We start from the raw sequence: 72089 nt of genomic DNA, 5'->3' as shown, positions 1-72089 counted from the left end.
CTCTGCTTTCCAGTCTACTCCTTCCTGTAACAGCACTTCAGTACAAAGGTTTACCATGAAAATTTTCAAAGTAAAGAAGAGCAGCTAATTACTCATCCTATCAATGAGTCACTTTAAGTCTTCCCTCCACAGCTTCAAGAATGCTTTGCTAAGAATAGACAGTTGGGTTTTTTTTTCATTTTGCTGCTTAGGATAGTATCTTCTTATGTTTTTAAAAAGGGAAGATAACACATTTTTCCTGTCCAGCCATCCATGAATGGTCTTGGGGAGAATTTCCTCTCACATTCAGTTGTTTATTTTCACCTTAACTAGTTAATCATGCATGAATTGGGGTATTCTAGAAACACAAACAATTCTGTGCCTAATAAATGCATTTGATTTGATTCTTTTCAACAGGGATTGATGAGTACATTTGTGTGTGTTGTGGGATTTTGTCAATTATTTAAATGGTATTCACTGTGCTGTTTGTTGCTTAGCATCAGACAAATCAGAAACAAAAAAACTTAGATCAATGATATCGATTGCATCAGATTAGTCCTCTGACAAGGAAGACTTGAGCCATCAAGCTGAGCCTGTAAGCTTTACAAAGAGGTCAGAATAACCGTACAAAATAATTTCTGCAATTATAACAACACTTACTTATTATTATTTAAACTCAAAATTATTTTGCTCTGGCATAGAGAAGAAGTTTCTGGAATTGTATTGTTTTGGAAGAGGGTTGCTTTGCTGACTTTCTTTCTTACATTTTTATTTGGATTACAATGAATTTGCTGTCCTAGCAGATGGACAGAATATTGTATAGCAAGCAGAAGTGTGAGTAGGTTATAAAATTCTGCTCTAATGGTATCACCAGCATTCAGAGGTGATGTTGGAAGTAGATTTAACTCAAAGTATGCAACAGCAGGTAGAAAGAGTTTTCAACGCTTCCACACTACCAGCTGTTAATACCCACATTTTACTGCTGAATAGCTACCTGTCTTGATTCGCTCTGTGGAATTTTCATACAAATTCTGCTGCAACAATGTCACTGATTTTTGGGCAGATGCATATTTATTGCATGTCCTTTTTCAAACCCTGCTTAGACTGCTGATGAGCTAAAATCAAAATCCATCATGCTAAGCATCCACTAAACGACCATTGCTTTTTCAGGTTGTATACTGTTCCACATATCTTTTTGTTCTCTCTTTTGCTTTAGAACAAGATTTGTCTTTCTCTGTGGCTGTTCAGTAACTTACACAACATGATCCTGTCCCCTCAGTGGCTGTGTACATAGTCAATAACACAATACAGGAAGTACAAGAATAAATTCAAATGACACTGTTTCTGGAATGTTTCTCAGAACACAAAATATTGACTTTATTTTTTATTTAATAAAATCATTTCTTCAAATATTTTTTTCTTATTTGAATATCAAAGCTGATCTTTACCCAAGAGGTCATAACATTTCAATTCTTTTTTACTTCCTAATGTACCACTGTGGTTCTGAGTAAAAGGGGTTAAGGTCCTGGAAATCAATGTAATTCAACAAGCAAAAGCAAACAGCTTCTACTATGGGGACTAGATTTACAAGATCTGCATATGTGTTTGGCAGAACAGAGAATGCTTATGCTCTTGCAGTCTACTGTATTCACCAATGATGGATGAAAACTAAACACAGAAGCCCCTCCTGACTGAAAGCAGGTATTTTACTTTACAACAGAGTGCACTAGCACTGTAGTTGGGGTATCATAAAACTGGTAGTTATCAGTCTTTTCTGTAAACCTTTTTATTTTTCAAAATACTGGATGTTTGTTGATACATCTGTGTCTGTCAGTACCCTCACAGGACACCATCTAAAACAGACCCTTATGGCATTGACCCTAATGTCTGTGCATGTGATTCTTTATTTATACACATGGTGAGTTTCTGTGACACAAATCTCTACATTTTGCTGGGAAATGCCAGAACCTGGAAATTTCTTTTTTTTTGTGCACAAATTATTCCCATTTAATATTGATATTTTAGACACATAAGTGACAGTACTAGATTACTACACTGGTTCAGCAGCCCATAAGTATTCAAATAGTTTCATTTCTAGAAATAGTGTCAAATCAACTGGTATTCTAACTTGGTAATAGTGGCATATAGGAGCAACTACTGTGTCAAAAAAGGAATTCAACTTTAAATAAAAGACCTCACTGACTTTACTGAACTATTTATATGTCGGTGCAGAGTGTCTGGTTTTCCAGTCAAGGATCCAAATGCACCTTGGGTTGCCAGACTTTTTGTCAGTCTATGATATTGATATGTTGAATTGATAACCAGACAATGAACTACACATGTAATGTGGACAACTGATTTTAAAACCAGAATATGAAAAACATGGTTTATAGAAACATGGTGGTTATAGAAACATGGAGTTCAACAGTTCCAAAAAAGGTCTTACACAAAACTACTTTGTTATTATCATTATTCTTAACACAATAATTTGCTTTACGTTATCTAATATATTCTTCCAGATCCTGTCTAACAAAGCTTAAAAGTTTTCTTTGATTTTTACATAGATCATCAAAAAGAAGGTCATTATGTTGTCAAAAAGATGGTCATTATGTCAGTCCTCAGCATTTGCCTTTATTTAACTGCATTAGCATGCAGCTAGAGCTCTATAAAAAGAATTACTAGACAACCGTAGATCTTAATTGGAAACAATCATTTCTGATAACAAAAAACCATTTTTTTATAACTTCCTCAGAAAATGAAAGAACACATTTTTTCAAAGTCACTCAGTAACAAAGCAGATTCACATTAGTCTTCAGAAGAAAGAATATCCAGTTGCTTAAATATACTTGAATAAAATGAAATTATAAACTTTTAAATGAAAATTTTATTTTTAAATATTTAAAATATTATAAAAATGTATGAACAGATGTAGTCCACAAAAGCTCCAAGAAATGAATGGTGTTTAAGGAAAAGTTTTGTGAAGCCCTCTGCATCGATGTACACATTAGTGACATGGGTTGATAGCAGTGTAACAGAACTTCCCTGGAGTTATTTAATACAATTACAAGACTAGACCTGCTTTCAAACAGCATCTTACAAAAATGTCTAGTGTTTGAAATATAGTAGTACAGCATCCTTTCAGGCTTCACTTTTAAGTTCCAGGGTCACTTATTCACTGTTCAAAATCTAGCTTTCAGCATTTTCAATGATATGTAAACTATCACATTAGTAAAAGCTGTACATTTCTGGCCATTGCAGATTCTAAGTAAAGCTGGATATCAAGGGCCCATTTTTTTTCTTGAACAGGACAGGTTAACTACAGCACATTCAGATTCTTTACTACACCTGCATCAAACTGAATCTTTTTTTTCCACAAGAATTCATTTTGGTTTTGTCCAATGGTATGTTCAGCAAAACAACAAATGGCGGTTCCATTCTGCTTTTTGCTAATCAAGTTAGAATTTCTAGTAATTAGGTTTGGTTTTGTTTTTTTACTTTGATCTTTTTAGTAAGACAACAGACAAAGGGCACTGTTCAAATCTATAGAAGGCTGAAAAAAATTCAGTAGCTTACAAAGAAAGTGGGGTGGGGAAGGGAAGGAAGGACTTCTTTTGTTCATTAAAACCACTGTCTTTTCAATAATCAAACTTGCAGTGATTTGCACACAGTGCATCAGGACACCTGAGGAGGTAATAAACAACAGCTGGAGATTTTGGCAGAGACAAAAAAATCCTGCAGCTGTGTTATCAAATAAAAGGTAACACACAACTCCAATTTTAACAAGATTGTAAATATTGTCTTCTTCCCACACCTTGCACACATTGGTTAAGGCTGAATAGTCTTCTATTTTCCCATTTCTCTAAATGTGTTTGTACACAAAATATTTCCTTTCTTCATACTAATGTTACCATAGCAAACAGGTACATGCCAACACCTCGCTATGAGCATAGGTGTTATTTTCCTTCCAATGTTAGTTTTGACCAAGAAAGGACTCATTTAAACAATGCAGTGAGGCTGTCAACAACCCTGACTTCTAGTTTAAGCTTGAAGTCTACCTGACTGAAAATGAATGAAAGCAGCAGCTGAAATTATCCCAAGTAAAATAAATTGTACAATTTTAGCACAGAAATCACAATAGTAACAGATCTACTACTTGACTTGGAAATTAAAGACATATACCACATGCAAACTGATGGACGGTGTTTCTTTACAACACATTCTTTCAAAGCTTTTTCTTTCTGTTGAACACCTGTAAATTCTGATCACAGAATACAAATCATTTAGGTGTAAAGGGACCTACTAAGATTTAGTCCAATCCCTCTGCTCAAGCAGGGTCAGCTACAACAGGTTGCCCAGCATCCTGTGCAGTTGGGTTTTGAGTATCTCCGTTGATAGATATATACCATGACCTACCATGTAAGCTGATCAGCAGTTCTGTTTTACAAGTCTTCATTGTCCCACAACACTGACCAAATAAAGTGAAAAACATCAGTTTCCAGTGTATTCTCCATTTCACTACCTGAAATTGCCATTTCAGTAGGAGGTTTTTGCATGAGAAGAACACTCCAACATTTGTAAACTTTCAAACATTTTTCAGATATTGACACCAATACACACATGAAATACAGAATAGTACTGTACTGTATGTCAATATTCTGTGATATTCAATATTTTTGCGATAAAGTAACTGGAATCTTTAACCATACCAAATGAGAATGAAACTATATTGCTTGGAAATTCTGAGAAATAGGCTTATTTACTGTTCTCATGGCCACTAAAACTTCAAGAGGTAATGAATGGAAGGTTCTAAAAGGACAACGTACTGGTTTAGCTGTAGAATATTTACAGAAAAGGAAGCAAGAAAAATCCTTCATAAAAGTCAACTATGACCTAAATAAACTACATTGAGTGATAAAGTATTATTCTTTTTATGCTCATTTTGTGATGACGGTTAATGAAGCTGTCAATAATGCCTGTGCTTTTGCAATGAAGATATCTGCCTGCTAAGAATCAGATGGAGATCTGAGAAAAGTGGTGTTTGGGTGTTTGGCTATTCACTCAGTTAGAGCCAATAATCTCCCAGTCATAAAACACAGTTTACCTTTACAGCCTAAGAAGCACAAACACATATTTTACACACCTTTAGTAGTAAAGTAAATAAAACAAACAGAACAGACTACACCTGAGCATAACTCTGAATCATTTGAAATTGTTTGTTTGACTCAATCTTAATGCATTCATGCAGAGCTAAGAAAGTTCACCTGTTGACATCTAATCTCCATTATGACATCATCCTGTTTAGCCCTTCTTCTTTGATCTTCTTCCATAAACACTTATTACCTACACTGTTACTATAGCAAATCATCTGCCTGGTTTCCAGGGTTACATTTATAATAAAGGTGAGTTTGCACTGCCATTGTTTTAATGAATGCTTTTCCCATTGAAATTCTTTATTTCCACATTATTCAATTAAGCATTTAAGTAATTTAGTCATTAAACCAAAGCCACATGCAGAAAATTTTCACTCACTTGAAAAATACAAGTGAGTACAATAAAAGAAGGATATAAAGCTCCAGGTAAAATCCTAACAGAGGCAGCGTAACAGCAGCAGCCCTTCACACTCACTGACTTCCATCCTGGAGCCTATACAAGAAAGCAGAATCTGACCTGCCAATGGTAAAAAACAAGTACAACAACAGTACAGAAACAACCATGTACAGGAAACAGCGACCCTTCTTAATTTCATACATAAGTTAGTTAAAATAATATAAAGGCATCTTAATGAAATATTTGATACAGGTTTTCACAAATTTGTGCTATGGTCTTACTTATGCCTAAGCCCTATGGCTTATATGAACAACAAACACCTGCCTACGTCAGATAAAACCATGCAACAATTTTAAATACCTATCTTTTTTATATGAAGAGCACCCAAGTATATTATTAGAATTATCATGATATTAGTTGTGCTCCCACCACAAGGCTCTGATAAGGAACATCAACTAGGAAACGGATTTCAATATCAGGCTACGTGCATTTTGCTTTTGATGGCTGTTAAATATGTCTGAAAACACATTTTCACCATCCTGCTTGGAACACAGTGTCCTGTCTCCTGTGAATTCCTTAACAAAATTTCTGTTGATTTTCATTAACCTAGACTTTCACTCCCAGTATTTCATTATTCCCAGAAACAACTGGTTGTATCATCAAACTTTATTTCACACTGGAAAGCCAAAATTTTTCCAGAAGAAAGATTTATCAACAGAAGAGACAGATGGCCCTGTCTAAGGAAAAGAGTGATAATAGGGTGCCAAGTCATCACTTGTGAAGAGGTCTTTGATAGTCACTGGAGCACAGCAATACTTGAGCACACAAAGAGAACTTTTTTTCCTGTCTTAGGATGCATCAGTGGTGGAACACTAAAGAAATTGTAGTCTTGGTCACAGTAAAGAAACTGATCCTGAGAAACAAAAGCATACGTTCTGCTGCACTACTGCCCAGCAAAACTAAAATAACTCCCAAAGCGCTTTGAAAAAAAAATTACGTATTTGAGGCTTGAAAAAAATAAATGTGTTCATCTCTCTGAGAAGTGCTGCCACAGAAAGCTTGATGAATGATTTGTGCAAGACTGAATTTCAAAAGGAAGGGACCTGAGTGGTCACAGACTGCACTCCTCATGCTGCTCTGCACTGGACCCTTTCCTTGCAGGGGTCTTTCAGACTCCTTCTGTCCAGACTGTTGTGAAGGGAATGCTGCAGAAGATGAAGCAACACTTAGAACAAAAATAAACTTTGAGTAAAACAAAGAGTTAACAGGAATAACCAGTTCTTCCTTCTTTTCTTCCAGGGAAATGATGAGCATAACAGCAGATGACTGGATAATTAAATAAATAAAAGCAGCCAGGAAAACCTAGCCAGATCTAAAAAATTCCATTAATTTCACAAGTAGGTAATACCGTAACAGTTGAATAAAAATACATTAACAGTACTGGTTTTTTTACCATGTAAATCTCATATCTGACTTCCTGTGGCACCTGCAAAAAACTCACAAAAAAACAGCCAGCTGAAACAAGATCATTGAGACTGAACTCCTTACTGAACTTACAGTAAGGAGTAAGATGCAGTCAAAGTACTTCCCCATCCATAATGCCAGCTGTATATAATTAAGGTTCCCAGCACTAACAATGGTAACACTACTTATTGCCTTGACTTTCTCAACAAGATACATAGTATATACATTTGGGCTTGGTTTAATTATATGCTTCCTATGAAACCTTGAGAAGTTTCATGTCTCCCCATTATTTCATTTCTTTTCTGAAAAAAATGGGAAAAGTGTTTCTCAAACCTCTTAGCAATGCTATGGATACATATTTATGTTTTCATTAAGATACTGTGGGGAAGAGTAAGCAAACAAAAAAAAGTGTCCCATGAGCTTTTCCAGAGTTAGTGTTTAGAATACTTTGAATTTTGTATTTTTTTCAAATCATGAAATTTTTCTCCTGCACAACTTCTAGAAACATTAAAAATGTCAAATAAAAATAAGAAAGCATGTAAGCTTAGGAATACTAAGTACAATACTAAGTATTGTAATTCCTGTGTTTCGTATGTCCTGAATACTGGCAGATGGTTTGAACTTTAATTGCTAACTTTAGGAGATAAGTAAAATGTAAATCTCTTTTTCTTCTCATAGCAGAAATTAAATGTGTTTCATTGGCAGCAAGGCTCCCAAAGTCAATTGCATGTCCTAGATATTTTTTTTTAGGTATCTATTTATCTACAATGGATTGTTAAATTTCCAGAAGATAAAAGAAAATAATTCATACAGGTTTTTTATATGTTTATTTTTAAATTCTAGATGGGTTACTTCTAAATGATGACCAGGCTACTATATACTCTGCACCCATCAAACTCCACAGAACATTAATGATGTGTTCTGACTAATTAAAAAGAAACACCAAACCAAACAAACAGAAGGCTTTCATTTTTTTTTTACACAGCTGCCTTCAATTCATAATAAACTGATATACACAGCTAACCACACCAGCAGCTACTTAACAAAACAACATTATTTTTCATATATATAGTACTATATATAGATATATAGTATTTATTCAAACAGATCAAAGTAATAACATCATTGCAACTTTCCCTAGAATTTCAGTAGGCTTATTTAAAGTGCTGTAGTCTGGAAGGAGAAAATATTATCTGCTAAGCACCACATGTACTTTATATGGCATTAAACTAAACAATTAGGTTTGGTCACTCAGGTTTTCTATATTTAAGAAGTTTCATTCATTTTTTAATGGGATAAAGTAAACACATTTACTTAAAACCTTTAATCTCATCCCTGAGCTAGTTAAAACTAATTAAGAATTGGACATAAATTTTATTCTACAGCATTATTAAGGATTTCTCTCTTAAAATCCATTCCCCTATTTGTCCCTGACACAGAGTGGTTCTAATCACTAAGTGCAGATGCTTTTGATGATTGCAAACTGCTCTGAATTTCAATAGAATAAGTAATTGTTACTGTCAGCAGAAAACATTTCATTATATTCTGTAGGACAGACTACGTTTCCAACCACAATTTGGTGAATCTGGAGTCACACACTGAATTAGAGAGTTGCACCACATTTATATTTGTAATGTAAAAATAATTCTTAGTTCATATTTTTTCTTAAACTTTTAATTACATTTTGGGAAGCTTATTAAATTGATGACTCTTTGAGTCTAACTACCTATATTTTTAGCATTGAATACACTTAACTGTAGTGTTTCCCCTCATTTATGGTTATGGTTTGTCACAGCACTTTCAATCTGTAGTTGCATATAATCATTATTGCCTGTTTCATTTCACTATACCTAGACAGTCCATTAAACTGGCATTATTAGTTGCTCTGCTGATGCTATGCAGTACAGTGATTTGCACACTATCTTTTATAAAGAGAAGGAATAGCCTGGCACTCAGTTCAGGTGATAGCTTTTCTTAGAGTTCATGAAAGCTCTATGGACTCCTACTCAGGAGAGGAGACAAACATCGTCTGTAAAAATCTGTTGGGGTGGCTGAAGAGTTCTTTCAACTTTGGGTCGATAAGAGGAAAAAAAAGTCATTAAAATAGGTCAGATACTTATCCCTGTTGCTACTTTCAGATCTCGTACAATAATAACAATAATACATGTTATTACAGAAAAGGCATTTGAGGTGAAATTAACACTTGTTATCTAATAAGAACATCATATTAGTAGCCTAGCTCAAGTTTTTCTTAATCAGTCTCAGCAATCTGAGATCTAGTATCACATTGGAACAAATTCACTGTTATATTTAATGCAACTTATTTTTGGCTGATATGGCTATAAAGCTCCTCAAAGATTTCTCAGGAAAAAGAAAAAACATGTTAACTTAACATCATCATTAATATAATGCTAGTGGGATACCATTTGCCACTATATTCAGGCGTGGTAAATTATTAACAGATACACACATCCTGTGTTAATGTTGTCAGCAACCAATAACTAATGAAACCGTTGCTTTTGTTGACAGAGGATTTCCTGCATTAGAAAGATTTATGGGAAGATGCTGAAGCAGTGTTAGTCTAGCTATTAGATCATTTTCTCACCTCATACTATATGTACAGAATTGCCAAGTTCTCCATAATTTTATACAGATGTTTTTTTTACACCAGTTTTACACATTACTTTCTCAATCATTAGTGAGCAGGACCAGCTCTAGAAAATCTTTACTTCCATTGCTAGCATAAATCTGTACTTAATATAACCAAGAGAAATGGTTGTTAGGTATTCTAATGCACATTTTTGCCAATGAATTCCAGTATAAAGAAAAACAGGCTGTGTCTCTCCCAAGCACCAAACCCTGTACAAACACACTGAGTCATGTGTACATTGAGTACACACTCACTCATGATCATATACCATATTTGCAAAGGCAGACATCTCCCAGCATAGAGAAGAACCACATAAATCCTTCCTGAGGAACCCCTAAACTATAGTTCCCCTCACCTTTTAACCTGCCCCTAGCAGTATGTTTTTTCCACGTTCTCACTACTTGTACCTACTGAGGATGAAGAGGAATTTTTATCAGGGCCCATTGAACTAACCTACTCTTTGCTGTATCTGACCAAATTTTGTCAGTCTACCCCCTTACACAGATATCCGGGAGGAATAATCTTAGTTCCCTCAACAACCAGATAAATGGAGTAGAGGCTTCTGTGCCAAGCACTACATATACACAGCCAAAATACAAACAGGTTGAAGATCAAAAACTGGGTGGCTTAGAAGTGTCTGTTGCAGATGATCAGCTACTAAATCTAAAAGATCCAGCACAAGCAATGAAGGCAACAGCTACTTCCTTTGGGAGCAGCAATCTGACACGGAGCACTGAAAATATAGAAGTAGTTAGCAAGTCAGGTACAGCTAGCCATTACGAAAATGAAAATCCTCCTATATTTTTGAGAAAAATGGATGTTAAATTACAACATGTTGGGCCCCGGTGTCATGGAGCAATGAAGGCCAGCTGCTCTGCAAGGGATGGAGAGCCAGGAGCCAGTCATGGTGACAACATAGACAGGCACAGGGGCTTGGCCCTGGCTGCAGCTTCCCTGCAGTGGTGCCTTGGAACCTTTCTCCAAGGCCACAAGTGGGAAGGGGCAGCCCTCAGGTGCACTGTAACTGCCATATAGCCCTGAGCACAGCAGTTAAACCTCCAGGAGAGGGGATTCTCTCAGGGCCCCTGACAATTTCTGTGAAACAAGCTAAGGCAGGGGTCCTCAGACTACGGCCCGCGGGCTGGATACGGCCCCCCAGGGTCCTCAATCCGGCCCCCGGTATTTACAGACCCCCCCTCTCCCACCACCGGGGGCTGGGGGGGGAAACCAAGCAGCCGCAGATAGCTGCCTGCCACTGCATCCGCGCCGGCCCCTGGTTAAAAAGTTTGAGGACCCTGAGCTAGGGGATAGCTCCAACACTAGTTTGATGTCAATGACACTAACAGGGTGAACAGAACAAAGGAGGAGTCAGAAGTGCTGCAGGCTCAGGATTTGTTCCTACAGGTTACAATTATCAGCTGATGTTTTTGTTAATAATCACTGTGCTACCTTCTGCCTCTCACAAATGAGTTGGTGGGTACACAGCTGTTTTTAGAATAGGTAAAAAAAATCTTCAAAAAGCTTGAAAATCTTGTCCACAGAAGTGCAGAAAAGGGACTATTTAGGCCTCTTCCTAGCACGGACTGACTAGGAAAAACTTGGCTGTGTTTCTCCAAATCACTTAAATCATGGTTTTCAGATGTGAGAATAAATAGTCTTTCATTATTTTAATATAAATTTCCACCTATTAATTTCCAGATGTCATCATCCTCTACAATATTGCGGTAAGGTTGTTGAGAGTAATATTTGTTCAACATATATATATTTATATGCAAAAAACACAGAGAAAGCTTTCAATATTTTTACGTATATATCCAGCTAAAACAGGTTCGTACTTTGCCCAGTGATTCTTTCCTTTTTCCATAGTTCGAAGCTATATAAATAGTATCACAACTTGATTCACTGGTTGTTATTACTGAATAGGTATCCTGAGTGGTTAAAATGTGCAAATATATGCAAAATGTATGGCATTTTTAGCTTGTATATTGCCTTTGCAACCTTTTAACTTTTAGAAGCAGTTGCTTCAGTATTGGTAGGTCATCTTATAAATTTTGCCTTCAGTGTGACCTTTGAGCAGCCTCTCTCCTGTAATGGGCTGAAATGTGTATTTATGCAAATCACCATAAAAAAAACCATAGCTGATGAAGGAGGGTTGGAAGTCTAAATGAAGAGTAGCTGAAGCACTGAAATCTGTCTGAATTTCTAGATCTAGGTTAGTATCCAATGTCCTATGAAACGGTGGTAAATGCCACTATTTCCAACTGCTTTAGTGTTTAATGCATCTAGGAAAGTACAATGTGACTAAGATTTACGATCAACTCTCAATATACTTCAGGAAGCACAGCTGCTCCTTCCCTAGTCATGCAAGACTGAAGACTGAGGAATCAGACTGAGATTCCAAGGCTTTGAAAGGCATGTCTGCATTGAGAAATAAGCTGCACTTATATCCTAGCTGGGAGGCTGTTATATGTTGAGAGGTTATTGACCACAGAGTAGTTAACTTTAATAGTCACGGGCAAGTGCTGGACTGTGCTACACTGCACTATGCTGCATGTATAGCTTCTCCTTCACAGCTGCATTGTGCTATGGATATCCCTTGGCCATAGGATGAAACTAGCTAGGTAATCATAGTGGAGGACTTTGTGGGCAGTTCTCACTTGGCACCACCTACACATCCTTGTCTTTATCCTAGAGTAAAACAGCATGACCTCATGTGAACATCCTTTTTCCTAAGAGAAAAGATTAATTGCATTGTTTTCTTCTGATAAAATCCTGCAAGAGCTCTAAATACCATAATGCCAAAGAACGCCTCCATGGAAAGGTTCTGTACAGTATGCCATGCCCTGTCTGGAAGTCTATCTGATGCTGCAGAACTCAGGGTTTCCAGTATCTGAAAGAACATAAGATTATTCTCCTTTTCCTTCTAGTGTTAGTTTCAATACAGGGTATTATAAAACAATGGTTTATGGAGTTAGAGTACTTTTCCTGCTAGAATCAAGAAACAAACACTTCCCACAGTACAATACAGGATTGTGGTACGGAGATCCACAGTACTAGCCCAATCCATTATCAACAGGGCTCAGGCCTGTAAAAGTATTTCAGCTCAAACTGAAAAGCTGGGAGGGCTTTTCCTGAGAGGTGACTTGTTAGGTTTGATATAACGGGTACAAATATGCATGATCTTGGTTATGTATTATTCCAAAAACAATATGAATGTTACTACACTGCACTCAATACTTATCCTACCAAGAAGGAGCCCTGCAGAGCAACTGCAGGTGTCTTTGCACAAGCTCTGCAGATTTGTTCTACTGTGTCTAATGCAGCATGTGGTGCAAAGCCTAAGCAAAGTCAAGTACTGAAAGTCTTTTAAAGAACTTGGTTTTTTTAATTAAAAGAAATATTTTTTTTTTAATTAAAAGAAACAAAATGCAAGCAGAGCCATAGCAGCTAGAAAGTTATGTTCACCATCTTGTAGGGCTTTGTGGTGTCCTGCTAGCTGATAACATTTGGTATCTATTTCTCTTGGACCAATTCCTAACATCTTACCTTGACCTCTGAAATCAAATTATTGTCACTTTGTGTTATAACCAAAAGAAGTCAAGAACACAACACACAGATTCTTGGTGCCATAATTTTTGCTGTGAAGTTGTTGTTCCCGTAAGTACTATTATTTGCTTGTGCTGTTATGGCAGTCACTTCCTAATATAATTCCAGGCTGCCATACATAATGTAGAGTGCATGCCTTGAGATTTCCATGTTCAGTTCACTAACAATTCACCACTCAGAACCTAACAAATAATAAAAAGAATATTTATGTTTTATGCATATGTCACTACTGTCAGGTACCTCCGCATTATTCTTGAAGTGCTAAAACAATGGGGGGGGCATTTGGTTTGTGAATTAGAAAGCAGCATGATGTAGTTAAAACTCTTGGCAAAAGGAGGACACACAAAGCAAAAGCAATTTGTTCACCTGTTTTATTTTCTGTGTAACTGATTCTCATAAAACACATATGTATCACAATGACATAATAAATTAGTGTTGGGTCCAATGCTACATCAAGAATGACTGACTGTTATTGTGAAAGATTTACTGAAGATGATTTCATCTAGAAATAGTAGCTGCTGCTGTCAAATGCTTCTTGTTCTGGCCTGAGAAAAGAGTTAGAAAGCCCACAGCTCATGTTGTAGAGGCTAAGTGAAATCCAAAGTTTTTTTAAAAACTCACCTGAAGCTAGTGTCTACTAAGTTTCTCTTTCACAGTCCTCAGTAAAAGCAGGTTAGGTTTAAATAATGTGAAGATGGCAGCAATTAGGAACCAATGGCCAGACTGCCTTAAAAGCTGTTGTAGTCAGTTATTTCTTCTGGTAAGCAGTCTGAAGGAAGCGGCACAAAGGGAATTCCAAAATTAACATGCTGCTTTGTCTGGCTGGATACCCCCAAGCAGAATAGCTGGCAAGATGTCTGTCTTACTGCTCACTACCTCACTGGCTGGCTAACCTGCTAGAAAAGATGCTGCACTACTGACATTCAGAATGTTTATTCACTTAATGATGTGTTGTTTACACAACACACAGATAGATTTAGGTAAGTGCCCAGTTAGTTTAGCTAACATTAGTACCACAAATTACTAACTGCTATTCCACAAATTATTCTAAATAAAAGTAGGTTTCAGACTCAGGTACACTTGCTTTTTTGATAAAAGAAAATATCTCACAAATTTCAACTGCTTTGACAGGAACACTTCTTGTAAAACCTTGAAATTTCTCCTTTTAAAGAATGATCCATGTGAGAAAGAAGTGGTTTTTTCTTAATCTGAAAAAAAGGTTTTGACAAAATTCCAATCCTTGAAAGATTTTGCTTACCTTCAGTTCGAGTGGAGAGGAAAAAAATGTCACATTTTATCACATATGATATTGTGATTGGTTTTACAATATGGGATAGGCATTTTCTTTCAAAATCTTCCAAAAGGTACGTACGCCTGTAAGTGGGAGATGATTTTGTCCTAAAATCATAACCAGGAAAACCCTCCAAACCAAATGACAGCCTAGAAAGCCGACACTGGTTTGTTGCAGTGCTGGGTGCAGGGGGGATCTTTCCTCCTAACTTGCCCGCCGAGTTACTCGAGGGCACACATTACACACAGCAGAGTGCTTGCACATTCACAGTACGTGAAATATTCGTTCTCATTCACACCCAAGGTTGGTTGCAAGTTTCTCACTTCTAATGCAAACTGGTGCGCAGCCTCAGACAGCGCTGCTGAAGGTTTTTCCCAACTACGCAGGCTCCCCAAGGGGGGGTTGCCCTCTCTCAGGAGGGGGAGCTATCAGAGTTGGAGGTTGTGATCTCCCACTACCACAACCACCTTTGTCCTACTTTCAACTAATTTCCTGTGGATGGCAACACCTTATCAGCTTGTCTCCTCCTGCGGCCAGAACTTTCTCAGTTGTAGGCTTCTTTCTGCATGACTCAGATAGCAGCGTTCTTATCATGATCGGCTCTCCATTTGCCAAGGTTGATTCCATTGGTCAGAAGTCCTTTCATTCGTCAGTTTTCGTGACTGGAGAGGGTGGGTACTTGGGAGGGTGGGTCATTTAAGGACTTGAGAGGGTGGGTCAGCTTGACTTAAACTTTGTGCACATTCTTATTTAACTAAATCAGAGTTTGGTAATTCAGGAGTTTAGGGAACAATAGGACCTTTCCCAAGTAAATATAGTTACAGCCAAATTCACTTGTACTTAACAATTAGAAGAAACAAAAGTGCTAGGCAAGTCGGTTTACCTTTTCAAAATAGTAAATAAAAGAAGGCATGTTCTTCAAAAACATGGAGATAGAGCAGCTTTCTGGATCTAGAGTTTGAAATAGTTTTTTAGCATGACAGAAAAGGCAGGTAAAAGATTGCAGCCATCACATCTGACAGAGATCCTCTCAGATGAGATAGATGAACCTGTTGAATATCTGCTAGTTAGCAGCACTTCTTATCCAACACGCACATTATAAAGCATCTTTCTCTACAAAGAAATTGGATGGACTACTTGTATTAACTTTTTTTTTTTTTTAATGCGTAATTTTGTGTATGCATGCACTTTTTCCTAATAAATTTAAAATGTGTGTTATAAACAAAAAAAACCAGTGAAATATAAAAAATCATCAAAAAAATCACACAAAAGTGGTGATAAGAGCAGATAGGAAAATATAATTTTCAGAATTGTAAACCATGCTTCTCAATGATAACTACTGGAACCTTCTTGTATTTGCTATTGTTGATTTTTTTAATAATGGTTTTCCTCTGGAATTTAAGATCAAAACAGTTCATTTAGTCTCTTTCTTGAGAAGGAAAAGAGAAAAAGAGATGTCTTGTAAATACAACTAAGTGTTCAGAATGCTTTTGTTAACATCTTCAAAAATAAAAATATTTCTACCAATGTGATGAACCTCGGTTATTCCAGATATAGCAAAACTTCACTTGGGGTAGAATAAATTTCTGTATGTTTTATTGAAATTCTTCACCTTTGACTCTGTTTCCCGCTTTTCTGTCTTTTTTCTGGTTGCTAATTCAAAATAGGAAAAAATTGAGATAGAGAACAGGTTTTGCCCCAGTCTTTGTTTTGAGCTAAATACATGGGGTTAAATAAATTAATATGGAGATTGGATGATTCAATGGTAACGTGTCAGTCTAAATAACAGGAAGCTCAGATAAGGCAGTACCCAAAAAATTAAATTTTTGTTCAAATTAATTATTGCATTAAAACTTATATGTTAATCACAGGGCAGAGACAAATAAGTTCAAACGGAATCTTTCCCCGTAATTTTATTTCGATTTAAACAAAATAAACCTATATGTTACCTAATTTAATTTTAGTTTTTTCCCCTCTGAAGTCAAGTATTTTGTATTTATCATTATTCAATTCCTTTTCATGGATTTCCAAGTCTTCCACTGCCTCAAAATCGGTTTGAATTCTAATCTTGTTCCTCTAACCACTTGCAAACGTTGTAGCCTGGCTGTTATCCACCAAGAAATTACAAGTGTACTCCCTATCCAGTTATTCAACCACTGCTGAACACACTAGCATGGAACAGTACCTTGAAACCTCTTTTGGCATGTCCTTCCAAAAAGGCATTACCAGCCTGCTGGACAGAAAGCCACCAGTGGCGACACACTATGTATAGTTTTTGACCTTTTTGAGCTATGCACTCACGCTATCGTCATTTCAGCTCTATATTTGTTTTTTTAGACTTGCATGGGAGAATGTGAAAATCAGATAAAGTTTACTGAATCTTATGACAGCTTCCCCACTGATCACAAGTTCCAACATCCCGTCAAATAAAAAGTCAAATCTAACTTTCATATTAAAAGAATGAGCATGACCTTCCTATCTTCTCATTTACATACATACAGTTTAACAGTTTATATCTTTTTGCAGTTAACATTAGGCTCACTTTTCTGTTATTACACACATCTCCATTCCTCTTTTAAAGATCTGTTCTGTGCTTTCTCTCTGGTTTCTAGGAATCACTCACCCTCCCTGAAATCTCAGAAACAACAGCTCATGGTTTCATAAAATTCTTTAAGTACTTAAGGTTACTTTCCATCCATCCTGTTCAAGTTAACATGTTTATCTAACTTAAAGCTTGTTCAGTGTGTTGCCTTACTCTGGCCAACATCTTCAACTCCTTTGTGATTTAAAATTAACTGTGTTAAGAGCCCAGTCAAGATGAAACATCCCCCTCCTACCTCCATACTAAAAAGCCTCTTATTTATAAGCTTTGTTAAGTTTTGAGCCATTCTTGCTTTTGTATATTTATTTCTAATATTTATAAGAGATTTTGGCTTTTCTATGACCCCTTGCTGGTTACATTTTTCATTTTTCTGATTCTCTCTGCCCATGCTTGTGCTATTCTTTTGTATTCAGTCCTGGCCCTGGCACAAAATACGGATTTCTTGGCATCCTTGTTACCCTCCTTTCTTCCAAGTTTACACAATCCAGCAGGTCTTTGCTGTATATATGTAATTATTTATTGCTGAATTAGGGATATTTTCTATTGCATCCTTATCGTCTGCTGTTATAGGGGTCTGACAGATACGTTGCAGCAGGTTTAGTTGTGCAAGCTTAAGATCTCACCATCTGTAAAATGCCCTGCAACCTGTGACAGGATGAAATGAAATGGTGTGCACTTCCACAATCATCATTTACCATCTCTTTTCAAACTACTAGTAAAACTGGTTAAAGCTGACACCTAAACATGTCCCACTTCTCTCATTTGTGGTTTGTGGGCTGTAGAGAAAAATCAGAGTTGACAACTGAGAATGCCAAACTTTTTCAGTTTGCCTCTCAGAGCCTTTAAAATCTATTTAGCTTCTCTACAGGTTTCTATTCCCATTGGAATTTCTTTGCAGCATCTCAATGCCTACTTTAGCTGATTTTTTTATATTTTTTTTTGCAGGTTCTATTTTGTTTCTCATTTCTGCATCTGTCACAGTCTTCATTTTATGAAGATCCACCTGAACTATCTCTATCTTTTGATGCTTGTGCCATTCCACCCAAAAGACAAAGTAAACTGCATTCCTTTATGGAATTCCTTCACATTCTGACACAAGTTTGCCCCATATTCCAGGAAATTACTAGACAGCATGCCTTTTATCCTGTTCTTTCCAAAATACATACTTCAGCTTAAATTCCACATTATCAGGTCATACATTCTAAAAGCTACGTTAATTCTTAAAAAATTAAAACAAAACAAAACTTATCCATCTCCTCCCAAGTAGATTAAATTGTCATAATTTCAGCTTCTTTGCTTCTATGGTTTTGTTGGGTTGGTTTTTTTCTTTATCCAGGCACATTTAAAAGCCTTGATTTTCATCTCTGATGGGTGTTCAGGCAAATCTGTAATTTGCTGATGCATAAGATAATATTTCCTCACCTATTTCTCACTCTTCACATCTTCCCTGAAAATAATGTGCACTGCTATTTCCTCAGAAAATGCTCACAGTGATTAGTGTTATAGAAGAACCTGAGCAGACTAAAGTGAATTGCAAGCTTCTAATCTTTATCTGTCACAGAGTGATTACTTATCTATACAGCCCAAAGGTGATTTGCCCATCCAAAGCAATATATTTTCACTGAATTACAGCATATGCATAGAGGTTACCCAATCTAAGCACGGAGTTAGACCCACTGAAGCAACTTGCGTGATTTCTCATAGAACAGAATCCTACAACCCCATTTATCTCAGGCCCCAGCTAAATCAAAATTCAATATCATAATTACAGATCCTATCCATAAACATATCATCCATACATAACTTACTGATCCTTGGGAAAACTGGGGTCTTACTATGTTGTAAGCACCCTTGCCTTTTCAATTTTTTTCACATTCCATTAACGCAGGATCCATTTCTTTCATCCTTACTCATGCTGAATAATACTTCTCCATGGAAATAAGCCTACTGCTATACTACTCAGTGTCAGGGAAGAAAATTAGACTCATATAGCACAGTGTGGACCTCCAAAACATTTTAATTCTTTAAGTGGAATTGCTGATTTTCAGTCTCATAAAGGTTCTATCTTATCAAGAAATGTCTGATGTTTCTGAACATCACAAATAAAGGCATTTTAACAAAAATGTGATAATGGGTTGTACAAATATCAATTCCGTCTCAGAATGAAATTAATTCTTAGCTTTGCTTTGTTCAGCTTCATGTTTACCAAGAAGCAGGCAAGCATTCACTGTGGAAATGTGCTCAGTAAAATCACCCATCCAAAAAAATGTTTTTTCCACTACCAAAGAGACATTTCTTCTTATACCAGGAAGGTAATAAATAAAATGCATAATATGAGTAAGGAGGACAGAAGCATCTCTTCCAATTCAGTTGTTGTTTACAGTTTAAACTCTGCCACACTCATTATATGGGATTTGATAAAGATTATAATGGCAATTAATTTTATTCCTTCCATTCTAACAACGTATAAAGCTGAAGAACACCCCTATTTTGACCATTACTGAAAAAGCAGCTGCAGTTGTTTCAGATGCCAGTTAACACCAATTATAATACCATTTTGCTGATTCTGAGTTACATATTTACATATAATATTTTAACTATCAAAGAATTTTTCATTTTCTAATTTAAGAAAAAAACGCATCCAGAACTCTTCTCCTTTTACATTACAACAGTTTTACCCATCAGAACTTTGGAGTTACTGTCAATTTACATTAAAAGGCAATGAAGACAGAAAGAAAACTTCATCCCATTCGTCTGACATTTGCTCTGAATTTCAGTGAGAATTTCAGAACCCCAACAGAGGATTAAAAAACTCTAAACCATGTCTATTACACGAAGTGTTTATTTTTATACAGTACCTCCAGTAAAATGAAGATTCCTAAATGCCATGTTGTCAGCCAAAAGTTGCTTACCAATACAAAGGTGAAAGAAAAGAGGAAACTATTCACAACATGGGAGAGGTGCTTTTCAGTAAGTTAAGATTGTGTTTTAAGTGTTTTCTCTTTTTGTTTTATTTTTAATTTGGTTTATTTCATGCAAATAAGTCTCATTCTTCTTGGAAAAGCAGAGCAGTGCCTTCTGGTTTTTCCTTCTCAGCATCTCATTTATTTTTCCCCACTGATGAAAACAGAAATTAGAAAAATTACTTAAAACCTGAGACCAAGATAGGGTAATACAATTAAAAAATATTTATGAGTTTCACCTAGAAAAGAAAAGAAAGTAGTGCCAGGAAAATTAATGAAAGGCATCAGTAGCTTCACAACTTACATTTAATTACTGCCCTTCTAGAAAGTGATACCGCATGCTGCGGTTTCCAATACAAGCTCTGTTAATTCCATGAAAATTAGCTATCAATCTCATTAGAGGATCATCACTAGTTTTTACAATTATCATTTGCCTTATACCATTAAGCCAATTAAAACTATCTGTAGAGCCGGGGGAAGGAATTGATTTGGAAAGACAAAACTAAACTGAATGAAAATTATAAACACCTGAAGCACATTTTAGTCGTAAAATAAAAATTTAAAATATTACCTTTTCATAGAAAGAGCACAAACAAATAAAGTATTGATACTCAGTTTTCATACAGAATTAAAATTATGGAAGTGGCTGAAAGCATAAATTCCAGTCAGCTCCAAAGATGAAGGGAAAATTCTGCAATAACAAAGTCCATTATATTCAGCTATTCTTTTCAACAGCATAGCCATGTAAAACCATGGAACTGTACCATTTGTTTTCCCCAATATAGTGGTGGCAATTACACTATTACAAGTAAATAAGGAAACTGCTTTTTTCACATCTACCATGATATTGACAAAGCAACAAAATACAATTGGCAGCTGAAGTTGTGCAACTGTGTTTTTATGTTCACACCAGCATGAAAAAGCACAGGAACTTAACAAGAAAATTCTATAAACATTGATGATGTTTAAGATTATCAAGCCTGATCCTGCATTTTTTGTGTTTTGTTTTCAAGAGTGATGGGAAAGCAGACAGGTTCCTTAAGTGCAATCAGTCAGGCTGTGGGGAGGTGGGCGAAATTGCTTTGCATTAAAATTGTTCCCATGTAGGAATGTTGAGCACAAAAAAAGTCAGCTGAATACAGCACATTTTTTTTTTTTTTTTTTCACCTAGCTGTGCTGGCTGAAGTTCATCCCACTCTAGTACAATTCTTGGGATCATGGCAGCAGTAAACGTTGATTTTCCCTCTAAAAGCAACACTACTTATACATTCCTTATAAATTTGGGGCACACTCTGGATCACCCCTGCACCATTTCTCAGCCTGCAGTCACACACACATCATGGATTCCAAACAAAACAGCTAGTGAAAATGCAGTAGATATGTTAAAATGCATCAGTACATGCTCAAACTGTGCTATTTCTCCACAGCAGAGTCCCACCTGTCCATGCGGAACCTGAAATTCCCAAATCTAGTTTCTGAATATTCCCTTCTCATTAACTATTTTTATGGACTATATAGAATGATTTTTAATCCAGTCCCATCCTGCAATGAGCATGTTAAAAGTAAAGATTTAACTACTATATTTCAAATAGTTTAGCACATTTGCTAGTTTACTTACTAAATGGACGAAATATGAATGAACACCATGTCAGATGTAAAGGAGAATATGTCTCGGTATCACATGGGAAAGGCCATGTCACAAGAGATTTTCTTTTTTCTATCACATAAAGAAGAACTTTCTAGCTTTGGCATTCCCTTTTTTTTTTAATAAAAACATCTGGGCCAAAAATAAACAAATACACAACAAAATAGGGTGGATTTGGATACATAAGAAGGTGTCTGATCCTCTGTACCCAATAGCTTACAAAAAAAATTAACCACCAAACAACAAAAAAAAAGCAGCAGAGGTATTACAAGGTATGCTCAGGTATAGGCCATTGGTAATTGTTTTTCATATTGCAAGATAACTTACTTTCTAGAAGTAAGAATACTGACTTGTGAAAGTTGGAGCAAGATGCCAGCAGAATGCACCAAAAGCAATGATTGCATTCTATGTACTTGTTCAGCGGCCTCACAGAGCAGAAGGTATAAAAAAACCTTCCCTGGTAGGTATAAAAATAATAATGAAAATGTTAACAGAATAATCCTAGCAATTAGAACAGGATGCTAATGGTACATTTGTGCCAAGTTTAACACACTTTTTATGTTACCACTGAGTCCATACAGCTATTATAGATAGCATAAGTTCCAGAAGTGACTTTTTGAAAGTATCTTCTGAAAGGTTAAAAAGGTAACAGTGCAGTTGCAGCTAATTAGGTGAAGCCACTGCTTACAAGGCATAGAACGATTTGACTTTTTACTCCTAATTATTCTTCTCAGAAAATCTATTTTCAGTAGACAGCAGTCAACTACTTTTTTTCACCTTTCTTGTAGTCTGAGGATACAGCTTAAAATGGAGGATTTTCCTTTGTTTCATTTCACTACTCCTAAACCTACAGCAGGTGTCTGTGATTCCCAGAGGTGAAATAAGAGGCACAGGGAGCAAAATGGCTGAGAAAGTAATGGAACAGAATATTCCCAATCTCCTTACATAAGCAGATCAGCAGCAGGAAAACATATTTTATTTGGTTTCCAGTAACTTTATTATCACCTGATGTTCTCCCCAGCAGTGAACAATTGTGTAATGCCTTGATTAATGACGGCAATACATCCAAGGAGCTGAGAGTGCTTTTAAGGTTAATGTTATGCAGCTACACATATCAAAAAAAAAAAAAAAAAAAAAAAAAAAGTGATACAATACACTTCATTGGTTAAAAAGAAAACATTCAGAAAAACCCTTCATCACCACCACTAATTGCATCACATAAATAACGTTAGAAAAAGGCACAAGGAAAAGTCATGTCAATCAATAATTAAAATTTATTCCTTCCTCTGTATTTCTACAAAACAGCTGAAAATGCAGTTCAGTGGAGTGGAGAAACCATTACCTTTTTAGTGCAGTCTTAGGGGATTGAGGTAATATAACACAGAAAGGCAAACTATATTTAAAGGCAGCTGTATAAAAGCAGTCTCATTCAACTGTAGACATCTTTTAAAAGCCATGATTAATAGAAATTCAGCAGTTTACTCTGCTTCATCAATAGAGTCGAATTTCAATTGGACTCAATGGTAAATTTATATGCATAAAACAGGTAATTACACATTAGACTGTCTGCTTCTCACATGCAATTACACCTTCCATATGTAAATGGGTTATTTTTACAGATTTATTGAAAAGTTCATCAACATTAGGCAAACATTGTTGTCCTGGTAATCACACCGAAGAAGAATTAAAGGAAAAGAGGAAGAGCGCTGGTTTGAATCGCTCCTCCGATTGACTTAAAGTCAGCATATGATTTTTCTTCCCAGACCAGCACATTCTGTACTTTTTGTTTGTAATTTGCAGGGAAGCTGTCTCATGTCTCGACCCCACTACACACATACCCTATTTTGGTTATACATTTAATTAAAAAGAGAATAAGTGCAATGCACAGGAGGCTTGTGACAGATGGCACAGCAGGCACTGAGAAACTATAATTTCTGTAGATTATTGCTATTGAAAATTACTCTGTATACTTCACAACAATGCTTTATGCAGATATTCCAAAGCAGTGGTAGAAAGCCAGTGGTCTACCACTTAGAAAATGAAACTGAGTACATACAGACACCTTTGGGTTTGGGGAGCATGGCAACCAGGGGGCACCAGGGTCATCCCCAGCCCCAGGAATCAGGCACCTCCCTCAGGATGTGCCAGAACGTGGGTCTCACAAGCGGTGCCAAGGCCAGGCAGTGCAGAGCTGGAGAATGGCACTAATTCTGTGCACAAGAATCTATGAATTTCTGTAATATTTTGAAGTAGCATGTTATGCTAGAGACTCTTGTCACTGTCAAAACTAGATGTATGACAAAAGCCTCGTTTTCTTTGCAATATTTTACTCCAGTCAGCTATTCTACCCTACAAAAATCACCCCATTGTTCTTACTGAGAGGTGATGCCAAGGCAAATTTATTTGATGTGGGGTATCTGGCTACAAAAACTACCTCGCAGATATAAAACACAGTCATCAAAGTCCACAGTGGAAGTTTTAGGTTCATTAGATGTCAACAGAAAAAAGCAGCTACACTGTCAAACATTCAGTGGTATCATTCCAGAAAAAGCAGTTACTTGGGATAGTGTGGAAAAGTCACCTTGAGCCCAAGGACTTACTCTGATTCTTTTCCTAGTGCATCAGGAAGGAAATTATTATGTAGACTGGCAACTTGCAAAAAGTTCATGTCTGATCCAGGACATCCTTACTTCCGTGGTGTTTTTTTTGGTTTTTTTTTTTTTTTTGAGGTCTTCCTATGCCTGCCTGAAACCTATTCCTAACTTGTATTCCAAAGTGTACTCATATCCATACTTACCTTCAGCTTAGCCCACCCTGGCAGGGTGCTCCAGCAGCTCTTACTTGCAATCACTTCCTTGATATTTTACTTATCCACTCATCTGTCTATCCAGACCACAACATGGTACAAGGATATTGCAGAAGAGTGTCAAAAGCCTTGCTAAAGTTGAGGTAAATGGCATCCACTGCCTTCTCCTCTTTCACAAACCCAGTTTAGTTAGCCTAGAAGGCACTCATGTTGCTCCAGCATGATTCCCTCTTGGTGAATCCAAGCTGGCTCTTCCTAGTCACCTTCTCTTTCAAGTGCTCAGAAATGGACTCACTTTATGATTTTCCCAGGGACTAAGAAGAGGCACACTGGCCTATGTTTTTCTGGACCGCATTTTTGGTGAAAATTTCCTTTCTCCAGCTACTGAGGCCATCTGATTTCCAGAAAATTTCAAAGATGATAAGGAGTGGCCTCCCTATGATATCGGCCACTTACTCCCAGCACTCTTGTCACTGACCAATAAACCCCTACCAAGAAATACGTCTCAGAGGAGATGGGCAACAGTGATGTGCCCATGAAGCTCAGGGAATAATGCACAGTGTGACTGACCACAGCAGTTCCAAGGAAGCTGACTTTTTCTTGACACAAAAGGTAGCAGAGCATGACCTTTGTTTTAGGTATACGGCTATCAACAGTTGGGTGGATCAAGCAGTGGTGTAAGTTTTTCTCTCTGAGCTCATTAAGAGAGTGTGAATGTCTCACTGAGTCAGCCAGACCAGCATGGGGGAGTGACTATGTGTTTCAGTCCTGTGTAGGGTATAAATCCCAGAAAATCAGCAAAAGAATTTCGAAGATAGCAACAGGCTTGAGCTGGGGTCAACCCCTGTATCCCTTCCCAGTGCCTGGGGAGGCCCAGCACTGTGACAGTGAACACAAATGTGCTGTGACTGAATCATATATTGCAATCACTATGCTTTTGCTGAGTGTAATTTACTCCTGTATTGTGTTCTCAGTATACTTTGTATCCCTTTGCTAAATCAGGAATCCCATGTACCATCAACTGTCTTCAAACAAGTAAATTTTATTTAAGCATTTATGACTGTAACACAAGAAATATCCAAAAGAACCTGGTCAGAGAGTTTGGGACTGACACTCTCAGATGCAGCTTATCCAGTCCCAAGGACTTGTATGTGTCAAATTCTCACAAGTAATCACTGATAGATCCCCTTCTTCTGCCTATAATTTTTCTGCCCCTAAAAACAGATGCCTAGAAGGTGTTGCTGGTGAAAAGCAAGGCAAGCAAGGTATCTGTTACCTTATGCTTATCTGCGGCTGTGTCACTATGTCACCTTCAGTAGCCCTGTTTTCTCCTTATTTGCCTTTGCTAGAAATGTATCATATTTGAAAAAATCTTATTGCTGCCCTTGCAAGTGTCAGATTCAGTTGGGTTTTAGCTTTCCTAACACCATTCCTACATGTCCAAACAACACAGCTGCAAGACTTCTGCCTTTATGAAACCAAAAACCATGAAAACAACTGGGATTTATGAAAATCCACTTTCATGCAGGCAGTTAATCTTCCCCAACACCATAACCCAGGGGTCCTCAAACTACGGCCCGCAGGCTGGATACGGCCCCCCAGCGTCCTCAATCCAGCTCCTGGTATTTACAGAACCCCACCGCCCGCCCCCTCCCCCTCCCCCCCCCCCCCCCCCCCCCCGCCGGCCAGGGATTGGGAGGAAACCAAGCAGCCGCAGATGGCTGCCTGCCACTGCATCCGCGCCGGCCCCTGGTTAAACAGTGTGAGGACCCCTGCCATAAGCAATCCCAACATCAAAAGTGATCTGTATACCAAGGTGGACTGAGAGGTTTTACTTAAGCTTGCTGTTCCAGATGGGAACTCCCAGGGCTCCAGGGAAAGGCTGAGAAAAAGCTGAAGAGCATATCAACTCAACAGCATGAAGTACATACTAATGCCTCTTTCCTTCTTCTCAATGCCCTTGACAAATCAATGACAAACAGTACAGACATACCAATAAAGGTGCAGTCCAACTGATACTCAATAGAAAGTATTAGGTGCTGAGGTTTATGAGAATCACAATGGGCAACAGTACCACATTCCTACACAACACAGCAAGGTCAAAAGTGTTTTTTCTCAATATAAATGACACTGAAAATGTTGATTTTTTACTTAGACAAATTAACCTGTTAAAAACAATGTAACATTTATATATTTATACTTGCCTGTTTAAAATCAACTGTTGTACAGAAACATTTGCTGTTATGTATTTTTAGATCTTTTCAGAGAAATTATAAGTGTTGCTCACTTTAAGCATTAGATCCATTTGGGAAAAATCACAAATAAGGTAATTAACTGAAAATGGGAGTGTCTTCTAGTCCTCATGAAAAAACATTAATAAGCACTGAGTATAAATTTAGTGGAGTTTTATAAGGAGAATACTTAGCACAGTCATAGTAATTTTTTTTTTTGTTAATATCTATTACATTATATATGACAAAACCCATTTTTTTTACTATTATTAAATATATATTGCCACAATAAAAAAATCTATGAAAGAATTTGATCCATATTGTGTTGTGAGCTAAAAAGAAGACCACTACCTCACAAACTGTAAGAAGTTATTTCCTATTTCTGTCGTATAAAATACAGGCAGAAACCAAACACAGATTAATTCCATAAATTCCTTACATAAAATGACTTCATAAATTAGAAATCTTCCACTGCAAAACATGAATGGAATATCTGAAATAAAAATTAAACACACAAAAAAGCTATTTTATTGCCCAAATTGAGAACTAACAAAATAATCTGAATATTAAATATTTTTTATTCAGGATTATATGTAAGTTAAAAAGATAGAACAATGGAAAGTATTCTGTAGAGAGGTAACTTGTTGCTCGTATAAGGTGGATTTGTCTGTTAGGAATCTGTACTAATGGCAGATAGAGGTTTTGCTTTATGATTTATAGGTAAGTCTTAATTAGAAGAAGGATGATTACTTACCATTAGCAATGACTGAAGTTGACTTCAGTAACTGCCAACATCACTATTCCATGATGTTTTTTTCCATTAAGTAGGATTTGCAATTTGACTAGGCTGAGCTGAAAATAAAGTCATTGTAGCAGAGGCCTTTGAATACATATAGGTATATATTCCATTTACATCAACATCCATTCAACTGTAAAATCACAGTTTGCTTCAAAAAAACTATTTAATATTTAAACCCAGCTTTTATCATGCCTGATCAATAACATTCACTTTGCAGTTAAAGGACACTGAATTTAAATTGACAGATACACTGGAAATTATTTTGTCAGTTTTTAGCAAAGTAACAAATCTCAGCTTAAGAAGAGGCAGGACACTCTTTCCTTGCTTTGAGATAAAGAAACTTGCCATACGAATTTTGCGGGGCTCACAATAATAAAAAAAAATCAGAGGAAAAATGTGACTGTGGCATCTAGAAATTGTTAGGATACACCACTAAATCAGCACAAATGTGAACTGTTTCATGGAAAATATCCTTAGGTGAGAAAGATTTTTCTTGTGACTTACAGGGCAAGTGCTGACCCCACACTCCTTCAGCAAAGTTGAATTGAACTGGCTTTTAGGGAAGAACAGAGACATTTACAAATGAGGGGAAAACTCAAAGCCACTTTACTGTTTCCACAGAAATGACTGAGGGTCACGCACTCACAAAAGCTAAGACCAGTGGGTTTGCACAACCACTAGTTCTCTTGAATTGTTCCAGCCTCTCCTCCAATAATTTACAACCTGTTACAGAAAGCTAATTAAAAAATAGAGAACATAAGACCTCAGTTCTAACAAGGCCTTCAGGCAGTAAATAATTACCATCATCATCAGACGTGAAAACAGGTAACAGGAAGAAGAGTGGAATAATTTAGGGGTATGAATACTACATACTCTCGTTCTGAGTTTGCTTTCAGACTGAGGCTGCAGCCCAGTGTGGGAAAACCCATAAACAAATCTACTCTTGGACCCACAAAGTCAGGGAAGAGTAACATCTTCATATATGAGAACATGAGAGCATAACAAAAGAGTAGAGGTAAACAAAATTAGTGTATTGCTTCATATTCTGATATTCTGTGCATTAAGACATTTAAAGAACATTTTAAAATAGGAAAGAAGTTTTGCTCTTGAGTGAAAGTGAAGGAACTGTAATATAGTGAAATGGAATAGATTATAAAAAATGACAGACTATAATAGGTTAGTAGCTCACTACCAATAAAACCCCAACATATCTGAAGTTACCTGAGACAACAAACATTTCTGACTAATTTCTGACCTAGAACTCAGGTGGTTTTAATGCCATATGGATGAAGCAAATCAGAAGACCTTTGGATGAATCTCCAGTACATTTATGTGGAAGAACTGTCCTGAGTGGTTTGTGACAACCACTTGGTTTTGGCACTTGTCAAGATAGCTTTGTGCCAGCACTCATTATATATAAAGTCAGGTACTCGTTATATATATGTTATATATATAACATATGTATATTTGTATACATATACATAAAAAAGAACTACCCTTACTGGGCCGTTTTTCATTTGCACATCCTTTGGGCTTAAAACTCCAGAATGAGGACGTAGATGGCTTCCTGACAATAATTTTTATCCCTAGCTGTCGTGGTTTAACCCCGGCCAGTAACCAAACATCACACAGCCGTTTGCTCAGTTCCCCCCACCCAGAGGGGTGGGGAGGAAAATCGCAAAGGAATGTAAAACTCAAGGGTTGAGATAAGAATAATCTAATAATTTAAACAGAATAAAGAGGTAAGAACAACAATAATAACAATAATAATAACAATTATAATGGAAAGGTGGGTAAAAATTGTAAAATGGAAAACAGAAAAGGTAAACCAGTGATGCACAGTACAACTGCTCACCACCTGCTGACCAATGCCCAGCCAGTCCCCAAGCAACAATATCACCCCCAGTAACCCTCCAAGTTTCTATACCAAGCATGGTGCCCCATGGTATGGAATGCCTCTTTGGCTGGTTCAGGTCAGCTGTCCTGGCTGTGTCCCCTCCCAGTTTTCTGTGCCCCGCCCCCCCCCTCAGCCCTCTTGCTGGCAGGGCCCAAGAAACCAAAAAGTCCTTGACTTAGTATAAACATCACCCAGCAACAACTAAAAACATTTTTCCTACCAACATTGTTCTCACATCAGAGCCAAAACACAGCACTGCACCAGCTACTAAGAAGAAAGTTACCTCCATCCCATCTGAAACCAGGGTACTAGCACAGAAGCCTCATTATCTTGCAAGATATTTCCTTATTTCTCCAAAACAATTAATCAACTACTGGCATCTAGCACCTTTCCAGTTGCCTAATCCATTTTCAGTTAAACTCAGATCAAGTAAGTGTTATCCAGTCATTAGTCTATTTTCATCAGACTTCTGATTTACTTAGTAGAGAGTTTGAAAAATCATTCCAGTTATTTTGTTTAGCCAAGCAACTAAAAAACTTTCATCAAATCAATAAAGTACTTTCTTAACACCTGTTATTAAACCAAAACCATTGTTATTCCATTTTTTGGTCAAATTTCAGATGGTTTGAATGGTAAATATTTTGATAAACTGGGGCGGGGGGTAGGGGTGGGTTTGCCAGAGTACTGTCAGCAGATTTTGGTGCTTTGAAATAATGTTTCAGCTACAATTTTCAGTTATATAATCCACCAAATATAACACTATTTAACCAGAAAAATTTTTGAACAATTCCCTATAACAGCAGCTTTGATGTCCAGTTGCTCGGACTCTTTGCTGGAGTAAGAATATTGTGCAACTTCATCTTGCCCTCTCACACTGCTGTTTATTGCATTGGATGATTCTTCTTTTTCCAAGTCACCGTGTTACTGCTCCTTTCATCTTAAATTCGTTTTCCATTGCTACTGTGTTAATCTTCTTGTTCAGCGTTTCAGATATAAGAGCAGGGCAGGGTGGGTTTAGGTCCTTTATTTTTTTGAAAAATGGAAACTCTTTCTAGGGCAAATCCTCATCCTTTTGCCCAGTGCTATAGATGAAGCATTACCTGGATGCCACAGAAGCGATCTGAGGGAACCAGAATGCAGATAAAGGATAGAATATGCTCTCTCTGCATGCCATTGAAGAGTCTTCCAAAGTACTGACAGAAGAGTCTTAGAGAGAGGAAGCTGAAGTCATAAAAATTACAAGGTAATGGACTCACAGACATAAACATTAATAAGTATATTGCATCACTTTTGGGTGAGCAGGACAGGACTGGGAGGGCATCCTGCTGCAGTTTTATAGAATAAGGAAAAGGATCCATAGTATGTATTTCCTTACTTGAATTTTAGGAATGGAACAGGTTTTGGTTCTTGTGTTCTTCCTTACATTTCAATTTCAATAAAACTAATAGATTAAGCAGCCTGAAGATATACTCTTAGCTTTCTATTTCCTTTGTTTATAATTGATATTTTTTAGTACCTCAGTAGGACAGCTGGGCATTCTGCTGCTATTAAAAGGCACAATTATGATTATAAACGTCAAAAAGAAAAGCATGGAAATCAATTACCATCTAGTAAAGTGGATAGTAACATCAAAGGATAAAGCTTCCCAAACTCTTAGCCCTTCGCTCTCCAATGCTTAATTCTCCTCAGTCAGCTACAGAACAAAATGTCAGGACAGCATATAAAAGCTGTATTTTAGAGAACTATAGCTTTATATTTTACATTTGCATTGGGCTGAAATTTTACATGGCAGATGTGGATTTATGAAAATTTGCTTTTATGCACAATGTTATATGTAAAAGGACAAGTTCTCTGTTTATTACTGCAATCATAATCCTTTTAGCTGTGAGCGAAGATGGATTGTCACAGTAAAGTTGAAGGTTAAGGGGTAACTTCTTCTTATGCAGTGCTTTTTATTTCATTCACTTCATAAAGAGCGAATAGGTTTCATAATGGGAAAAAGTTTGGAAAAACAGTGGGCCATGGGCAAGGGCTAACCAGAGAGTTTCAAGTTCCAGTGTAGAAATGGTAGAAACAGGCTGTTCTTCTGCAGGCTGGCAGTGGGGCTTCAATATTTCAGAGGCTGAGCAACCTATAATCCATGTCTTTTTCCTCTCCTGACTTAAAGCTCTCTGGGCTGTCCCTGGCTGCTGCCAGTGCTCCCTGCTCTATCCCCACCCCAGCACCGTGGGGCTGCACCGTGTCCCTGCCCGCTTCACTGCTACCCTGACCACCTGGATCCCCGGCCCTTACACAGCAGCCCCCTCCTGCTGGGGGTGCCTTGTCTCTGGCAGCATTTGTGCTGCTGATGACACCAACCTAACAACCCCAGTCCAATGAGTGCTGGCACAAAGCTATCTTGACAAGTGCCAAAACCAAGTGGTTGTCACAAACCACTCAGGACAGTTCTTCCACATAAATGTACTGGAGATTCATCCAAAGGTCTTCTGATTTGCTTCATCCATATGGCATTAAAACCACCTGAGTTCTAGGTCAGAAATTAGTCAGAAATGTTTGTTGTCTCAGGTAACTTCAAGCTTCCTGCCTTCTCTGTAGGAGCAAGAGGTGCTCTCTACCTGCAGTTTCTCTCTACTCCTGTATTTATCACACACGGAGACCCTCCATTTCCCATCTCTTTTAGAACTGGAGTTTTCATGCATTGCTGTCTTTTCCTGTTAGGACCTATACCAAAATATAACCCTGTTAACCTGGGTAGCAAAGGCCAAGTTGTTTCCTCATGACACAGTTTGCTTACTGAACAATTCACAACCCTGAAAAAAGCTGATTTCTGACTTTTTGTTTACATCCCTTTTCCTGTCTGTGTCTTTGTAGAGATTATTTTGGTTAGTTTCATGTAATCAACTAAAATATAAGGTAGGTAAATTGAAACTGATGCAAAGTAATTAGAAATTGCCATATTGTCCACAATCAAATTCTTAACAGAAATTTTTATGAGTAGTAAAAAAAAAATACAAAACTCATTCTTTTGACATAAAATCACACCTGAATAATTAAATATGTCATTATTTGTATCTCAAGACTACAGCAATTACTAATTTGCAGAGATACCATGCCCCATTATTTCTTTTTCCTATTTAATTCAATATGTAAAATTCCTATTTTTGTTACACGGAAATTAAATCAAAATGTCAGTATACTACCCTTTGAGATTATTACAAAATCTTTTCTGTATTTCTTGGAGAGTAATGACTGCTACCAGCTGCAAAGAAATGTAATCTTTGTGTCCAAGGTTTTGTGAAAAATAAATTTAAAAAAAAAGGCTATAAATACACATCCTGATATGTATTATATACTCCTCTGCAATGCTACCTCCTCCCCTTTCCCCTTCAGAGCCTAAAGAAAGATTCACAATGGAGCTAACAGAATCTCCTGGAGACATGGAGACTAATGAAGTCTGCTGTAGAGGAAAGTTGCTAGTTTAAAACAAATAAATCCATTTTTGAAAACTCCTTCAAATTTGATTTCAGCGTGCATGAAAGACACAGAAACCTACAAGAAAACAAAAGAAAGTAAAACACATTTTTTTGTGTGGCAAAATGGAGAAGAAAGAGGGATAATTATCATCTAGGTGTATGCGTTGTTACACAACCAGGCCAGATATTGTAACTTTCCAACAAGATTCCTCTTGGGAATAGATTTACTTGTGCAATTATTTAATAACTAAGGTAATGTATTTTACAAGAGAATTTGTGCGCTGTTGTGGATCTGAGCATTTATTGGGAGAATTAGAACTTTTTAAAGTCAGAACTGTTTTTAAGAAAGTGGATTGAAAATAATTCAGTCACAACTTTATTTTGCTTTTCTAAATCTTCATCCAAATGAAAGATAAAATTATCTTTATGTAGTCAAAATTCACTAATACACAGACTATTTTTGATGCTTAATACATTTATTCATGCACTATGTATTTTATTCCCTAGCTCTTTCCTTTTCCCCCTTATCTTTCATAACTTACCTAAAATAGAAATGGTGGAAAAAATTTGGTTCTTAATCTAAGTGACATTTAAATGAGATAGAAATATACTTTGTCTATTATGTTCCTTAAACCATGAATTTGCTGCTCCCTGTATCTGACCTTTTTGTCTTTTACAATTTTGCTATAGATTTATAACTAAATTTCATTTAGTCTCCCTATTGAATAATTTTGTGCAGGCCTAAAAAGACACTTGTATTAACTGTGAAGTGTAAGACAAGCCACAGCTGTGTTCAATGACTGAACACCTGTCAGTAAAATTCAGCTTATGCTCTTGACTGTGCCATTTTAGCAGATATTATGTACATGTTAAAACAAACTAGGGCCACCACTAAGCAAATGTCAGATGACACATTTCAAACCCCAAACCACAAGCCATAGATGAACCCAATCAAATTCCTTTTCCTAGATGCATTGATTTCAGAGTCAGAGAGAATGAACCAACTCTGACCTTGTTTCTGTCACAGCGTCCTATAGTTCATGTGGTCTTCCTTGTACAGAGACAGACACACTTAGACAGGGAATACCTATTAGTTTGCCATTAAGTACAATTATACCTTCCTCAGGCCTGTATAATACTCAGAATTACTTCTCTTTCTTGACTACAGTATCCTCCAGCCTCAAAACACACACAAATATGCAGAAAACCACTGTCTGAGCTTAATCAGTAGTTAACAGAAATAACAGCTGCCATCTCCCCAGAAGCAAGCTTAACAGAGCTGGAGACTTCTTGGATATGTTTTTTGTTTGCTTGTTTTGTTTGTGGTGGTTTGGTTTTTTCTTCTGTGAGTGCAGCTTTATGAATCTCTTTACAGCAAGAAAGTCAAGTGCTTTTAAGCTCTGCCCTCTTGGACACCTCTTACGGTCAGCTGTGTAGCCCATGATATTCAACATTAATTTGCAATGTCTTATCAGCACAAGCATTTAGGTGATAAATGCCATGTAGAGGTAAATACTTTGCAGTATTATTTAATGTCTTCATCAGTGACATGGACAGTGGGATCAAGTGCACCCTTAGCAAGTCTACAGGTGACACTAAGCTGAGTGGTGTAGCTGACACACCTGAGGGAAAGGATGGCAACCAGATGGACCTGGCCAGACTCGAGAAGTGGGGCCACATGAACTTAATGAGGACAAGTGCAAGGAATCAATACAGGCTGGGGGATGAAGGGATTGAGGGCAGCCCTGCAGAGAAGGACTTGGGAGTACTCATGGATAAAAAACCAGCAATGTGCGCTTGCATCCCAGAAAACCAACTCTGTGCTGGGCTGCATCAAAATAAGTGTGGCCGGTGGGTCAAGGGAGGTGATTCTGCCCCTCTACTCTGTTCTTATGAGACACCACCTGGAGTCCTGCCTTCAGGTCTGGAGTCCCCCAGAGCCTGGGTCCAGAGGAAGGCCACAAAAGTTATCAGAATAATGGAACACATCTCATGAGGAAAGGTTGGGAGAGATGGGGTTGTTCATACTGGAAAAGAGAAGGCTCTGGGGAGACTTTATTGTGGTCTTTCAGCACTTAAAGAGGGCTTATAAGAAAGTTGGGGATAAACTTTTTGGTAGGGCCTCTTGGGATAGGACAAAGGGTAATGGTTGTAAACTAAAAGAGGGTAGATTTAGACCAGATACACAGAAGCAATTTTTTACAGTGAGGGTGGTGAAACATTGGCACAGGTTACCCAGAGAGGTGGTAGATGCCCCATCCCTGGAAACATTGCAGGTCAGACTGGATGGGGCAATGAGCAACCTCATCTAGTTGAAGATGTCCCTGCTCATTGCAGAAGGGGTAGGAGTAGATGATCTGTAAATGTTCCTTCCAACCCATATGATTCTATGATTCAGTCTACTTCTAGCACTGGTGGCCATATAGCTACTTCAGTGCTATGTTTCACCAGGGCTGTTTTTTCAGTACAACTAATTAGGCCAAATAGAGCCCAGGGTACCAATACCGGTTCAGATGCAGTTTACATATTTTACTATGCCACTTAATTATCCTATGCAGATGTAGGCCAGTGTGCAAGATGAAACTCATCTCTTTACACAGGGTGTAAAGGAATAGTAGTCTGCTTTGGAAAGAAGCAGACTATTATTCCTGTAAAATAAATTCCTTGAGAATAAGCGAAACATTTCACATAAATACAAGGGCTTATTTTGCAGCCAGAATAGTTAACGTTGTGCTACAAAGGCACATATGCTTAGATATACTCCTTAGGGCATCAAAGCCTTTTTTATCAATGTTTATAAAGCAGCCATCTGTATGATAATTCAGACATAAACTGCACAGGGAGAAGTGACTCCCAACATAACTTTCGGTATGATTGTGGCAGATGAAAACAGAACAAGACTTAAAAGTAAAGAAAACATGAAGTGGCAAGTTGAGTGTATCACTATTTCTGGTGGAATTTTGTAGGGCTTAGACAGAAAGAAACCTGCAGCACTTTGTAAGCTTGCAGCTCAAACAAACCATTATATCTGACCAACATTTCAGGATTGATTTAGACACAGGATTGGAATTGAGGTTGCCACTTTTATGAACATGCTGTGTAAGAGTAATATTTTTTTCTTACAAAAGTAAGTATCCACACAGCACCACAAATAAACGTGTCTTGTATCTGTCACTGTTAGTACCTTGCAGTAAAAACAATAGATAAATATTATCATAATTTATAATATGCTAAGTGTTTTCAGGACATAGAAGATGTGATAGATTAATAAACTAGGAAAAAGAAGCATCATACCCTGGAGGTCAGGGTCAGAAATAATTCACCTGAAAGAGATTAATATCAGATTAATAATTGCAGTGACACAATGGATTTGAAAGGAGAAAGATAATGAAACAGGGGGATCAAAATGGAGAATAGGAGGAAGCTTGAGACACAGGAGAGTTCTGAGGTGTATGCTAGTTGAATACCTTCATTATCAGACAGGAGATGATAAAGTGTAATGGAAACAATAGACACCACTACTCATCCAGATTTATTGAGGAATTGAAAGAAGTCTAAAAGCCTGCTGACTAATCATTAAGATCAATACACAATTGTCATAACAGAAGGAAGGAGTCGTAAATTACAGGCAAGCTGAAATTTCTAGTCCCCTCATTTTAAAGCCCTGATGAGGAAACACAGCAGCAATGCCACTCATGTTCTCTAATATAATCTCACCTTCATGAAGAAAGTGTCACTCAGTGACCTTTAATTTCTTGTTTTAGTGACACAGTCGATGTCTGAAAGGAGTTCAGGTAGCTTGGAAAAAACTCCACAGCCTTAGGAAATTCTCATTATTGCTTTTTACTGTGAAATTAGTTACCTTAAAGCTCTGTGAACCTTTTTGTATTTACTTTCATTGAACACTTCAGGTTTTGACATGTACTTGGTCAAATTTATAAAGAAACCAAATTTTACATTACCCACTGCTTCGTACTTGCACTGTACTGCATTTTAGATGAGACACTGCATTGTTTATGAGAAAAGAGCAACAGGACTCTCAAAAGTAGACTTTTTACCAAACTTCATAAATGGAATGATACACAACATCTTGGTCTGTGAACTGAACTGAATTTTTTTTGGTGCAAAACTTGGAATATATTCCTTTGTGCCATAAGACTAATAAATCAGGATAATGCCCAACACATTAAGTAGAAATAGGTTCCTTAAGAAAATGTTTTCTTGCCTAGGAATTTTTCAGGATAGAATTACAACAAACAGCCAAACAGGATTGGAAACATCCATTTAACAGTGATATCTGAAAGGACACCTGGGGAAAACAAGACACAGGTTGCAATAATGGGAGACAAAATAACAAAATGGGAAAAGATCACATGAAATACAAACTGCTCTGAAGAGCTGTCATGTCTCCTTCCAGTACTTACTGGTTGAGCAGCTTAGTAACAAAGGTCAGACAAAGGATTTCAGATTCCAAGGCAGTTAACTTATTTATAAGACAGGTCAGGAATAGGCTTAAGTCTGAACATTTCTAAACCTCAAAGCAGTCATTACATTTTTTGTATTTTTTTAATTCTTGACTTTTTACTAGACCCTCTTCTAAGTGTGAAGAAAGGGCAAATATCAAAACACAATAGAGTAGTTCTTGAGGAACCTGCACTGAGGTTTTAGGGGTGAACCAAGTGTCCAATATTCATTAAGCACTTCACTACTCAGCAGCTGGAATATACTGTATTTAGGTTAGGAGTGGGACATTGGGTACTGCTTCATACAACAAAGCTTGAGAGAAAATAATTAAAATACAAACAATATGCCCAAACCTAACAGACACAGCCGCGGCTTTTGCTTGGATTTTAACATGTAAATTTCTAAAATTTGACTAGTAAACACATGTTGTTGTAGTGGGTTGACCCTGGCTGGATGCTAGGTGCCCACAAAGCTGCTCTGTCACTCCCCTCCTCAGTAGAACAGCAGGGGAGAAATTAAGATGAGAAAAAAACTTGTGGGTCAAGATAAAGACAGTTCAATGAAGCAACAGTAAAAGTCATGTGTATGGAAGCAAAGGGAAACAAAAGACATTATTCTCTACTTCCCATCAGCAGGACATGTTCGGCCACTGCCCAGGAAGCAGGGTTTCAGCAAGCATAGCAGTTGCTCCAGAAGGCAAATGTTAATAACGAATGGCCCCCTTTCTCCTTTCTCTTAGCTTTTATATCTGAGCAGACGTCATACGGTATGGAATATCCCATTGGTGGTCACTTTGGGTCAGCTGTCCTGCCTGTGTCCCCTCCCAGGATCTTGCCCACCCCCAGCCTGCTGGTGAGAGGGCTGGGGGAAGGCTGGAGAGGCAGCCTTGGTGCTGTGCGAGCGCCGCTCAGCAGCAGCCAAAACGCTGGTGTGTTACCACCACCTTTCTAGCTGCCCATACAAGCACAGCGCCCTGAGGGCTGCTGTGCGGCTCAGCCAGACCCAGTACAGTTGTGAAGAGGTGTTTTACTTGTATTGTTTGTAAATACATGTTATGGAAAATGTTCTTAGCTTACCAAATGAGGACAGATAGCACTGAATTTTCATTTTAAAGAAACATTGCAAAATGCAGCTAGAAGGAACAAACAGTTCATACTATCTTTTCTCCAGTTTTTGCTAAGCAATCTTCATTTCTCTTTTCCTCATTGTAACTTTTGTAAGATTACTCAATACATGATTGGTACAGATTATTCTTCTACAACTGTATCATAATAACAGGGACTACAAATGTTCCCACTTAGATTTTAAGAGATTCCTTTATACTTTATACACTAATGTTTTTTTTTTACTCTTTAATAAATCTATTCCTCAAGAGACAGCCAGTTAATTCATCGTTATCCCACATGCTTAAGGCAAAGAAAGTTGCATTGCTGGTGACTTTCTGCTAGTGTATATGCTACTTGTTTCACAGTGCCTACAATCATGGGGGGAAGGTAATCTATTGGCATGTAAGAAAATGCTGCAGTTCACCTCAGCCCTTTGTAGGCTTTCAGAACTTTTCCATACAAAAGTATAGAGTTACTTTTTATTTCAACTCTAGACCTCTGGTAGACCCACCCACATGCACACAAATGTTTCTGCAAGGGCTGTTTGGAGATTACAGCCTTCTTGAGCTACATCCTCAAAAGAGTGGTTAGTGTCTCAAGACTGCACTCAAATCACAGCCAAAAGCGAACCACAGACCATCTCCAGTGCTGAATCCAAAGGTAATTGAAAGGTTGGAATTCTGTTCTGAGCTCCTCTGAATTCTTTCATGATAAGATCAAGTAGTAGCAATTAAAAAAAAATATTTCTACTGCTACTAGGCAAAAAGTCCATGTATTCATTAAACCCTGAACATCAGTGTCGTGGTTTAACCCCAGCCAGTAATTAAGTGCCATTCAGCTGCTCACTCACTTCCCCCTCACCCAAAGGGATGGAGAGGAGAATTGGAAAAGAATGTAAAACTTGAGGGTTGAGAGAAGAATAATTTAATAACTGAAATAAAATAAAAATGAAAGAGCAATAGTAGTAACAACAGTAAGAGTTATAATGAAAAGGAGGGAGAGGGGAAGAGGAATGAAATCCAAAGAGAAGAGAGGAAAGAAAACCAGTGATGCACAGCACAGCTTCTCATCACCTGCTGACCGATGCCCAGCCGGTCCCCAAGAAGCAATCAGCGGTCCCAGCCAACCCCCTCCAGTTTATATACCGAGCATGCTTTCCCATGGTATGGAATACCTCTTCCGCTAGTTCAGTAAACACCAGCTTTCCAGCATTTGCACATAATGAAGAAATCCATTACTTGTATAAATAATACAGCACATAGATGACACTATCAAATTTCCTTTATGTACATCACAGCATGGTTTCTATCTCTCCCACTCTTCCCATGCCTGGCACTTAGTAAGAAATGCTGGTAACAGAGGGTGTAGGACACACAGGAGGAGAAAGAAGTATTAAAATAATAAAATTAAAAAATAAGTGTTTTTCTTTTATGAATGGGCAGCATGAGTACTCTTAATTGGGAGAGAGATTTACCAAATGAATATCTTTCTTCTCCCCCCTTTCTCTCTAGGCTCAATGCTTTATACTTGCAAGCCAATATGTAGTATAGAACAGCAGCTACTGTATCCTTTGGTTTTCTGTTTTTCTGATTTCCCATAGCAGTAACTATTCACTAATTAACATCAGTGGAACTTTAAACCACAGATCTCTGTCCCATGCAATCCTCACTGTGTTCTCAAGTATGCACAGATGTGGACCAAAATCATGATCTTTGCTAATCAGGCAAAATTCTCATTTACAAGCCCTTCTTCATAAATGCTTTATCATTTGGTATGTTATTTAAATCAGACTATGCAGATGCACACTGACCAGTACCTGGACTTATTATTTACTCTTTCAAAAGTGTTTTAATTCAGCATTCACTGTTCATATCATCAGTATCACATCAGTCTTTCTGCTAGGCACAAGTGAAACACTTGACTCAAGAAGTCTGTGACATAGACAAAGCCAAGTATTCACTCACCTCAGTAAGGTTACAGGTTGTTCTCAGGCATAAAAAAAGAACATATTACTCAAGCAAAAGACTGCGTTTTCCCATAGCGTGTCACACTCCTATATTAGTATTTCAGACATTTATTCTTTCCTATGTGATTGAGGCTTTTCTTAAGCTATACACAGAACTTGTAAGGAACTTTACAATTTGAACTCACAAAATGTGTGATGGAGCAGAGGAAAGCACAGGCTTTCTCATAATTCTCTAGAAGGAGCATGTTCTTTATTCTTGTGGTGGGTTGACCATGGCTGGATGCCAGGTGTCCACCAAAAGCTGCTCTATCACTCCCCCTCCTCACCTGGAAAGGGGAGAGAACAATATAACAAAAGGCTCATGGGTCAAAGTAAGGACAGGGAGATGACTCACCAATTACCATCATGGGCAAAAGATACTCAGCTTGGGGAAATTAGTTTAATTTATTACCAAAAAAATCAGAGTAAGGTAATGAGAAATTAAACCAAATCTTAAAAACCCCTTTGCCTCACGCCTCCCTTCTCCCTCGGCTTAACTTTGCACCTGGTTTTCTCTACTTCCTCCCCTCTGGCAGCACACGGAATGGGGGTTGCAGTCAGGTCATCACATGTTGTTTCTGCTACTCCTTCCTCTTTAGGAGCAAAACTCCTCACACTCTTCCCCTGCTCCAGTGTGGGGTCCCTTCCACAGGGTGCAGTCCTTCAACAACAGGCTGCTCTAGCATGGGTCCCCCACAGAGTCACAAGTCCTGGCAGCAAACCTGCTCCAATGCGGCCTCTTCTGCCCCTGAGCCCACAGCTGCTGGCAGGAGCCCGCTCCAGCACAGGCTTCCCACAGGGTCACAGCTTCCTTCAGGCACCCACCTGCTCTGGCATGGGGTCCTCCATGGGCTGCAGGTGGATATCTGCCCCACCATGGGCATCCATGGGCTGAGGGGCGCAGCCTGCCTCACCGTGGGCTTCACCACAGGCTGCAGGGGAATCTCTGCTCTGGTGCCTGGAGCACGTCCTGCCCCTCCTGCGGCACTGACCTGGGGGGCTGCAGGGCTGTTGCTCTCACATAGTCTCAGTTCTCTGGCAGCAGTTGTGCAGGGTTTTTTTTCCTCATTCTCAAATACATTGTCCCAGAAGCGCTACCACCATCGCTGATGGGCTCAGCCTTGGCCAGCGGTGGGTTCATCTTGGAGCTGGCTGGCACTGGCTCCATTGGACACAGGGGAAGCTTCTAACAGCTTCTCACAGAAACCACCCCTGTAGCCCCACCTGCTACCAAAACCTTGTCATGAAAACCTAGTACAATTGCTCTGCTTGTTTCCCTTCATACAACACAACTGTGCCCAGACAACACAATTCTCTCTCCAAAATTAACTGATTCACTCTTCTAGCCAAGCTGTTGCCGTGGCCTTATGTAAAATGTCGTGTGGTTCTCTCCGGCTGAATGATAATATCATACAAAGCAGCTAGATGCTGCATCTGTTTGGGAAGGAAAACAAACAGATGATTCAAGTCTTTAATTTAAATTGCACCCTATTACAGTGAAACAGGAAAGAAATGTTGTGCCTAAGAAACTGTACATGAAAGAACATTGACCTTGAAGAACTACAGTCACAGGAAACAAAGGCAGATTTCTGACTATATTTTCCTGTTTCCCCAATTGCTTTAATTTACCCGCAAACAACATGCTCCAGCCTTTGCACACAGGAAACATAGTAATGATTAAAAGGCTTCACCTACCTGTACAATGCTTGAAGTACTATATTAAATAAGGTATAGGAATCAGGCTTTAGATTAGATAATTCTCCTTTCCAAACCATTCCTTTTTGTAGATGCCAACACCCAAATTTTCCTACAGTTATGACACACTATTTTCTTGTTTCAGTGCTCAGTTTACATGTGAGACTGAAAGCAAACAAAAATGAAGTAATAAAGACACCTTTGGCTACTCTCAGGTTTGACAGATACAATGGTAAATCTCAAGCTATGTCTCAAATCTTGTGCAAAAACAGTAAACATATTTTCAGTTCTGACCCAAAAATACATATACATACATCAATTTATACTGTGAAGTTAAAGCACTCTTCAGACCAAAATGTAACTAAGTTCTGAAGACTTGATAAAGAAAGATGTTAATTTCTTTAGCATTTTTTTTTAATTTGAATAAGGAACTATCAGATCCTAATATAATTTATTGAAATTTTTTACATTTAAGATTTTCATTGTTCTTGTTCACCTGTTTCTATCCATGTTTGTGCAGGTAATGCAAGTAGGCAGTAAATATTCCTTGTCCTAAAAACTGGGAGGGAACAGACACAGGACAGGACAAAATTCCAAACCCTACAATTTCTTCCCTACCATTATCATATAGAAATAAACAAGTTACTAATGAGAATATAAGCCAAAAGACAATTTTCAAAGACTAACAGAAAAATTGGTCACATTAATTAGTTGGGACATTAAAAGATTAAACAATCTCTGCCTCCTTTGGTCCAGAGCCACAAAGACATACTACATCAGAATTCTACTTGAATTTACATAAATTCTAAAAAATTGAGCTTGCTTAGAGAAATGTTCCTATGAGCATAACACAGACTCACAGAATGGTTGGGGTGAGAAGGGACCTCTGGACATTATCCGGTTTAAATCTCCCTGCCCAAGCAAGGCCACTTACAGCACGTTGCCCAGCACCATGTCCAGACTGCTTCTATGTATCTTCTAAGAGCAATACTCCACAACCTCTTTAGGCATTTTGTCCAGTGCTCAGTTACCCTCAGAGTGATTCCTGATGTTCAGTGTTTCTTTACAGTGTCTCCTGAGGTTCAGAGGTCACCTCCTGTGTTTCCATTTGTGCCCATTACCCCTAGTCCTTTCACAGGGCGCCACTGAAAAGAGCCTGGCTCCCTCTTCTTTGCACCCTTCCTTGAGATATTTACATACCTTAATACCACCTCCCTGACACTTCTGTTTTCCAGGCTGAACAGTCCCAGCTCTCAGCCTTTCCTCATATGCGAGCTGCTCCAGTCCCTTAATCATCCTTGTGGCTCCTCATTGGACTTTCTCCAGTATGTCCATGTCTCATATACTGTCAGCCCAGATCTGGACCCGGCATTCCAGGGGTGGCCTCACCAGTGCTGACTAGGGAGGAAGGATCCTGTCCTTGAACGTGCTTTCAACACTTCCGCCAATACAGCCCAGGATACTGTTAACCTTCTTTGCCATAAGGGCACATCGCTGGCTCACATTCAAACTGATGTCCACCAGGACCTCTAAGGACTTGTCTGCAAAGCTGCTTTTCAGTCAATAGTTCTGGAGCATGTACTGGTGCCCGGGCTGTTCTTCCTCAGGTGCAGGACTTTGCACTTCCTCCTTGTTGAACCACTGCCAGCTGGGGGAACCCATGTCCTGCATGACAGTTGGGGATACTCACTGCTGCACAGAAAAGGAAAACTAAGCAGTGTTTGACACACTATACAGTCTTGAAAGAACTGTAATTTAACCAAAGCATTCATACCATCTTGTTGTCGGGTAAAAATATGTTTTCTTCAGACAAGCCTAAGCAGAGAAAAATCGCTCTCGAATGTTTATTCTATAATATTAATAGCGTGTAGGACAAACCAAAATGAATAAAGTCTCGACTAATGCTGTGGTAATGAAGCAAACCAAAAAGAAATATTTATTGTTTCTTCTGCAAAATAATAAAAGGTTTGGCACATCAATGTGTACAGTTCAACAACAAACATGCAATTCTAGGATGACTTTCTTAAACCCATTATCTTTTGGAAAAAAAAATATTTCTGTAACATTCACTTAAAAGACATGGCCCATATATTTATTATGCTTGTGTTCAAGAAACTTTGTCAGTTTGAGGTAGTTGCTCTTTATGAAAATGGTGACTTATATGTACAGTCACTTTATTTCACTTCACCGTCAAAAGCCATTTGATGGAGAAATTTCATGCAATTTGTGAACCCAATATTTAAAAGAATAAACCTACTGCCTGGAATACCTGACTTAACAAAAGAATAAGCTGTGGTATGGTTATTATACCCAGAAAGAAACTGAATTTTGTTAAAGCACATTTGAAAGGATACTATGAGTGGTGGTGGGGGGCGTTACTGTTCTAATTCAAAAACAAGTCTTTATGCATATTATTCAAAAACTGCAGAAAATTCTTTTAATCACTTTTTTATTTCATTGCCATATAGTACTTGGAACACTACTGGGAGAACACAGGTTTTTCAAATTATCACTGATAATGTCTAGTGATTTTTATCTAAGAAATTGTATATCATTTATTATGAAGCCAGTCACTGAATAGCTCTTACTCAACAGCCGCTAGCTAGCTGTACTGGAAAGCCTGTATTTTCCACTGCACAAAGCAAAGTACTTTTTCGCCTTAACATTAACATTCAAATTGCCTCTGTATTTGCAGGAACCAATTCTTACAAACAGCATTCAGAAAAGATACAGATTTTGTATTGCAGTGACATGAAAATTAAATTAGAAATAGAAATATTATTTCTAAGGATTAAGAGCAGTATTGATTATAGCTGACTAAATAACAGGAAATTTGTCCTCTATGAAATGCATCAATAAATGTAGAAATACTCTAGATATATTTGCTGAATTCACAGGACTTCATTCAAATACTCTTGCCATTAGTAAGTCTGGTGTGCAAACTATAAGCCCACCAGCACTGATTTGTTCAACAGATCAATAAATAACTATAAAGTGCATGGTGGTTTGCATAGAAGAGTTCCAAACCAAAAGAAAACCCCCAGATAGCTTATTAGAGGAAGTAAAGCACGGGACAAGAAAAGTGTACAAAAACAGGGCTGTTTTGAAAAAGTTAAACCAAATCCACATCAATAGCAAAAAAAAGATCCTTCAGCCATAAAGTTTATCTAAGAATCACTTTTTGCCGTATATGTATATATATATATAGCTGCAATAAAGATTAAATAAACTATTATACTGAAAATGAAACATAAATGTTAGATTGTTAATGGTTTTGCAGCTTCCAAATTACAAGAGATGTAGGAACGTAGACATAGAAATAACTGCATGTATCTAGGATTACTCCTTCTGTAAATTTTGTCAAACACCAGAGGGCTCACAGAAGTGCCCTTCCTATGAATATGCTGTGTTGCAAAGCTAAAGCCATGAAAGAGTTAATTACATTTCAGTTCATTGCGTGCTAGGGCGGGAGGTAAAAATGGAAATTTTCTAAATGCAATTCTTCTGTCTACTGAAACTATGTACTGTATTTTCAGGACATTCAAGGACAGATATGATTGCTTCATTGAAGCAGTTTTCTAGCTATAACCCTCAACCAAAAAACATTTCATTAAAGAATTTCCCACTTACTGTGCATCATTATTCCTGTCAATGCACTTCCAGGGAGAAAAGATGATAGTTGTTCTAGGTGATATTGAGGCCAATGATTTCCTAAATTGGTGATGAAGTTCCCTGAAGCTATGGCAGGGAATACAACAGAATTTCGTCATACTGTTCCTGCTGCACAGAAATGTCAGAACAGGCATTTCAGTGCAAGAAAACCCTTTCTATCAGGTGAGTTTTATGGCTGATATCTTTCTTCCTTTTAACAGTTTGCTGCTAGAATGCAGAAAAAATAGATATGGATAGATACAGACACCCTGAATCTGCTCATACAAACTCTAAGAGGGTCGATAGCATTTTCATAAGCATGTCAAGAGAAGAATGGAGACTGTAACACTAGCCTGGAAAAAGTCAGTCTTTACCTACAGATGACATACAGCACAATTTGAGGTGTTACCATTAAAGCCTAATAATGCAGTCTATGACTACTCCCATGGTGTAAGTTTTTTGCAGGGAATGCATTTTTATTGACTCCTCCACAGCTGAGGATACTATGGGACTTTGATAGCAAATGAGGATAACTAGAAAATTCTCATTGGACCCCAAGTCATTTTATCTTATTACTGATTTACCTGGGCCCAGTATAATTCCCTGCTCATACAAAAAGGGTCAAACACCTTCATTTTGTAGCAAAAAGAAGACGACTGTAAAAGCTTTTGAAACACACCACAGTAACTGTCAGAAAACATTAACTGTTGACTTTCACAAATCCCCAGATGTAGTGTTTGGGTGCTAGGAGTTTGTTAATGCGTTTGATTACTGTGCTACACATCTGGAATTCACTGTGGTAACACTGCACTCTATTCAACAACCTTCAAATAATATTTTGTTGTCATTTTCCTGTGCAGAAAAGAAACAGAAAATAATAAGATCATTTGCAGGATATGTAGGAAAAAAATGATTATTTTGCTGCCAAGACAGCAAATAGAAAAAGAATACTGCTGGACAGTTTCTTGACGTGTTTTTACGATAAAGTATTTTCAGAAAATAAAAAGATTTATGGCTATAGCCCAGACACACCTATATAGATGTAGGAAAACAAAAATAAACATAATTTGCATACTAACCCTCCTTCAAGCTTTCATATTTCATTTTTTTAAATTTTGGTAGTTTAATGTAAAATCTTATCCCAGATGTGAGAGATATAAAGTAGAAAACATAATACAGTAACCTTTTTTATTTCAATGGCATTACAATGTCACTTGAGTACCTGGAACAGTAAAAGAGATATCAGGCCACAGGGCCATGATATTTAGCTTGCAAGCTAATAAAATGGAATGACTTCTTCCCACAGAGAAGCACAGTAGCTGTTCTGTCCTAAATACCACAAATGGACTTTTCTTCTCCATTAAAGCCATCCAAGCAGAGCTACATTTATGCAGGTTATTTTCCAAATAAGAAGCTATTGTCCATCTCATTTCATATGAGTATGAAACACCTCTCTCACAACAGTCATTAATAGCTACTTCCACCAACAAAGGCTTACTGTGAGTAATAATACTTACTGTGAAAAACTGACATGTCAACTAGCCACTTAAGTTTGCCTTGCTTGCGTATTTACTAGAGAAGGTTTATTTTTATTTAAAGCAAAAACAGCAATTCCAAGAAATATTTTATATGGGTGAACTGACCTTATGCTTTAACTGCCTGCTGCCTCTGTGGAATCACTTTTATTACTTCTCAGGGAGAATTAGTCCCTTTTGACATCAATATTGTTCTTTGCTCTATTTCCAGTTCTAATCTATCACTACCCTTTCAGATTGACCAAACTTTGTCATTTTTGAGATTATCATTTTCCCCTTGACTCAGCTCTATATGAAACTGCAGTGGAAATTTACTGCAAATTAGATCAGCAGGCCCACATGCAGAAACAATCCATTCCAATATTCCTCCCATTTAGAATTTATTGGGGTTTTTAAAATCTCAGAATTTCTTTTAATGCTTCACTTTCATGCTTAACATCAGTAATAAGTTTAGTCTATGAGAGAAAGGAAAGCTAGATCACCCTAAGACAAGGCTATCATCCCTGATGTTTTATAGTGAATTCATCTTTAATATAGGCAGGCAAGAAAATGAAACCCAGGACTGCATTACAGGTTTTTCATTTCACACAGTAACTGATGGGATGCCCTTAGCAGGAAAAAAGAAGAAACACCTTTTTACAGCAGTTTCAATCATATTCAGCTGGTTGTTAACCATCTGCATTTTCAGTTGGAGATTGCAGAGGGTGTTTTGCATTAAAATCCTGAATAGTTCAAAATGTGCCGAATGTATTTATACTGTTAGCTCATTCAACTTGCAACCTTTATGGAAGTTGTGAGCTGGAAGACCCACAGGAGCTCCTATTAAAAATCTACTGCCAAAGAAAGAGTTGGGATTGTTCCTTTTCCAGTGAACTAACATTTGTCCTCTTTCTTGTATTCTCTGGAAATAATCCTTTCCAGGTATGACTTCTCCTGACACTCACAAAACCCGCATATATTTCAGAGCAGTTAGCCATCTGCTACTTGTCGAAAGACAAGATTGTACCAAACTGAATTTCAATTTCCCACCAAAAAAATATTTGGTTTTTCCACAGGATTTAATGCCATTTAATGACTTGAAAGCAAGCCTACACACCTGCCAGACTATGATAACCCCAGTTTACTTGAGCTTTCGGTAACAGATACTTTCCTTTTGTCACATAGCAAGCATAATGGCAATCTAGGATTTAAAATTCACTCATTTACCAAGTGAAGAAAAGCACTGTTCCCTGTTATGACTCCTATTAGTCTCCAAAATTTCATCTTCAGAAAATGTCTGAAGTTTAGGTGTGATCCACACCCAAATAAAATCAGCTGAAATCAATGTATGCAAGTGGAGTTAGTATTAACTAAATCAGAGATAAATACAGAGCACTTGAGCAAAAAAAATGAAGATACCACAACAGGAGGATATCAACTTCTCCATTATTTAAAATCTCAGAAAAAAATGCAACATTTCATCTAGGCAAGTATTTACAATTTTGCTAGGCAAGTATTTTTTTATTTCTGCTTTGTGAATCTTTATATAAGTACTGAAGAGAAGGTTTGCATCAACTATGTAGAAAGAAATTATGCTTTTCCAGACACTAGGCCATAAAATCAATTTGTTCACAGTTGTTTCTCACATCAGCATCTGAGAACACAGCATTTAACAGTCAGCTTTTTTTGCACATAATCTACTGTTAGTTTGTCTGGTCTGGAAATTGAATGATGCCTTCAAAGTTTTATGCAGAATGAGAAATTAACTTATAAACTGGATTTATTGAACTTAATATCTATCTTCTTTCTTGGGAATGCCTCATTTCAACTTCATGCATTTGTTAAGAAATAGAACTATACTGTGTGAAATGCAAATTATAGAATCAAATATATAATTTGTAAGCCAGATGAACTGAGGCATGCCAGAGCTTTGGTATTCTTTAGAAGATATTTGAAAAGATCACAAGAGATCACATGATTGTGTTCCATCAGACACAGGTGTTTTACTCCAATGAATGCTACTACTGACCTATCAGAAAATAGCCACTGTCTCTACAAAAGAGAATTGATACTTTAATTATTCCAGCTTTCACACAAGTTGTTCCTTCTATTCTGAACACTTTTGAAAGTTACTGAATTGCTTTACTAATACTTCTGTTCTCAGACACCAGGGAGGTGGTTTTATTTATTTTAATAAGCTATTAATATTTTCTGACTTGGAGGGATCAGACAGCTAAAGCTAAATAATTGGTGGAATACAGTAAGGCATTCTGGATGCAACTGAAGAAATTAAACTGAAAATCACTGAACAGTTTATTTCATTCCATATGGTCACCATGGATATTTGCTAGCACCATGAAATCACTGAATGCAGAAGAGCAATTTAAATATTTAATAACAATTTTATGACTTACTATTTTATTAGTATCATTCTAGTGAATGTTCAGGGTTTTTGTGTTTTCTAAGAAAGCAGTCTGGTTCCAAGAGAGCACGCAAGTCTTTGCAGGAAGTTAAACATTGTAAATTTTAACATACCAATGTGTGCAGGATAAGGAGAGATCTTGACAGTGACTCTTCAATTTCTTGCAACATAGCAGATGAGAGAAATTGGCTTAATATTAACAAACTATGTTATTTCATGATTATTTATTTCCCACAAATAGAGTAAGCAGCTAGAAATGTATTTTGACCATCCTCTCAGTAGACAAGTCAACAATTGTGTGCTCTTTTAAAAGCTGCAGTTCTTGATTCATTTTTAAAAAGAAGGGACAGTTTGTAGCCTTCAACCAAAGTTTTACCATTGCTTAACTGCTGAACTAGGCAACTAAAACTGAGCTGAATTTTTCACCTTTACCAAAGGAAAAAAGAAAACTACTCTGTTTATTCCCAAGGACGTGAGATCAAATTACATATTCTCATCATGCAGCTTCACGTAAACTGATAATGCAGTTTTTCGGTTTCAGCTGAAATGAAAACTCATCATTTTTAACATTGCCAATGTCAACCATACAAGAACAAACATGTATCATGCACAAGTATGTTATTATATATGTATTTATTTATGGACACATGGTATTCTGCTTTTGACATTTTCATTTTAATTCTGCTCTCTGGGTTGTTCTGTGCATAACAGAAGCACATTAGTCAAGAGTGAAAGCATAATCCAGGGAGTTTTGTGCCCTTTTAACCACTGAAAACCTGTGGTAGGCAGCTACACTTCCAGAAGTGAATTTTAGAAAGGAATTTGCACTTGGCCTATGCACTTCTTAAACTAGTTTAGTGTGATATTCTTTTGTCATAAATCTATAGAGTTGAGGACATTGTGTTATTCTTGGTTGTTTCTATGTCTATGGAGAACTTCTCTCACATCTCATTGTGCTGTAGAAAGTCACTACCATTAGCCTATCTTTGAATGTGTGTCTTGGTGATCCCCCCCATGATGCTGTCCATCAAAAATCCCACCCCCTAATATGAAAAAAATTTCTGTAATTATGCATTTAAGCTGTTAGAGAACAGAAATGAGCCACTGGCATAGACTGGTGAACAAGTAATTTATTTTGCCATATGCAGAGTCCACGCCTGACCTTCACTACAAGTACACAGGTCACAACAGAACACCAAACAGCACCACCAACCACAAACAAGAAATTTTAAATACCATAGAAGAGTCTGAGAAGAACACTGGAAGTAGAAGCAGTATCACTAAATGTTTTAAAACATATATTTATATATTTATATTTGAAGTATCTTTAAAAATTTTGTTAACAATTATTGAAAATCAGAAAGGGAGAAAGTGGACTGTAAAAATGATTCATCTATGAAGTATCTAATCCTGCAAAAATTCTCACCTGGGCAGGTCTTACTTCTGATATAACACTGCTAATTTCCTATATGCTATACAAATTATTTTCATCTGAGTGGTAAACCCAGATACGTTATTACAAAGCTAGTATATGCATAGAAAATACATGTTACAACATTTCCTCTTAAATTTAGATGATTTTGGAGCTGTGGATGCACTTCACCCCCATATAAAGATTTTGTGTATGTATCTCTCAAAACAAACAAACAAACAAAAAAAGAAAACCCAAACCAAAACCCAAAAACAAAAAGCAAAACTTCCTTTTCACTTTCTGCTCCAAGAAGATAAAGCTCAATTACAATCAAAGAAAAAAAACCTCTAACATCCACTGGTTAATAGGAAAGTTATCCTGACTCCACTCAGTAGATGTAAAAATGTAAGCACCCTGGGAAGTCCTGGAAACTGTTAAGCAGTGTCTTTCCTCCTTCTCATGTAGAGTGTGAACACAGAGGTCCAGAACATCAAAAAATTTAATGGAAAGGTTTCTGATAGTTTCTAACTTAAGGAAGAATTAGTTAGGCTTGGTCTTTTCAGCCTAGAAACAAGGCAACCAAGAGAGAAGAGGATACAGGTGTACAAATTCATTAGTGGCATAAACACAACTCAGCACAAGAAGTAAAGGTCATAAAATCAAAAGTAAGTAAAAGAAATCGTCCCTTTACTCATTGTATATCAAGCTGAGGAGGTCTTTGCCATTTTTTACCAAGTACATCAGGAACATACTTGGATTTAAATGCATACAGGGATATAGAGGTCCATTGGAAATGTATTAAACACATTCTTAAAAAAAACCTGAAAATCTATCTGCGAAAACCTCTGAGCTACAAAGCTTAGTAGTCTGGGACAAAAAAGGGTTGCGAGAATTATCTGAAGTGCTCATCCTACCTTTGTGCTCTGAGGCAACCATTTCAATACTCTGGACACCTAAGTAGGTAGACCTTTTGTCTTACTTGTTAGAACCATTTTCTTATGAAAGCAACCAACACACAGAAGCAGCTATATCAACTGCAGAGTGTGTTGATGGCACTGTGCTTATGCCACTGCTTCCCAAAGAAGGCAGACAGGATAAACAAGGTCTTGCTCCAATAACACTGATTGCAGTATCATTGCTGGTAGAAATGGTGGGAACACCTTCCTCTCATGTCGATAAATTGATCTAAATTTTCATTGTTCTCATTACTAAATGAGGTACTGATGTAGCTCATTATGCAAGTTTTTTATTGACTTTATTCCTTGTTTTTAGGGACCAGGAGCACAGGTAATGTTGTCTTCTGTCCTTTCAATTGCAGGAAATAATGGAAAAACAGGAAGACTCAGCAGGTCAATAGTGGGCTGTGAGCCTGGTGTCACAGGCAGAATTTTGGGGTTTTTGATCATGGGTCAGTTTATGCAGCAGCTAGCCTGCTGGCAACAGACAGGGTACACTCATCTCAAAGGGAGAAAGGGAACTTTGCACAGGAGTTAGCAGGGCTTACTGAACAGTTTTAAACTAGATTTGAAGGGAGAAAGGCATCACTAGAGATCAGACTTGGGGCAGCACAGCAGTTTTTGAGGGACAGAGTGCTTCAGCCTGCCATCTCAGTGGAGGTAGGGGATGGACATCTATGCAGTAGCAAAGACACAAGGGTTATTGATGTGTTAGAAACCACAGAAGCACCTGCAAATGATCACATAGGAATTAGGGCTTATCCCCCCAAAAAGCTGGTAGGATCAGCAGCCCAACTGAAGTGTATCTACACCAATGCACACACCATGGGCAACAAACAGGAGGAGCTGGAAGCCACTGTGTAGTGGGAAAACTATGACATAGTTGTCATGACAGAAACAGAGTGGGATGACTTGCGCAACTGGAGTACTGCAGTAGGTGGCTATAAACCCTTTAAAAGAGATAGTCAAGGGAGGAGGGGCAGTGGGGCAGCCGCGTATGTCAGGGAGTGTGTCGACTGGCTAGAGCTGAATGATGGTGACATTGTTGGTGACATTTATGGGTAAGAAGTAGGGGAAGACCAACAAGGCAGATATCATGGTGGGAGTCTGTTATTGACTGCCCAACCAGGGTGAAGAGATGGACAAAACATTCTACAAGCAACTGGGAGAAGTCTCAAGATTGCTAGCCCTTGTTCCTGTGAGGGGCTTCAGCCTACTAGATATCCACTAGAAATACAACACAACAGAGCAGACACAGTCTAGGAGGTACCTGGCGTGTGTGGAAGATACTTCCTAACACAGCTGGTGAGTGAGCTGACTAGGGAAGGTGCCCTGCTGGACCTGTTGTTTGCAAACAGAGAAGCACTTGTGGGTGATGTGATGGCTGGAGGCCATCTTGGGCACAGCTATCACAAAATGCTGGAGTTTTTGTTTCTTAGAGAAGGAAGGAGGGAGGTCAGCAGAACCACTACCTTGGACTTCGGCTGGGCAGACTTTGGCCTGTTTAGGGCCCTGGTTGATGGAGTCCCCTTGGAGATAGTTCTGAAAGGCCAAGGGTCCAGGAAGGCTGGACATTGCTCAAGAAGGCAGTTTTAAAGGCACAGGAGCAGGCTGTCGCCATGTGCCAAAAGACAAGCTGGTGGGGGAGAAGACAGGCCTGGCTGAACAGAGAACTTTGGAACTCACGAGAAAAAACAGAGTTTACCACCTTTGGAAGAAGGGACAGGCAACTCTGGAGGACTATAAGGGTGCCATGAGTCCTCATAACCCAAAAGGGAAATGATCAGTGACCTGCTACACCACTTAGACATATAGAAGTCTGTCAGGCCAGATGGGATCTATCTGAGGGCACTGAGAGAGCTGGTGGAGGAGCTCACCAAACCACTTTTCATCATTTACCAGCAGTCCTGGCTAACTGGCCAGGTCCCAGAAGACTGCAGGTTAGCAAATGTGACACCCGTTTACAAGAACAGACAAAAGGAGGATCCAGAAAACTACAGGCCTGTCAGTCTGACCTTGATGCTGGGAAAGTAATGGAGCAGATCATCTTCAGTGTCATTAAGTGGCATGTACAGGACAACCATGTGATCAGGACCAAACAGCATGGGTTTATGCAAGTAGGTCCTGCTTGATAAACCTGATCTCTTTCTACAACAAGATGACCCATCTAGCGGATGAGGGAAAGGCTGTGGATGTCGCTCACCTAGACTTTAATAAAGCTTTCCCCTGGAGTAACTGGCTGCTCATGGCTTGGACAGGTGCACCCTTTGCTGAATAAAAAACTGGCTGGATGGTCAATCCCAGAGAGTGGTGGTGGGTAGAGTTAAATCCAGTTGGCAGCTGGTCACAAGCCGTGTTCCCCAAAGCTCAGCACCGGGGCCAGTTCTGTTGAATATCTTATCAATGATCTGGACCAGGGGATTGAGCGCACCCTCAGTGAGTTTGCAGATGACACCAGGTTTGGGGTGATTGTTGATCTGCTTGAGGGATCTGGACAGGCTGGACTGATGGGCCAAGACCAATTGTATGAAGTTCAACAAGGAGAAGTGCCGGGTCCTGCCCTTGGGTCACACCAGCCCCACGCAGCGCTACAGGCTGGGGCAGAGCGGCTGGAAAGTGCCTGGTGGGAAAGGGCCTGGGGGTGCTGGTGGACAGATGGCTGAACATGAGCCAGCAGTGTGCCCAGGTCAGAAATTTTGTGGCCAGCAATACTAGGGATGTGATCATCCCTTTGTACCCAGCTCTGGTGAGACTGCACCTTAAATACTGTGTTCAGTTCTGGGCCCCTCACTGCAGGAAAGACATTGAGGTGCTTGACTGTGCCCAAAGAAGAGTAACAAAGCAGGTGAAGGGTCTAAACATGTCTTATGAGGAGTGGCTGATGAAACTGGTGTTGTTCACTCTGGAGAAAGGGATGGTCAGTGAAGACCTCATCATGCTCTACGGCTACCTGACAGGAGGTTATAGCAAGGTGGGTGTCAGTCTCTTCTCCCAAGTAACAAGCAATAGGACAAGAGGCAATTTGCACCAGGAGAGCTTTAGGTTGGATATTAGGAAAAATTTCTTCACTGAAAGGGTTATGAAGCATTGGAACAGGCTGTCCAAGGAAGTGGTTAAGCCACCATCCCTGGAGGTATTTAAAAGACATGTAGATCATAGAATCATAGAATTGTTTATGTTGGAAAAGACCTTTAAGATCACCAAGTCCTCCTGTTAACCCATCATTGCCAATTTCACCACTAAACCAGTCCCTAAGCAGCACCTCTATACATCTTTTAAAGGTGTGGTGTTTAGGGACATGGTTTAGTTATGTACTTGGTAGTGTTAAGTTGAAAGCTGGACTTGATGATCTTAAAGGTCTTTTCCAGCCTCAAGGATTCTATGATTCCATATAATTTGTCACCTCTTTTTATGAAACATTGTGCTTAACATCCCCTTAAAAGACAAAGTTGTTGTCTATAATAATTTAAGAACATGTTGATTAATATTTAGAAGGCAGAACAGTGTTTAAATCCTTTCTGTGGAATTTTTGCAACAAGAAAGATTCTCTCTTTTCTGTCATATTTTATTTTGAATAGTGCTGTCAGAGGGTGAAAAGCTTGTCTTAACAATTATTTTAGAATAGCACAAAAAAAAAACCCCACTCTGCTAAGAAAGGAAGGATTAGTAAGGCTGGAAGTTAACCTAAGCGTTTGAAATTGCTGATAGATTCCTATTGGCATATTATTTTCTTCTCAGTGACTTTTCCCAAGGTACATGGATCAGACTAAATTTATAGACTACCGTGTGTCACTAAAAAATGTATGTACCTATAGAACATCATAGTTATATTTTTCATATTCAAATGAGGTCAAAGGACTTTTTGCACTCTTATTTTATTAGCTTTAGAAATATTACCTCAAATTAATTTATATTTTCCAAACACTTCAAATTAGTTGCAACTTTATCTTGAGGACTATTATCGCTCTCATCTACATCTCATCATTTCTACAGAAAATCTGTTTGAACTTCAAAAAAGAGATTTTTTTTGTAAGATATCAGAGCACAGAATTGATCTAAAATTCTTTGTGTTTTTCTTTGAAAATTCAATGTCAACTGAATTTTAAAATTTTATTAACCTTTGCTATAAATAAAAAAAGCAACCAGACATATACAGAACTCCACTTCCTGAATGATTTCTTTAAACATCTTAAATTGCTAAAATAGAGATTATTAAAATTGCTAAGATTTCTGCTGAAATTTCACTCAAATAAATAATCCTAGATAGCAACAGTAATATCTTAATTAGCTACAAAACCAAGCTGTTCTCTTAAGTCTTCCAAATTCTTATAAACTCTGACTAATTTCCAATTCTACACTCCCAAAATTACATGCAGTCTGTAAAATTATGGTTACTACAGTCACAGTATCAGTTCTTGCCTTGGGTAAGCTGGCAAAATTTATATACTGTCAGTGTAATTTTCAGCTCCTCAAATTTAGTGACCAATGAAGTTCCCTTTATAAAGGTACAATATTAAACAGCTCCACATCTGTGGACCAGAATATTCACCTGTATCTGACTGGGATTTAAATACATCAGAAGTACACAAGCACTCACAGTAAGCTGTCCAAAACAACACACATGCTGATTCTTCAAATGTGCTCTCAAGCAGAGGAATGAATATCCATCTGCAACCCAGCAGCTGGCCAGCAGTTAAGCTATTAATACTGTATTAGAGATGGAAAAGCCAAGACAGAGAGGAAACTATTTTTGTCCCTAATCACACAGCAGGACAGTGACAAAACTGAGAACAAGTAACGCATAGGAGGCATAGTGGTGATTTTTGAGCTTGTCCACTTCCCAGACTCTGTCACTTCTCTGCCTTAGTTTTTATTTGAACTACAGTGCTTTTGTAACTTTAATTAAAAACACCTCTAGAAAAACAAAACAAACTGCTCTTCAAGCACTGTAACTTACTTTAGGAACAGAAAGCTACTTCAGACTGTTCCCACTGGTGGAAAGAGTTCTGTAGTCTGAACAGGCTGCCTAGAGAGGTTGTGGGGTCTCCTCCTCTGGCGACATTCAAAACCAACCTGGACACAACTCTGTGTAACCTACTGTAGGTGACCCTGCTTTAGGAGGGGGTTGGACTGGATGGTCCAGAGGTCCCTTCCAGCCCTGACCATTCTGTGGTTCTGTGATTCTATAGTTACAACCCTGCCACAAATTACTGTCAGACTAGCTAAAAGGGATATTCATTCTATGTTTTGGCAACTGAGAAGCATTAAATAATTTTGTATTCTGAATTTAAATTCCCTACCTCACCTCTACTCCACATCCAAAGAGTTGCCAGTTTGAAAATTTCTATTACAGATTTTGTTCACTTGACATTACTAGTATTGACTATATCGTTTGGGCTGGGGGCGTTGCCAAAGTGACACCCTATTTCTCCCAAGCTTATATTTAAAAGTAGGATTTTGAAAGACATGAAAAAAAGAAAAAATATTTTATTTTCAGCTTTGAGGAGATTTACTGTTGATGGTTGAGGCTTCTTGTTTGGTTTTTGTTGTTCTGGGTTTTTTTAATTGACAGGAAAGAAATATCATTGTCTTATTTGAATACTTGCCTGAATCCTCACTAAAGCTGTTTGTACAGCAATACTAACAAAAACATCAGAGCTGTTAAGGGAATGTTTTTTGGTGAGGTTATTTTTAAAGGTCAAGGTTGATCTGTTTGAGATTACATGGTAAAATCTTTTATTTTCCTAACTGCTGTATCCTTTTTGCTTCAGTTTAATTCTGTAAAACTCTATTCTTTATTCTTTTTAAATTGAAAAATATTTATTCTTCAAAATATTTAGTAATACAACTAAACTAGATTAGGCATATATGCGTAAAGAAGAAAAATTACTCCAATTAGATGGGGAGGAAAAAGAAAAAGAGATATTGTAAACCCATTTGTCGTTTATTTTCACTTACATCACAAAAGCAACCTAATCTCATTCCAAGTAATAAGTTTAAATAATTTAGTCTTGGATCTGCTTCTCTGTTTGAACTCACGATGATCCTGATAGGATATTTCATGTTTTCTCTGGAGTGGACGCTGCAAGCCAGACATCTCCATTATCAGTAATGTAAATAATATCTCACTGGACTTGCCCGGATAATGCAGTTGTTTTAGAAAAAAGAGTAACTAATGATTCATTGTGGACATTTTATAGTCCATCATGTGACTATGAATGTAAAGTAAGCCTGCATCCCAAGGAATAATGTGTCCCTGGAGAAATGCAAATTAAAGATAAAAGTCCAGCTTCAAAACCTCCTGCTTTATATATTTCCATCTCAGTTCTCAGGTACCTTAGAAAATTCAGTGTGCTTGAATTCCCCTAGCTTATTTCTCTGAAACTCACATTACAGAAAATACCTACAGTCATAAAAACTGATTTGTGCTAAAATTCCCCTTTGGCTTTATGTTTCACGTTGTGAAAGACAAGAAGGACCCCTACAGAGAGACTTGACAGAGGGCTCTAATTTGGTTACATTATCCCCTCTAGCAAGTGAGCTGTCAAGGTAGGGCAACAAAACTGAAGCATGTCTGCTATAAAGCAGATCTGACTCGTTATTTACATGTGCCCTTTCACACACACAGTGTTCTGTTCCCATAAATATAACCTGCATATAGATGACAAAAGCCCTTCATCCCTGTGCTCTTGGAAAACAGAATTTGTGCCAGTAGCTAGAATCAATGCATGCTACAACATGGTCTGGAAGTCTAATATTAACTAAATAACCAATAGACTCACCAGGGAGAACAAAAGGGGAATTTTCTAACATACAAGAAAATGGGAAAAGTAGATAAACATATGGATATCTAAAGCCTATAATGTAAAAAACTCAAGTACATCAAAGAAAGCTAAGTACTGTATGTCTAAATATCTGATTATTTCTAATTGTTTATCTATTTCTATAAAGGCAAAAGACACAAGTCACAGTGTTAATCCTCTTGAACTAATTACTGTAGTTAATTAGTAAAATGAGTATAGAGGTTTTTCTGCTCTCCTTGTTTATAAATTCATTGTCTGAATGGATCGCTACAGATGACTTTCACATAATGCTGTACAAAAAATTATATCCAGGAAAGTGGATGAATTTACACTGGCAGCTTTATTTGCTTTCTTATATATGTGGAAGTCTGGGAGCTTTCTTCTATTTTCACTGCACACAAACCTGTGTCAGTAGAAGCTGAAGTTATAGTACAAGTTCTTTTCCAGTTGGTGAAACATTGTCTCTGTTGATCAAAAGATACTATCATCACCTGGTTTTCTTTGCCTCAGAAGAGGTTTGCTTTAGTAAAATTCAGTAAATGGAATAAACAATGAAGTAAACATCAAGATGTTCACTTTATATCTCAAAATATTTAATAGTAAAGAAGAATTGTTCAGAAGAACCATATTTTGAGCTAAATATTCAACAAAGCATTTAAAAATATTTACTGTAATGTTTAAATTATTTTTTAAATTAATTTTTTCAATAATATACAATAGTTAGCATAATACTTGCTTAAAAGTTGAAGTAGCCAGTTGCCATTCTGGAATGCTGTAAGGTACATGTAACTGGAATATTTCAGCATTTTATGTCTCATTTGCCTAGGTAATGCATAGACTTTTGAGCCCAGTTCTGGGCAAATGCTACAGTCTCTCTATATTCCCACTAAATTAAAAAAAAAAAAAAAAAAAAGGTACATAGTCACGATATCTGCATACAGTTTCAGAAGTTATCAAGTAGAGGCTGAATGCTCTCTAGAAAAGTATAAATACTGGAGTTTAATTCCTTTTTTTGCTGTGATGTCATCAGTCACAGCACCTGCTCTAAAGATCACACTTCAGTTACAAGATAAGGTCCTGAAACTTCCCCTCAGATATGGCTCTGCCATTTCACTGAAAGAAGCAAAAACTGCTGAGCTTAAGTGCAGCAAAGAAGTAATTTATTCAGTCTACAAATATACCTGCTTCTTTCTAGACATTTCTTTAACCTCCACTTAGCAGTAACTGAAACTTTAGGCACAATGAAGACACTTACCAGGCAGATGTTTCTGGTGTGACTCTTAAAATTTGGTTCAGCAGCCAAAGAATCCCAATCAAGAAATGCAGTACTTGGCAAACTTGGCTACTTAAAAAAAATAATAATAAAAAAAATAATAATTCTAAATAACATGAAGAAGTACCTCTAGATTGAAACAGAAATCCTTAGACTAAGATTTCAATATCTTCTCTATCAAAAAGTTGACTTGACCCAAGCTGAAACACAAATATCCCTTTGTTCCTATTTTCCAGAGAGATCGTCTCTTCCATGCAAATAAAACAATTTTCCATTATTATTGTCAAACAAATACCTTTGCTTCTGTCTTTACCTTTGAAAAGCACCACTAATATTTTTGGTATCTTTTTTCTGTTCTGTAATTAACACTATTATTACAGTGCTTCATTATTTCAGATTTTAGTAGAGCCATCTTTTTGTTTCACAGTCCTGAGTCAACAGAAAAATACAACCCTATCTTGACATTCTAGCCTATTGACATATTATTTCCAGTTATTCTAAACTGCTGAAGCTGAGCATAGGTGCAGCAGCATAAGTTAGAACCAAGCAAATGTCACTTTTATTGCATACCGAGTTTCTATGACAGTTGTAGTTCAGCTGGGGCTGAGAAACAAACCAGCTCCTTATCTTTCTTTTTGGAACATAAATGAAGAAGGACACTTGAGGCTTTCACTCAAATTTTCCCCAGAATGAAAGAAGGTAAAAAGATTCCAATCAGCAGGTAGACCAAACGCTGAAAAGGATTAATCTTGCCAAGTCTGATTGCATTCTTTGGTACAGACAGAGAAACATTTGAGATCACATCTTATAAAACACTCAGAATTGATTTAGATTCATTTAGGAACACTTTTGTGTAGAACAAAATTTGGCAAAGGGAAACATAAAAGAGGATTACATATGCAGCTGGGCTTAGAAAGGAGAATTAGAGCTTGAACACTTTTATTAAATACACAATTACCACTGATGACTAAGCCAAAACTCTTGTATATTTATCTTACTGAATAGACATCTGTAGAGCACTTGTCTCATTATTAAGCTTATTTTGAAAAGGAGGAAGAGTGAATCTATATATGCCCTCAGTCAGTGGAGGTCAGACTTTTTCCATAACTCTGAAAGAGCTGGAGATATCAGCTAACCAGTAAGTTGCCTACTAGTTGCTAATTCTCTTCACTGAAGATCATATTTCTATCTTCTCAGAATGTTGCAGAGTACACGCAAGATTTTATGTGCTTTCAAACCTTCTCATTCCAATTTTAAGACTTTCATTGACTCAGGACATTTTCAAGGCACCTCCACTGAAATTTAAAAGTAAATAGTTCTTGTTTCAGCAGCAGATGACAATACTTCGTACTGAAAGCTCAGACTAAATTTGTACTAAACAGCCAAGTGGAAAGACCCCAGCAATACTCATCATTCAGCTGCTACTGAAAATTGTAACCAGGAAAACCCTCCAAACCAAATGACAGTCTAGAAAGCCAACACTGGTTTGTTGCAGCGCTGGGTGCAGGGGGGATCTTTCCTCCTAACTTGCCCGCCGAGTTACTCGAGGGCACACATTACACACAGCAGAGTGCTTGCACATTCACAGTACATGAAATATTCGTTCTCATTCACACCCAAGGTTGGTTGCAAGTTTCTCACTTCTAATGCAAACTGGTGCGCAGCCTCAGACAGCGCTGCTGAAGGTTTTTCCCAACTACGCAGGCTCCCCAAGGGGGGGTTGCCCTCTCTCAGGAGGGGGAGCTATCAGAGTTGGAGGTTGTGATCTCCCACTACCACAACCACCTTTGTCCTACTTTCAACTAATTTCCTGTGGATGGCAACACCTTATCAGCTTGTCTCCTCCTGCAGCCAGATAGCAGCGTTCTTATCATGATCAGTTCTCTATTTCCCAAGGTTGATTCCCTTGATCAGAAATTCTTTCATTCATCAGTTTTGGTGACTGGAGAGGGTGGGTCATTTAAGGACTTGAGAGCATGGATCAGCTTGACCTAAACTTTGTGCACATACTTGTTTAATACATAGTTAATTTTGGAGTTCAGGCAACACAGCCATCATCAGATAAACACCAGTTTAGAAAGCTTATGGCAAAAAGATATCATCATTTCACTAAAAAAGACAAATCAGATATCTTGATTTTTAGGACCTTGTCAACTTTATATTTTCATTCTGAAAGAAAATTATAGGTTTCAAAATGTGCCTGGGTAGAACTGCTTTTCATTTCAAAACATGATGTTTCATTTTTCATTTTCTGTAAATAATTCACAGTCCTTGTGCTTTGAACATGCAAAGCACTATGCCATACTACATAATCTGAAAATCAGGTGTTGGTTATCTTGCAATGGCACCTTAAATTACTGGATGTTTCTAGTCTTGAGCTCTTTGCCTCTGTCTCTGCTCTGTAAAAGTAATACTTTCCTCAGATAGCAATGAAAGCGACTTAATCAAAACATAAACCCAAATAACAGTCTATCAGAATATAATCCAATGTTTATAGATGGATACGAGTAAAATGTAAAATAAAGAGAGCAACAAGTATATTGACTCCTGATAGATAAAATATTAGATAATGCTCAGGTTTTGTTCAGCTATCTCTACTGCTTCCTTAACCTAGCAAGAATTAAGGTGACATCTCTACCCACTGGAATAGAGAAAAGCCTTAAGATAAATAAATAGATAGATAAATAAATAAATAAAGAAAGAAAGAAAGAAAGAAAGATATATATAAATGTAACCACCTTTCCTTAAAATATGCTTACAGTGACAAATATTCTGAATTTTTCAACATTTAACATTTCAGTAGAGGTTGAAATATTAACTTTTCAGACCAAGTCAATCTTAAATAAATTGACACACACTGTTTATTCGGAGACCTCACAGTGCCTGTCAGTCCTGGCTGCAGTACACTGCTTGGAAGGATCTGCTCTAAACAACTATCAGGACAGCAAAATTTCCTGAGAAGGGAGTCATAGTAATGGTAAAATAACACTCCTCAGAGACTCTACAAGCAGACACAAAAGTCACCCTGTTATTTGCCATCTGACTGCTTACTTAAGGTTTCCATTCCTATCTAGTCTGCTTTTCATTTGATTTTTTTCTCTCCTCAACTAATGCAACGTTTTGTACAAAACATGTCAACAGCATACTTCAATTCCATTAAAAAGGTGTCCCTTCTTGCAGCTCTTCCTCTGCTGACCTGTATTGTGTGTTTGTTTGTTCCATGTTGTATTGCTCTGAGAACCAATTACGGTTTTTGAAGACTTTTTGAAGAGTGGTTCAAAAAGGTTCAGCTAGGCATGGCTCTGCTGAATACATGAAACAATGAAAAATTGTGCTTGTATATTGTATAATTACAATTCAATTCAGCTGTGCTAAAATAAATGCTGAGGTGTTTCTCTAAGAAACAAGTTGCATGGCTATCCTCACAAAAGCATTGAACTGAAATGGGAAGTTCTTTCCCATCCTTCAGTGGAATTTTTTTACTCACTTTAAGTAAAGACATTTTGGATACCAATTTTAATTCAGTGTTTTCCATGGGAATCTAGCTGTTGCTGTTTCTTATTCTTATACTGGTGAGATGAGGTTTTGTGGCTGTTTGGTGCTTGCTTGTTTTTTCTTTAACTCAGCAGCTATCAAAGCCTCATGGAACCTTCCATGTCAAAGAAGTCACCAAGAAAATACTGGCCACAAGCATCTAAACTGTTTTCAATTTCTATGATGCTATTTCCTCTCCAGTCTGCAATCAACAAAACACCAGCTACTAAATGCCAGCCATAAATATAAATAAATTTTATTATTATCATAACATAACATTGGTAACATAATATTATCCTGTTATAAATACAAATTGTTATTAAATGAATGTGGCTTTTAGAGTTTCTTTTGTAGTCAGTGTTATAACTGAGGCCTGCAATGTTAATGGAGCCTATAGTTAAATATACTATAAGATGTATGTATTCATCAAGATTAAAAATGCTCGAGTGCTTTTTATGAAATGATTTATAGCTCTTTCAGAGGCATCTTGACAGTCATAAGGTGTTTCTTTTAAGGAACTACCACAAGATTTAATGTAAAAACTTCAAACTAATACAGTGAGGCTGCACATGAAGTTATCCATGTTCTTCTTTCCTTCAATACTTTCTCTGAGCACCAGTTAACAATTGAGATCTTAAATCATTAGGTATTATGGCCTAAAATGAAATTATTAATTTTAATAGTCAGAAATGGCAGGAAAGCCTCTACATTGTCAAAAAAAGACATCATTGCACCATGCATGCTCTTTAAAAACCTGTTTGTAGAACATTCTCTTGCATATAGCTCAAGAAACTTACTGGAGATTATTACCTATAAGATAATTCTACCATTTTTTAAACTCACCAAAGTGTGTATTTCTGCTTAAATATGTTGTCTCTGGGTGGTCTGACAAGAAGCTATTGAACTACATACAACCTTGGATGGTGCTATGCATCAAACTTGTGAAACTGAGTGCTCAGAGGCAACAGCTACTAACAGAATCGAGCAGAACCCATTACAGTTTTGATCTTTATGTAACAGAGCACAGAGGCTATGCATGCCTTTGTCCAGCACAGGAATGAATACAACATAGAACACTGGCTTCACAATAGCAGTGTGATGTGCATATGCATATTTAGCAGCTTACATGATTGGTAGTCAGATAATTCCTGCATTTCCAGATTTTATCTTTTGTTGTCTACATTTGAGTGCAGATCCTCTCTTGATTTGTGTTTACACACTCCCACTGAAACTACATAAAAAAGGAGATAGTTTGCTGTGTTCTTCTGAAACAACACCACCTCTTCTTAAATTTTATATAATTACAACTTCAAGCTACTTACAGCAGCTAACTTGACTTTGCACTTACCTCTTGCCTTTTAAACTACCAAAATCTTTCTATCTGGAATTAAAAAACCCTTAGAACCGATACAACAGATTTAGTGACAAAAAACAGTCCTATACATTGCTTTTAGAAGAAAGTGAATGCAAATGTATGTAAGCAGCTCTCCACCTAGAATACACTCTGTGTGAAGCAATTAACCTTATAACTTTTTGCAACCTTACATCGTGAAACCGTCAACCAAGTTGCTGTCAATTCAAATCATGCTAGGGATTCTGAGCCTTCCTATGACAGCTTCACATATGCCATGTTCCTTAAATGTGATGGTTAGTCAGGTCATTCATTTCAATTGATCCACAGCTCATATTTCTTGAAACAAACTTGATTTTCTTTTACTATGGAAAAATAAACAGATTTTACTAAGAGAAGATTTTCTGGGATAACAGCGCTTCTTACCAGAATACTGAATGACATATTTTGTTTAACTTTGGCTCTACTGACACAGAAAAACATTAAATAACATTTAAAAAATAAAAAAATCAAAAATCAAAACCTTTTTCTTCTGAAATACCATCAGAGTATAGAAGAAAGCTTCGGACAAATGAGCATAAAGCTTTTACTACTTGCTTGACTATTTTCTATGGCAATGAAGTTAACTCAGCCATGACACAAGAGCTGTTGCAATGGAAACAACACATAAAATTGGTAGAAGTTGTTTCTGATAACCATATATGGCAGTCAAAATAGTGTGTAATATAAGCATAGAACTGGTTCAGGAAATTTACACCCTGTCCTATCAAAGGTAAGGCACTAATACAGGTATCTTTTGAAAGAAACTATTCATGCAACATATCTCAGCACAATTCCAGTGTTGGGCTCCCCACAAAATTGTGGCATTTTGGTTTTTAGAACCTTCCCTCTATATAAAACAGTCATTTAATGTATCTCTTGTAAATGTGAATATTACAAACTCTCTTTGATGTCTTGCTATTATTCTATGGTTACAGTATTTTGGTTGGAGAATGAGAGACATTGTTTGCTACATCTCTTGGATGCACTCAAATGAAATTAAAAATTTAACTGAATTCAAACAATGCAACCACATCTCTAATTTCATTATATTGGCAAAATATTCCCATCAACATAAAAATATTAAAAAGATCTAATTATAATCTAAATTTTAAGTAGCTACTGAAATCCATATTAACTAATTTGGGATACACATTTTTATTATACCATTCAAAATTAAAAAGGGCAAACATATCTTTAGTGATAGAATGAACTAATTAGTGACCTTAAACCCAAATAATGCATCTAAACAAGAAACAAGATTCCTTGCAATGAAGCTAAAGCATATAGATCTATCTGTATTTCACGTAAGATGCAGTAAACAGTAGACTATTGTTTCCTAGTTGGAAGATGTAAAGTTCGGGAGATCAAACAAAAGGCACATGAATTTGGAATTACAAGCACAGCCTTTCCCCTCAGTGATTTTTTTTACATGGCCAGGGCATAATTTGTTGCCTTTTTGCTTTCATATCACTACCTAGAAGCACTGGCTTACTAATAGTTGCAACTGCCCTGGAAGTAGTTTAGCCTAAAAAAAAAAAAGTCCACTTGGGCTATTTGAGGTACCTTCACATTTAAATCCAAGCCATGAACTCTGACATGAAATCAGGAGATTGAGATCGATGTATTTAAATTGTATTTATCCCCTAGATGTCCACATTCAAACAGAAAAATGATGGACATTTGACAAGTGGACCACTCAGTGGATAAGGAATTTGCTGGATGGTCACACTCAAAGAGTTATCTACAGCTTCAGTGTCCAAGTGGAGACTGGTGATGAGTAGCATTCCTCAGGGGTCCATACTGGGATGGTGCTGTTGGTGCTGTTCAACACCTTTGCCGGCGACACAGACAGAGAGATCGAGTGCACCCTCAGCAAGTTTGCCAATGACACCAAGCTGTGTGGTGCAGTTGACACGCTGGAGGGAAGCAACACCATCCAGAGGGACCTTGACAAGCTTCAGAGGTGGGACAGAGTGAGCCTCATGCAGGTCAACAAGTCCTGCACCTGGGTTGGTGCAACGCCCAGTATCAGTACAGGCTGGGCAGAGAATGGATTGACAGCAGCCCTGAGGAGAAGGACTTGGGGGTGCTGGTGGACAAGAAGCTCAACACGGCCTGACGATGTGCGCTTGCAGCCCAGAAAGCCAGCCAAATCCCGGGCTGCATCAAAAGAAGTGCGGCCAGCAGGTCAAGGGAGGTGATTCTGTCCCTCTACTCTGCTCTCGTGAGACCTCACCCAGAGTACTGCGGTCAAGTCTGGAGCCCCCAGCATAAGAAGGACATGGACCTGTTGGAGCGAGTCCAGAGGGGGGCCACAAAGATGGTCGGAGGGCTGGAACACCTCTCCTATGAGGACAGGCTGAGAAGGTTGGTGGTGTTCAGCCTGAAGAAGAGAAGGCTTCAGGGAGACCTTATAGCAGCCTTTCAATACTTAACATTGGCTTATAAAGAAAGATGGGGACAGACTTGTTTAGCAGCGCCCGTAGCGATCAGACAGGGGATAATGGTTTTAAACTAAAGGAAGGTAGATTCAGACTAGATATTAGGAAGAAATTCTTTACTGTGAGGCTGTCAAGACACTGGAACAGGTTTCCCAGAGAAGCTGTGGATGCCCCTTCCCTGGGAGTGTTGAAGGCCAGGTTGGATGGGGCTTTGAGGAACCTGGTCTAGTGGAAGGTGTCCCTGCGCATAGCAAGGGGGGGTTGGAACTAGATGGTCTTTAAGGTCCCTTCCAACCCAAACCATTCTGTGGTTCTATGATTCTATGTATTTTTTATGGTATTGCAAAGAATTTGCAATTACTTACAGAAAAATAATGAACATACTATTATAAAGAATCTATTTGGCTATTGGTTGTTTTGCAGCTAATTAAATTAACAGACAGTTCATCAGGTAATTAAAAGAGTGGGTGGGATTTTCTGGTACTCTATGCCAGGAAAAAGGCAGCTGGCAAAACTCTTCAGCCAGCCCCTCTTACTAGCAAGAGAATTGTTTGGTTTGTTTTGTGTTTTCACACATTTTCAAACACACACCAACAGCTAATTTTGACCTACTTGCTATAGGTTAAAAAAACCCATAAAGTCCTTTTAATGTGTTTGAGATTGTTGGCATAGGGATAGATGACTAACTCCATGCTTAAGGATCAGGTGCAACTCAAGGGTAAACTAGCAGAGGAACTACATAAAGCCTGTTTATGAATAGCAGGAAATGTTCACAGCAAAAGAAGCCCATAGGGACCTGAAATCTTGTGTCCTTGAAGTAGACAGATCTAAGGCTGGTCTATTCCAATTGTAAGGTGGCCATTCAATGTTCTGGGAGAGTAGCATAGGGTCAAGATTGCCAGTTTAATGATGATGGCATTATTTACTTCCTGGGTTCTGACCAGTGGAACATAATACAATACTTTACTGGATGCTTATCAGAACTGTAGCTGAACTGATTCAGCTTGCTGACCCAATGTAAAAATATTCACCTCACAAGCTTAAATAGCACATCAAAAAGTCCAAGAAGCACCACAGGTGTGGGGACAGCAGCATGAAACCCAACAGCAGAAAAAAAGGAGAAAGCAAGTCCCCTTTCAAGTTCAGCAATAGCACTGAGTCATATTCTCGGTATTATGCACCCCTTCCTCCAAAGATTACAGGCTCATTTAAAATCCCAAGTCATCGAACCATTTTATGACTTCACTATCATTTTCTGTCGAAGAGTCTCCATGGTTTAACACAGGCCTACAAGTTGGAAATTAAACTTTTTTTTTTTTTTTTTAAAAAAAAAAGCCTAATACATTAAATTTTGTAGGTTATCATCTTACCAGTGATAACCCTACATTAGTGGTCATCAATGCTACAAGAAAAAATAAAAAATTCCAAACTAAAGATATAGGAAGTAACACTCATTCATTTTCATCAAGTCATTTAAGAGTTACTCCTATACTTAGATGTACTTCTGTGCCCACTCAGCAAAATAAATTAAAAAAAAAGCAGAACCAAATACTCAGTGCATCCCATCTAAAAAGCTAAAAACTTGTGAATATCACTCTGCTACACAATACACAATACACAAAATGAATATCATTTGCTACACAAACTACTCTAATGATGTGAAATTATTAATACTGAATTTTGGTGAGATTTGAGGAGAGTTAAAGAATGACGAACATTAAACAAATGGACAAAGCAATAATCAAAATACGTTTACCTATTAAAAGTATGAAGTTTATCTAGCTTCACAGACTGTTTTTAATGACATTTATTAAATTTGCAGAAGTTATTTTTCCATAGGTATTTCTCTGCCCCACCAAACAAAAAAAAAAGACAAGTTGTCACAGACAGTTTGTGCAGGTCCAGTCTACAGAGCTCACCACCCCAGGCCACAGGTGTAGTGCTCTTCAGACAGTGGATCACATAAGGCTGTTAATCAGTAGCTTTGGTTCCTGTACAAACATGCAGTATGTACAGGCTCCCATCAAGTCCCTAGCCTTCTGCCAAAGTAGTCTTAAAAATAATACTGACAGGAAATTTAGGTTCTAATAAATTCCCTCATTTTACACAAATAGGTGTAAATTTAGTTTTTACTTTCCTTCTCCTTTGACTTCAGAAGATAAGAGGAAAGACCAATTCAATTCATTATAAAACTGCAGTCCTCTCCCCAAAAAGGCAGAGTGACACCTTGCATTTCCCATCGCCTTGAAGGAACCATGCACCACCTACAGAACACAAGCAGGTTACTACTTGTCTGGGTGTTTCCCTATCTTGGATTTTCACCCATCTGTTCTTCAGAAACATTGTAACTTCATCCCCATTCACTGCATCCCAAGATCAAATACACCAGCAAGTGCTGTATCCTGTGCTGTCACACTGGTAAGTGCTGGAAATGTAGAGAGTAAGATGTATTTCTAGGTAAGGACCTTTGTAATAACACATTCACAAAAAGTTGTTATGTTCGGGTGTTGAAGTGCAAACCACACACAGGGGATATGCAAGGCAAAGGCCGTGGCTGTATAAAATGCAATGGCTAAATGCCAGTTCAGTCATGCCAATGCCAATGGAGTCACACTTGACAGGTACTGACATAGCGGACAGAATTTGCCCTTTTAGACTTCAGGCTGCCCAGTTAGAATACTCCATAAGCACTAAATCACTTTTTGGAAACTAGCTGCCCATAGTAATAAGACTAAGTTACAAAATGAAGTTTCATCACAGCTGATGCAATATTCAATAATAACTGAACTGAGTCAAGTTTCATTATGAAAGGCTTCATTTAAGATTCCATCAGGAATTACTGCATTTCATGTTTCCTTCAGCTGATGGCATTTCAACAGCTAAGGTTCAGAGGATTGCCATTAACAGATGATGTCAAGTGGAGAGAATGTTCAGTGGTTGCTAACTTCTTATACCTGTCAAATACATGCCCAAGGAACCCTTTACAAAGATTATAGGATTTTCTCAAGCTCTATAAACCATTCAGGATAAACACATGTGTTTGTTTAACAAACCCTGAGCACTAATGTATCTTGGCAGAAATCTAAATAAAATAATAAAAAACCAATTTTGTCCTAGGACGAATGATTCAATCCTTTTTTTCCTCAAAGTCAACTAAATGGAAAGTAGTAATATAGGAGTTACGTATAAACCTTGTTTTTGTCAGACAAAACACTAGAACAGCTGCTTGGTTTTGCATCAGATACTTTGGCCACAGTTTGCTCACATGTTTGACCTTCTCTCTATACACAAATATTTCTCTGAACATGCTGGCTGCAGACATAAAAAAAGACTTTTGGCAGGGCAGACAAATGCTTCCTGGATACATGCTGCTAACCATATGCTTAAAATTAAGCTTATGGATGTGTATTGTCACTAATTGTAAATAATCCCACGCTGCTTCCTGGTCATTTCATTAGGCCGTAGTAATGGTTCTAATTCCACAAATAACATAAAGTACATATTGGCAAACATCATAAATTTCTCTTGGTTGAGCTAACATTAAAGGTATTTCCATAATGTTCTGCAAAGTTTCTTCCTTTTTTTTCCTTCAGTCAAACATCAGTTCCCTGAAATACTTGGTGGAGGTTTTAAATACAGTGGAAGGCACAACTTACTGCAGTCAAAATTTCACATGAAGATGGTAAAGGACAAAACTTTAAAGGTAAAGTTCAAAACCTGTATGGCGGGTCTACTGGGAGAAAAACTAAATATCATAGTCTAAAGGCTGAGGTTTTTCCTATTGTAGAAAATAAATACTGGATGCAGAAATAGAAAATGTGGTAACCATGTAAACACTTAAAGCATTCTATCTTCAAATGTAACATCTGTGCTATTCATATGTGGATTCCTTCAGATTTCTGTTCATTTACATCCATAGAAACATCCAGGAAAACATTCCAGAAACACAGTGTCTGAGAAAGCATATCTACCCAAAATAAGAAGTTAGGTAACAGGAGGCTACCTGATAAAACAAAAAAGTCATATGCAGTTATAAAATACTATAAAGCAGCAAATAGCATTTTGATAGGGTGGGATAGGCTGAATAAAGTAAGTCACCTAACCATAATTCATTCACAAGTTGAGTAAAAATATGAAACCAATACCTCCAGCTGTGTGTTGATCTCATAAAGTAACTAACCTATAGGCTGTTCTTTTAATTTCCAAGTGTTTTATCATGTTTCGATAACAGCATGTCACTGCATTCCAAAGGGAAAAGTGGCACATTTTTTTGACAGCACTAGTCCAGATTTCACAGCTTTGTCACAAAGAAGCTAGTACTTCTAACAGAAGGTAACCTTCAGTATTCTTAGACACTAAAAATGCCTGGACTGTGGGTCAAACAAAAGTCCATCCATGAGGTATCAGAGTTATGAGGGCAGAATCTAAGGTGACTCTGCATCAGCGAGCTTGTGCTTTGATATGATAT

Source organism: Falco biarmicus, chromosome Z (genome assembly GCF_023638135.1).
Source record: "Falco biarmicus isolate bFalBia1 chromosome Z, bFalBia1.pri, whole genome shotgun sequence".
Lineage (NCBI taxonomy): Eukaryota > Metazoa > Chordata > Aves > Falconiformes > Falconidae > Falco > Falco biarmicus.
This window is presented reverse-complemented; position numbering follows the sequence as displayed.